General features: G+C 32.8%; 3 protein-coding genes and 1 pseudogene across 3 annotated transcripts in view; 3 read left to right on the top strand and 1 right to left on the bottom strand.

The window, feature by feature from the left end:
• Positions 1 to 1,861, top strand: part of LOC145153278 (lipoxygenase 2, chloroplastic-like) — a 4,543-nt gene extending 2,682 nt beyond the window's left edge. The window contains exons 7-9 of the mRNA XM_079075462.1: positions 1 to 286; positions 405 to 671; positions 783 to 1,861. The exon at positions 1 to 286 is cut by the window's left edge and continues 16 nt beyond it. Of these exons, the coding sequence (XP_078931588.1) occupies positions 1 to 286; positions 405 to 671; positions 783 to 1,542 (1,313 nt within the window). The 3' untranslated portion in view covers positions 1,543 to 1,861. The remainder of the gene's footprint in view (positions 287 to 404; positions 672 to 782) is intronic.
• Positions 1,862 to 15,493: 13,632 nt separating this feature from the next.
• Positions 15,494 to 16,911, top strand: LOC145117987 (adenylate isopentenyltransferase 1, chloroplastic pseudogene; annotated as a pseudogene).
• A 6,353-nt stretch (positions 16,912 to 23,264) lies between these two features.
• Positions 23,265 to 26,533, bottom strand: LOC145117971 (multicystatin-like). Its single transcript, XM_079054176.1, has 4 exons — positions 26,242 to 26,533; positions 25,793 to 25,984; positions 23,978 to 24,247; positions 23,265 to 23,723 (listed from the first exon to the last, which is right to left on the bottom strand). Exons 1-4 carry the CDS (start codon positions 26,455 to 26,457, stop codon positions 23,526 to 23,528), a joined length of 876 nt encoding a protein of 291 aa, XP_078910302.1. The 5' UTR covers positions 26,458 to 26,533; the 3' UTR covers positions 23,265 to 23,525.
• Positions 26,534 to 49,154: 22,621 nt separating this feature from the next.
• LOC145117940 (floral homeotic protein APETALA 2-like) lies at positions 49,155 to 52,257 on the top strand. Its single transcript, XM_079054175.1, has 11 exons — positions 49,155 to 49,660; positions 50,162 to 50,187; positions 50,300 to 50,330; positions 50,421 to 50,508; positions 50,614 to 50,759; positions 50,977 to 51,021; positions 51,127 to 51,230; positions 51,405 to 51,550; positions 51,676 to 51,714; positions 51,834 to 51,924; positions 52,031 to 52,257. The coding sequence occupies exons 1-11, from the start codon at positions 49,155 to 49,157 to the stop codon at positions 52,255 to 52,257; spliced, it is 1,449 nt and encodes a 482-aa protein (XP_078910301.1).
• Positions 52,258 to 72,089: the final 19,832 nt, after the last annotated feature.

Here is a 72,089-nt window from a genome sequence, read left to right as displayed (position 1 = left end):
AACTGTTCGTGTTGGATTACCATGATCTACTATTGCCATACGTAAATAGAATAAGAGAACTTGAAGGGCTAACTCTATATGGTTCAAGGACTCTAATGTTCCTTACTCCTGCTGGAACGTTGACCCCAGTTGCCATAGAGTTGACTCGTCCATCATCAGAATGGCAACCACAGTGGAAGCATGTCTACACACCTTCTTTGGGTGCAACCGGTTCATGGCTCTGGAAGCTAGCCAAGGCTCATGTCCTTTCTCATGATTCTGGTGTTCACCAGCTTGTTAGCCATTGGTAATATATTGGTCCACCTTTACTCATAATACTTTAATTATTACACACGTTTGTGTGTTTTTCCCTAGGTCTCATTAATTCATAGGTGAGCTGATCATGATTTGATTTGGCGTTGCAGGCTAAGAACTCATTGCGCAACTGAGCCTTACATAATTGCTACCCACCGTCATCTTAGCACAATGCATCCTATTGCACGATTACTCCACCCTCATTTACGATACACCATGAAAATCAATGCCATAGCTCGAAAATCTCTCATTAATGCTGGTGGTGTTATAGAGTCGACATTCTCTCCTGGAAGATATTCTATGCAAATTTCCTCTGACGCCTATAATCTGTTGTGGCGTTTTGATCACGAGGCACTTCCAGCTGACTTGATAAGCAGGTTCCCTCAATTTATGCAACTTTACTTCGACGCATATGGTTTTAGACTTTTTTCACTTTTTATATGGCATTTCTATGGCTAGTTATTTTATATATTTTTTGTATCTTACAGGGGTATGGCTGTTGAAGATCCTACTGAACCACATGGTTTGAAGCTAACAATCGAGGACTATCCATTTGCAAACGACGGTCTGCTCCTTTGGGATGCCATCAAACAGTGGGTTACGTCTTTTGTCAACAACTACTACCCACAAGAACGTCTCGTAGCATCTGATGAAGAGCTTCAAGCATGGTGGCATGAGATTCGAACCGTTGGGCATGGAGACAAGAAAGATGAACCATGGTGGCCACAACTCAAAACCCAAGATGATTTGATTGGAATTGTATCAACTATCATATGGGTTGCGTCTGGCCAACATTCAGCTGTGAACTTCGGACAATATGAGTATTCTGGTTATTTCCCAAACCGGCCAACCATCGCTAGAACCAAGATGCCTAACGATGACCCAACAGATAAAGAGTGGCAGGCATTCCTAGACCGGCCTGAGGCTGTGTTGTTGAAATGCTTCCCTTCCAAATCGCAAGCTACCAAAGTCATGGCAATTCTAAATGTTTTATCAGCTCATTCCTCGGATGAGGAGTACATCGGTAAAAATGTAGAGGGGCCATTTGAGGTGGAGCCAGCTATAAAGGCCGCATGTGAAGAGTTTCGTCAAAGAATTCTTGAGATGGAAGGCATCATAAATTCAAGGAACGCCGATCACAACTTAAGGAACCGTAGTGGTGCGGGGGTGCTTCCATACAAGCTTCTCGAGCCTTTTTCTGAACCTGGTGTTACCGGGAAAGGTGTTCCAAACAGCATCTCCATCTAGTTCCCTCGTTTCTAGCAAATAAAGTTGTTCAAGTGGCTCATGCTACATTAATAAGGTTACTAAGTATGTTGTTGTATTTCTTTGTCTTAGTCCTTAATAAGATGTAGTAGTGTTGTTACCAACACTCCACAGAGTAGTTGGAACGCTACTACAAAATAGAACATTACCCACGGCCAAAACTGTCGGTATCTGTCGCTAAAAGGCCTTTGCAATAGACCAAAATCCGTTGGTATATTCTTGTCGTTAATTGTTTGTAATGGATTTCCGGCAGCTATGACAAATTTTAGCGACTTTTTTCCGTTGTTAATGAGTAATCGATCACCGACAAAAATATTTTTTGCAATGGATTACTGACGGAATATGTTTGCAACACATCCGACGGAATAACTCACTAACGAATTACCGACGGAATCTCATAATAACTCACTAACGGATTACAGACAGTTTTTCTATGACAGATTAGCGACGAATTTTGGTATTATAAAAAAATTATAAATTCATGAAAAATTTAAAAATAATTACATATTCAACATAGAAAAATCTTAAAACATACATTAAATCTATATTTTAAAGACAACAAATATAAAAGCAAAAAAGTTTCAATATTCGACACACAATAAATCCATGAATATCAATCGATATTCGACATTTAATGCATAATACTAAAAAGCAATAGTGATCTACTTTTTAAAAAGGCATCAAAATTTTCATTTATAATTCTCATGACCTCAACAACCAATGGAGAGTATCCTTCTTGATTAGTTCGTGGATTGTACACCTATCATTGTCATTCAGAGTTGTTGGCTAGAGATATATTTATATATTGTCAAATACCATAAATGTCTTCCAATGTTGACAATGAAGGGGAATAAAAAAAATAAAAATGAATAATATTAACAAGTAGCAATTTTGATAATGCGTAAAAAATGTGATTTTAAGTCGATATTCCTCCACATCAAGTTTGAATAAAAAAGACTTAATGATGAAAAATAGCAACGTATTGTACTGAAATTCTTCATTATATTTACGTACATTCAAATAATTATAACTTATATGAAACCATTTTTAATTTTTTCACGATTATACATCATACTTTAAGTTTTTACTCATAATAGCAATGTACTTTTGCCATAATTCCCAATTACAACTTATATGTAAGTAGATTGCTACTTCAGAATGTATGATGCCATAATCGAGAACTTGTGTAAAGTACGTTGCAATTTCTCATGATTAACCCTTTAAAATATCAAATTATTTCAATACTATGGGATAAACATACATAATGGGGTGGTTTACCGCTTCGAGTGAATTGCTTCAAAAATTCACTCATTTGTCCATGAAGACAGCTTTCCATGTCCTCTCGTAACTTCACCTCTCTATCAAGACGGGTTTGTATTTGCTCATGTTCCTTCACTTCCTTTTCCAACATGTTCTCTAATTCATTTACCTAAAATATGTTCCAACAAACATATATAATTAGTATAAAATAGAGAAGGAAATAGCAACATACTTATCCTTCATTAAACCAATATACATAATAGGAACATAGTTTACTATGTTTTATCATAATATAGTGAACGCATCCATAATGCAAACATAATTTACATAATAAAAAATTTACATCTTATACATATTAGCAATGAAATTTACCTTTTTACCAATATAATCAACGTACATACATTTATATAAGAACATACTATATATATACCAATATAATCAACGTACATACATTTATATAAGAACATACTATATATAAACCAATATAGAAGTTATAAATCAGTGTCCTATATCTGTGTAGTAATAAATACAAGCTATTTTGTGATAATATAGAAATCAACCAAAACAGGAATTGGAAATGTACTCTAGCATAAATTACAAAATGGTCCTGCACTTTCAATTGAAGCTTGAAATCTTTTGAAATTTGACTTGTGATAAGTGAAATTGTTGATTAAACTATTTGAACCATCTGTAATATAACCGATTAATAAAAGATTTTTAACAAAAGAAATGCTCAAAGGCATTTAACAGTTAAAATATTAACAGGAGTACATAACAGAAAGTGATAATCTAGTATTATCTCAGGTAATAACAAAAGTAATGGGGATAATAATGAAAGTATAAACAATTAACCAAATGAAATGGAAGTGAACCGTATTGAACCCACATTTCTTGATAATCCAGAGAAGGGTAATATAGTAAATTCCGATGTTTTAAAGTTTGAAGTCCCAACTAACAATGGAAAGTGTTGCACAAGGTGTAGATACAGAAAAAAGTTGAGAAGAAATCAATAAGGATTCTTAGTTCTATCAATGAGTAACACAACTCACTAGGTTAATAGCTTTTTAGTAACTATATTATCTATTTTGACATTATCATTCAATGCAAGAAAACCTAGAAAATGATTTTTCTTAGGCATAATATATCCCGCTAGACATTTAAGATTGATCTTACTGAGAAAATCAATATCTTGTAGAATCAAAAGATTTTAAGAGTTTGCTCTGTTTTCAATATCTAGTACTGTCATTCTAGCAAATTAGAAGCCAATGGCTCACATTGCACTAATGCACTTTGTATTTTTGTAGTTTCTAAATAATTAGAGATTCGAAATGAGGAAGAAACATGAGTGTTAGATCTACTGACATGGCAACAAACAGGATTTAGAAGGTGTGAAATAAATAGCTAAATTAGAAGTTGAATAGGTTATGTGATTTAGTCAGAAAGAAGCTACCATGGCCCGTAGTTTTAGCTTAAATGAAACTTTGAAGTTGATATTGGTTAGAGATGAGTCAGAAAATCATTCCTATGTATACATCTATACAGGATTTGGAATTATGTGCGTTCTCTTAGGAATCATATTCTGTTGTGCATGAAAGAATTATAAATCAAAGAAGACCTAGGTTAAATTAAATCTCACGCTCCACTAACATTTCACAATATAAACGAGTCTAAAATTCAAAAAAAATCCAGCAGATTCATAATGGAATCTATACATATGTATACATAGGTACACCAAAACATGTTATATACACATATGAGCACACATTGACCCATTTTCCCTCATTGGGGAATTTTATCGAACATTTGGTAGTCATGCAAATGGAGAGATGAGAACATAATTATATACATAAGGGAATACATACATATAATATTAAATTATGTAAGAATCTCAACATTCAATTCCATCTATGAGGCAAACAAAGCAAATCATATAGGAAAATCGTATTAAGGTATAAAAATCGCACATGTGTTGTAAGCAATACAAAGAGAATTAAGCAGTACTCAAAGAATTCCAGAAGTCAGAGCGTTGATGCCTTTAGCTCCGTCGAGGGCAGCGGGCAGTGGCGGAGGCATCCACTTTAAGTGGGGTGCATGGCCCCACTTGGAGGTGGGTCCCATCACATTTAGTACTATAAAACCCTAAAAAAATTGGTTTTTACTAAAAAGCCCTTCTTTGGCACCCATTTTTACATCAAATGCCCCTATTGATATTTTTTTGAAAATAACCAAATATTTTTAAAAAAATTTCACAATTTTATACTTGTATGTATTTTTTTTTATCAATAATGGACCTCGGTTACATTTCGTTCTAGATCTGCCACTCGCAGCAGGGGCAAGAGAGCCAAAACTTGGAGGCGATGCTTCGTGTTGTCGGCCTTTGTTCACAGTTATGGGGAGCCCTCTTGTTGTAAGTCAATGTAGCATTAGCACAACCCTCGCTTAAGTGAAATGTCCCTTAGTTGATTTTAACTGATTTTTGTCGGTATACTATAACTGATTACCGACCAATTTTATTCTGTTGCCAAACCGTCGTAAAAACATCGCTAATATCCTAATAATTTGTCTGTCGGAAATCCATGGGAAATCCGTTGCTTTTTCCGATAGTTTTTTTCCGTCGCTATTGCTCTGTTTTCTAGTAGTGGAATGTACGTCCATAATGTAAGTTAAAAGAATCTTTGGTTCTAAGAACAATCCAGATAGTCACACAACAAGAAATCTTACCTTATCTATGCCTCCTTTAGCGACAACAGAGGCTTTAGCGGCGACATCAGACCGAAGACCGAAGACCGAACACGCCTGATGCCACCACTAAAGCATCCCTTATCGCTAAAGGTTCATGTTGACGGTCCATATGACAATGACATAAATCAATATGGGCCATTAGTTCGATGCATTGATCCAACGGGTAGGGTTTAATGGCATCAATAAGAAATAGTCGTGACACCTTTAGTGACACATTTATCGTAACTAAATCCCTTGAAAAAAAAACCCTCAAAATCTTCTCTCCATTTCTTTGAGGTGTCGTTGCTAATACCCTTAAGTAGTCATCGCTAATATTGTACCTCTGTCGTCGTTAATGTCTAACACAAATAAAGAGTTCTACTAGCTTCTCCAACTCTTTTTCTCTCTGCAAACCTTCCTTCTAAAGAGACTTTAATTATCCGACAAAAACAACCACCGAGCACCAGCTAGCCTCAACATCTTACCTACCACTGGCGTTTCTTCCCTCGCCGGCGATTTATACCCTCACTAGAGATTTCTTCCCTTTCGATTTTCTGATGACGACGTAGAGTATTGAAGCCAGTTTTCCATTGTTTGAGATCCACATCAAACACATGTGTTGTTAGAAAATGAAGACCACCAACATCAACCCTTTCTCAGCCCTCGGGTCACTGACTTCCACCTCCGACCACCTGTAAACTACCGACTGTCACGTGCTACCTCTTTCCCTGGTTCTAATTTTTCCTTAAAATCTAGTGATTTGTGTTAATATGCTTAATTTGAAGGTACTTTGTGAAGATTAGATAATTATAGTTTCATGTTAATAAGAACTTAATTGTTAAGGAAATGCTTAGATATGTTTAGAAACTGCTTAATATGTTTAGAAATGTTAAATGATGTGTTTATGTTAATTTTTCATGTTAATAATCACTTAATTATTAAGTATTTAACTATTAAGGAAAATGCTTAGACATGTTTAAAAAATGCTTAATATCCTTAGAACATATTATATGATGTGTTTATGTTAATTTTTCATGTTAATATATTTAGAAAATGCTATATATGGTGAGTTTTGGACTTGTTAAGGACATAATATGTTTAGAAAATACATAATCAAAATTTTGGACTTGTTAAGGACTTAATATGTTTAGAAAATACTTAATTAAAAATGGTTATTGACTTGTTAAGGACTTACTTCTTAAGTTTTACTTAAAAAATAAAAAATATATAATATAAAATTTAATAAAAATGTTATATAATAGGAAAAAATATTATAATTTATATAACTGTTAGGAAGTATAACTACTAGAAACAGAGGTATCAACGACAGACAATTTCGTCACTAATCTGTCGCTATAGGCTATCATCGACATAATTGTCATTCGAAAAAACAATTCTCTCTAATTGTCAGCAACGAATCAGCGGGGACTCAGCGACATATTAGCGATGACAAATTACTCAGGGGACCCTACATTCTATTGCTAATCCATCGCTAATGTTTTCTTTCTATGTCAATAAACAACCTAGTATTTGACAAATCTATCACTATTTCGTAACAAGAACTCACACATGTAATTTAAATTCTATACCCAAAATTCAAAACAATAAAATTCGACTACCAACATAAATAATATTTGATTAGCAAAATAAAAGTTTATGTTCGATTTCGAAGTTATCAAAACCAAATTACAAAAAATCATAAGTGTCAAAGTGTCAAAAAATCATAAGAGTCAAAATAAAAGTTCATGTTCGATTTCAAAGTTATCAAAGTTATCTTTAAGCTCTTCCTTCATCTCATCACGATTACAATAATAATAACCTACAAAGAAACAATAACCAAGATTACACCTAATAAAAAATCAATCCATATCATTCGGTTAATAACAACATACTTTCAAATTGAAAAAAAAACGATAAACAATTAAAAGCAACAATAACCAAGTTTACACATAATGAAACATCAAGTCATATCATTCAATTAATAGCAACATACTTTAAACTCTGTTGGTGGGAAAACATGGTATAAACAAGGGACATCCTTTCTGTCAAGAGAAAATATATTTTTAAAGGAAAAATCTAGTGCTTATTTCATTACTATCAAAAGAAAGATACATCTTAAATAGCCATCACATCTAATTTTCACATGAAAAAGTACCAACTATTAGTGTACTCTACACTTCATAAAATAACGAAAAAATGTAGCATGTCATCCCGTTAAATTGACGCATATACGGTCTGTACCGCAAAGGAAAACTATGTTTAATCAAAATCTGTCAACTGACATAAAAAAAAGCTCGAACAAAACTCGGGGAAGAGGTTAAGTGGCATTATTTGTCTTCTTCAAACTCCAACACATCAAAAAAAACTTGAAAAAACCTCACATAAACATTAACCAAGATCAGAAAACACCACAAAGTACATACACAAAAGTAAAACCTAACCCATTATTTATTACTTATTATTATACTAAGGGGGTGTTTGGGATTGCTTCTGTAATAACTAAGAAGAGATAATTATCAATTAAACTTACTTTATCCATGAAGAGATATGTATGTTTCAACAAGTTTAAATATTTTCAAAAGTATAAGGGAATGAACTTACCAACTGTTATGTCACAACCACCAAATAACTTCAATGGAGTCTTTAAGTCTGAATCTAATGATGTAGGTAAACAAAACCATTTAACAAATGAAATAAGATCATGTCATCAACAAATTTAACTCAAAACTAGATAGGAAGTTCTATATTCACTGTAACACTCTAAATTTTCAAACAATATTTTTTTTTTCATTTTTAAAACCACATAAAGCCCAATATCACATTTTTCAAAAACCCAAATGTATAAATTATTCAAAACACAAGATCACAATTTTTTTGCTAATATCCTAGAATCCTCAAAAACATAATCTCAAACTGGTGTGTACAATCAAGTCGGCGCCTTCCCGCGATCCTGAGAAGTACCTGAAGCACATTTCACACAACACTGTAAGCACAAAGCTTAGTGAGTTCCCCAAAATACCACTTACACAAATAATAGGCCTCTCATGGCTATAGCTCGGTGTGGACCCTCCGGTCATGTGTCTTAGTGAAGACCCTCCGGTCTCACAGCTCGGGTTGGACCCTCCAGTCATGTATCTCAGTGAAGACCCTCTGGTCTCACAACTCAGTTGGACCCTGCGGTCCTAACTCAGTAAGGCACAGAATAATATAGCATATTTCACAAAGACAAAATGCATAATATCACATAACTCAATATAAGCACATAAGACCCTCCGGTCGATAACTCAAATAAGACCCTCCGGTCACACAGTATTACCACTCAGGTACGTATAGTGAGAAGACTCACCTCGTATGTAAGCAAGTAGATCTCGTACTCAACAATCGGTCTAGACTCTGCCTACACATCATAATCATCTCTAATTCTCACTTTATAACAAAAACTCTAAATGTATTAAGCTAACCCCTTTTCCTAACTCTCGGAAAGGGTGAAAGACCATTTTACACCTCAAGGTCTGCATAACACCCATTTTGACCAAACCCAAAAAGTCCACAGATGTTAACACTCGAGTCAACATTCCATGTTGACCCAACTCGTCAAGTGCACCTAGGCAACTCGTCGAGTTCCTTCATTCTCTTTGAAATCTCAAGAAAATCCAACTCAACTCGTCGAGTTGTCTCAGCAACTCGCCGAGTTGCAATGCGTCCAGACTATCGGGGAAAACCCTAGCCAACTCGTCGAGTTGGGTCATCAACTCGTCGAGTCCACTCAATCCACTCTCTCATTCATACGTTTTTCAGCAGAACTAAGGCCTCATACTCTAGATCTAGCCTCCTAGGGCTGAGACACCACATAAAGCTGCAAGCTTTACGTCCATGCATGGCCTAAAAAGGGCTAAACTCATCAAAACAAGGCTTTACAAGGACATTAGATCATTTAGGTTGTTCTAAGCTTGATAAAGTTGGTGTCTTTAGGCCCAAGAGACCTCCTACTATCTAGATCCAAAGTCTCATCTCTCTATCATGCTCACAACCACAAATGACTCAAAAGGAAGCTAGAAAGGGCCATAAACTCATATATGAGGAGATCTAATATTAGAGTGATCAAGGTAACAACTTGTTACCTGAAATGAGATGCTAAAATGAAGTAGGTAACAAATCCCCAGCCTTCTCCTTGATCCAAGCTCCTGAATCCTCAAGCCTCTTTAAGAATTCCACCAAAATAAGCACCTTAAGCCTCACACATACTTAAGATAGGGTTTAGCTCACTGGGGTTTGTTCTCTGGACGTGGGGAGTGATGAGGGAGGCGGGGTGGAGGCTTAGAGTCCTTTAAATAGGGTGCAAAGCCCGAATAATTAGAGTTTCCTCAAACAGCTCCAACTCGTCGAGTTGGTCCCTCCAACTCGGCGAGTTGGTCACAAAACCCACGCGACCAATTCAGCCTCTACTCGACGAGTTAGGGCCTCTAACTCGTCGATTTGCTCTGCTAAATTGAAATAAAACAATTTAAATTTATACCTGGGAGTCGGGGTGTTACATTCACATTTAAACAAAAATAATATCAACCATTTGATTTTTATTCTACAACCATTTCCATCAATTATCTCACCTTGAGGAGGTGTATATGTTTCAACCTACTGGAGTTCTGGTTCATGACGAGTCCTCCAAGGTGTATCTGTAATACCATGTTTGAAATTTGAATTCAAGTTCAAGAAGTAATAATTACTTTCTATGAATTGTAATCCTTTTTGTTATGATGAGTCAAGAGAAATAATGAAAGGAAACCGGATACACGGTAACAAAACCAACCGGTTCCAAAGGTAACATATTAATTCAAATTTGAGCATTAAAAAATGCTAAAACATAACTCATAATACCTAAATAAAACCGGGAAGTAGGAATTTTATTGGTATTTTAACACTTTAAAAACATAATCCAATAACTTTTATCTTTTTGAACCTTGGACTGACGATTCGATTCCAAAGGGCACTGTAACAAAAACTTGCTAGAAAACTCATATGTATACAAATAAAAAGCTACAAATTTCACCTAAAACAACAATCATAAAAACAATACTTCTTTTTCAAAACTTAATCATCTATCAAACATAACATATAATCAACAAAAGTAGTTCAGACAAATTGCTTGTTGTCGTGTTGATTTGTTGCCAAATGCCTTTAAAACGAACTACAAATAGGCAGTGCCTATAGGACATGTTTTTAGAATTAAACACAAAAACTATGAAGATTTATTACCTTTTTCGGCTGGCTTCTTGGGAGGCGACTCAATGTCTCTACTGTCTACATACATGCATCGACAGTTAGATGAACACTATGAAGATTTACTACCATCCCGCTTTGTTGAGGTGTTTTCCGTTTAGTATGATGCCTCATTGTACCTTCTATTTTGCAAAATTTTCAAATGAAACCTTACAGAATTCCAACCAATTTTCTGTTTTGAGTGAACTAACTTGGTTTCTGGTCTGTTTTTCAACCATATTCTTCCATTCCTTGAACCACCCAAACACTTCGTCTTCGTCTTTTGTCTAAAGAACGTACACCCAAACCTTCCTTGAATATTCATCGATAAAGCTCAGAATGTATTAACATCCTTCATGACACTTCACTAGAGAGGAAATTCATAAAGAATATTCCTAACAAAATAAATATGACCATTAGAGATAGGAAAACTTATTATAGTAGCAGTTTTAGAACTCACATACTCATGATCATGTGGTTTAACAGAAGGGTCAATAGCAGTTAGAGGAGAAACAAACGAGGTAAGACCATCAGAATTCGTAACACAATGTTTTTTATAAGGCCTTGATGATTTTTAATGCCACCACTTATAAATTTGGTTGTATATTAGCTAATAAGTTCATTTTTGGTTGGAAAATTTGGTTCAATTTCATTTTGTTTGAAAAATAGGTGTAAGACTCGTGTACTACAAAGGTTGATTATAAAAAAGATTAAATATCAAAGTGTAAACATTAAGTATTTTTTTAAAGTAAAAAATTTGAAATAAGAAAGGAAGAGATGTATTCATTTATTAGAGTAGATTTTAAACTATGTATATTGAAGAAAACATATTAAAATTTGAAAATATAAGGAAACAAATTAATTACACATTAATTACTTTCTATGACCTGTAAAATAGAATAATTAATTAAAAAAATAAAAACTTGCCACAAAATGACAAGTGAAAATTGATTTCTATGAATTAACCACAAAATTACATGTGTGAAAATGCATGAGAATGTGACAATGGTAGAAATGGTTTTTATTTATTAGAATAGAAGAGTAGATATCAACAGCTCAATCAAAATTTCCTCCAATAATTTTCTCAAACTAATGAGGTATTTGATCATTAACAATTTTGAAGGTTTTAAAATGAGAATGAGCACAGTTATTTGTAATACTTTTACATTTTTGAGCAAATTCAATGGCAGATTCCTTTTCACTGTTGAGATCATGATTGATAATTGAAACACTTCGTAGCTTAAGACTGTTAGTGAAAGAGACTTCTCGTTGTTAGATAGATTAAAGTTTAAAGATTCAATTTTATTTCTTATGTTAATGATTTCTTGATTTGATTTTGAAAGATCAAGAAGATTATAATCAAATATTGTAGACTTTTCACTTTCAGAGTAAGTTACAAACTTCTTAACCAGATACAAGGATGAGGAATCCTCTGAAATTTTGAATATCTAGAAGCTTTAGAGAGATCAACTTCAAAAGCACTAGAACTGTTGATCTTATCATCAGTGACAAACTCGTTAGTGGTACCCATCAGACACACATCTTTCTTAACCTCTTCATCCAAAGATTCTTCATCATCAACCCACTATTCTAATGACTTTGTAAAAAAATTAAAAAATAAGGTGTTTTAAATACCAAACTTGATTTAAAAATATTAAAAGTTTTTTTTATAAAAAAATGTTGAACATAATATGATGCAAATAGAGATGATTCAAAATATTTATGATTCAAAAATATTATGATTCAATATGTTTATGATCCTTAACATTTTATGATCTAAAAATATTTTGATTCAAATATTTAATGATCCTTAATTATTATATTTTTTATGATTCAAAATTAAATTATTCAAAAATTATAATGATCCAAATGTTGTATTGAACAAAAACTTTATTTAATTCAATATATTATGATCCAAATTAATATGATCCAAAAATATATGATGTATAATATCGTTATGATTCAAAATACTAGGATTCAAAATTTTATGATCCAAAAATGATATGATTCAAAAAAATTATGAATGGAATATATTTTGATCCCTAATACTCTTCTTATTTCAAATTATAATTGTTAAATATTAAAAACTCAAACCGATATTTAGTTTAAAAAATCAAAAAATAAATAAAAAAATAAAAAAAACCAACTATCTTCAAGTATGTAGTAAAGATATTTAAAAAACGAAAAAAAAGAAAAAAAAAGTTTTAAAAACAAAAAAAATAAAAAGAAACGAAAAAATATAAAAACATAAAACCGAGTATATATCTATTTAAGGGAAAAAAATTGATTTTTTTAACGAAAAATAAAACAAAACGAAAAATAACAAAATAAATGAAAAAGAAAAGAAAAACTCATTTAAATGACGTTCCATGGACGTTCGTCGCCCATGATTATTCCCTCGAGTCCATATTACGTTCCATGCACGTGCACCGCATGCGAATGCGTCACAACCAAGTAATGAGTTTGATGTTTGTGTCATTGACGAAATGATTGGTGGAGAACAGTTTTCGTGGATCCTACCAATTTTTGGGTTCCTACAGGATCCGTGCATATATATATATATATATATATATATATATATATATATATATATATATATATATATATATATATATATATATATATATATATATATATATATAGGTAAAAGTTCATTTGAAACGAATATAATTTTATGAGACCGTGAAAACAAATTTTTTTAATGAAATATTCTAATATTCTATTGTTCGTAAAAGTAAAATATGAAATATATTCTAACATTATATGCTTTAGAATATATTTCAATGTAAAATATGTTAAAATTATTGACTTAGAATATTAGAAAATTACACATATTTAATTTTTATAAACACTAGAATATTAGAATATTCTACCGGATCGGGACCTAATATATATATATATATATATATATATATATATATATATATATATATATATATATATATATATATATATATATATATGTTTAGGTTATTCTATTCTAACTATTTATTGTGTGGCTGTAGGATTGATTGTGGACCAATCATTTTAGTTATTTTAAGAAAGTGATTAATGAATATTATTGAATTAAATATAATTGAAAAATACCATCTAATTTAATTACAAGGGTATTTTAGTCAATTAATATCCCTATTCTAATAAAAGAATAGTTTTAACCTCCATTTGCCAAGTTTGACTCTAATACAACACTCTCATTAATATTATGTCGTTTGTCATGTAGATATATTAGGCAACTCACTTCAAAATTCAAATCTATATTTTTTAATTATATGTTAAATTTGAAGTTATAATAACTTTAAAATTAGATATATCTCTTAATTAATAATTAATAATTTATTTAAAATGATTTATTTAAAATAATTGATTAATAGTTATAAATTTTTATTATGAAAGTTTAATTAGTTTTGTAACCGTTGTTTCCACGGGTTATAAACTAGTAGATTTAACAAAGGAAAATTGCATATTTTAAAGGATCATAGATTCTATTAATTTTGAAAATCTGATTTTACGAATTATAATTCTTTTAATTCGGATATTCTGACAGAATATGTTTATGAGTATATTCAAAAATAAAAATATTCTTGAACCATAAAATAATAAAAATATTTTTGATCCTAATTCTTGATCATGACTTTAAAAACTTCTTATAGAATAACAAATTCTTGAACCATTAATTGAAGAATAACAACAAAAATTACATTAATTCTTATAGAATACAGGTAACAATTGCTAAGAAATACATTTATTGTTAAAAAAATAAAAGTAAAAACACTTTCAAATCCGGAAAAAACATCAAAATCTAACAAATACACTAATACATTCTAAAAGAATAATGCTGCTAAGAATCACTTTCAATTTTGTGGTCCGTTCTTCAAGCGTCAACTTCTGTGAAAACAAATCCAATTGTAGTTTAGAATCCAATAATGCATTAGCAAATGAAAAATAAAAAACAAAACTCTTATGGAATTCAAGATTCCATTCCAACAGAATTGAAAATCGTAATTCTATTATGACAGAATTGGAATTCAAGATTCAATGTTAAATTAGTTCGATTCCAAGACTAGGATTTTCTCATCACTCACCAACCCAAATAGAAGTTGTTGGCTCTTTGTGTAGCTTTCACATCTTCTGTTGCGTTTGTATAAGGTTCAAACGAATACGACTATACATTTATTCCAACAAAACCATGTTGTATGACCTGCATCATCACCCATATATACATATATATTGGAGAGTTGTTCAACAAAGAAACTTGATGTTAGGATCTTCAATCAAGTGCCATTGAAGACGAGGATAAAAAATAGATAGCATGAACTAGAAAGCTTCAATTGTAAAATCATGGAAAAAAGGCTAGATTTTTAATTACCTTGTATTTTTCGCGGTATAGTCTAACAGTTGATGCATGTCTAAGAAGCAAATGGTGAGCTGTAAGGTGTGGCTCAAAAGTGAAATGTCAAAACAAGTCAATTCAACTTGATATCGTCTGCATAAAGATGCAAACGAGTCTATATGACCTCCAAAAGTCAATCTTAGACTAGTAAAGTAAGCATACCACAGGAAATCCTCTGCCACATAGACCAATGACCTCTTGGGTGAATTGTCGGAGTATTCCAATCCCAAATATTGTTCACAAGCACTATAAACATCTCTTCTCAGGACCTTGATTGTACGTATACCTACTTTTCACAGTCACGTAATGCTGTGTAATTTCGAATTCAAAATAACTATATACTAAGCTTTAATCAAATACTCTCTCTCTCTCTCTCTCTCTCTCTCATGTATTTCGTATATACGTTGTGCTTGTGTTTTGAGTATTGTTTTCATCCTCATCAAAACAAATTTCCTTATCAGACTACCATTTTCAACAAATTTCCATCATCATCGCTTCAAATTATTTTCTTCATTTCTCACCTTCTTTCAACCCACCCCTTCTTCTTCTTCTTCTTCCACGTGGGTTAATCAAATCCACATGGAATCACCCTCCACAATCGTCGTCGCCGTCTCACCTATATCTCCAACCGGCGCAGGTAAATCCCGTCTTTCAATCGATCTCGTAACTCGATTTTTTTGATAACTCTGAGATCATCAACTCCAATAAAATGCAAGTGTACAGCGGACTTGATATCACCACCAACAAAATCACAATCCAAGAGCGACGCGGTGTCCCCCACCACCTTCTCGGAGCGATTGACCAAAGGAAATCGGTTTTCACTTCGCCGGATTTCCGGAATGTTGCGGCAGAATACATCAACCAGATTAGAAATCGTCGGGGGTGATAGTTAATTTTATTTACTTCTTTTCATTAGTTTATTTTAGATTTTTAGGTCTTTTTATTATTATTGAATTGTATTTTATCTATTTTCTTTATTATGGATCGTGTCGGGTGGTTTTTATTTTGCATAAGGTATTTTGCAGGTTTTCGGTGCTCGTTGCGGTTGCGGTTTGAATGGAGACGGGCTTAGTGGACTCTCGAGGCATTGTTGGGCTTGGCGGATCCATAAAACAAGATTTGGGCCTTAAGAGTTAAAGGCTTGGATATTTTGGGCTTGTGAAGATGGTTCATAAACATTTATTTTGGGCTTGGAACATCCATTTTTGTAGCTAAATGCTGATTGGTTGGTTTAAATCATGTGGATATGGAGGGGACCAAAGAAATCTTTGGTAGTGGAAGGGTGGAGTGGAGGAAAGAAGGACCAATAGCATTCCAGCAGCATTTGCGCGGGTGAGAGGTCAGCCTCGCAAACTTTGCACGGGTGGCAGTCGGTCGCGCAGGGGGTTGCCTCTTGTCGTCGGAGGATCAAATTCGTTAATATACCCGCTGGTTACAAAACGCTAGGACCTAAAATCGGACGTCTTCAAAGACCAGAGCCACATCCGGTGAGCTTTGATTTCCGATACGAATGCTATTTCATCTGGGTGGATGTTAGCTTACTGGTTTTAAATCAGTATTTATCAAAAAGGGTTGATGAGATGCTTGATTCCAGTATGTTGGAGGAGCTTGCAGAGTTTTCAAGGTCCGATGAGCACAAGAGGGTTAACAGGTGTGGTTTAGGTCAGGCGATCGGAATAACAGGCGATCGGAATAACAGGGTGGGTATATGTTTGTGTGTTTAAGGAGAGAGAGAGAGAGAGAGAGAGGTGGGCCCAGTTTTATATTTAATAATAATAATAATAATTTTAAAAAGTGAAAGAAAAATGAAAACTAAATTCATTAAGGGTATAATAGTCTTTTTAGTTTGGACAGGGACTAAAATTGCATGTAAACTAGCTCAAAAGGACCACCAATCCAAAAAAGTCATGGTTTGGACTAAAACCCTAAAAAAATGCATACCACAAGGACTATTTTTGCAATTTTGTCTTGAGAAAATTAGCAAATACACTCTCAAGCGGAGGAACAAATTACAGTCATAAGCATCAAAAGTTACATAGAAAAAGACATTGATTCCAATACGTGACCATAAATTAAACAACTTCCATGTAAACTGAGCGAAAGAACTGAAGAAACCCAAAAAAAGGATAAATCGAAGCAGAGCAACCGAATACAATGGCGGAGGCAGCGGTGCTGGCGAAGAGAGACGACTGGAGGTTGCTGATGAGAGAGGGAGGTAGGAGGTGGGAGGGAGGAAGGATTTTGGGAGAATAAAATCGATAACGGAGAGGTGTAGAAAGATCAAAACCTAGAAAATGTAAAGAGGTTAAGAACGACGATTGGAAATAGGAGATTGAAGAAGCAGAATCGGTGATCGAGAGATAACGAAGCTCAAGTAGCAGGTCGACAAAATTTATGAACAGATAACAACGATCTTGTATAGAAGCGGAGTCGGTGGAAGAAAATAAGATCAAAGCTGTGAGAAGAAGAGAAGATTAGAGCGAGGTATGGAGGAGACATCAAAATAGGGTAATGATGGCAGGTAATGTGATAATAAATATTGTAGGGAATCGAAGGAAAAAAGATATCTACCATAATTATAGGTTTAATGAATAAATCAATTACCATAATAATAGGATTATATTTAAATTAAACTAATTTATTTATTTCTTAATTTACCACACTACCCTTATACATTTAATTTATTTTAAAATATTAATAATTAAAATGATTGGTCCACAATCATCCCTATATCCACACAATAAATTCTCTCTCTCTCTCTCTCTCTCTCTCTCTCTCTCTCTCTCTCTCTCTCTCTATATATATATATATATATATATATATATATATATATATATATATATATAGGCTTAGGTTATTCTATTTACACTAAGTATTGTATTCACACCAATTATTGTATATATATCGTATGCTATGAGAATTATTAAATGAATAAGTTGTTTAGCAATGCGAATACGTTAAACCTTACAAAATATCATCATTTTCATGCATTCTTGCTAATTATTATTTATTTTTGTTCTCACACATCGTTTTTCACTTATTTTTATTCTGACAGAATACAACCCAAATAAAACATTCTGACAACATTCTGATAGAAATAAGAATAATAATAATAAGTGTATAATAACCTTATAAACGATTTAATCTATGAGAATGTGTGTTGATGACACTAGTTATGTAAGATTGAACGTATTTATATTATCAAACAACATATTTTTTTTATCATTCTCATAGTATACGATAAATGTACAATAATTAGTTAGAATACTTGAACCTAGCTATATATATATATATATATATATATATATATATATATATATATATATATATATATATATATATATGTGGGTGTTATTTAGACCGGTTTAGAATATATTGGTCAACTTTTGTCCGTCTTTGATTCAAGCTAATTCGACTTGAACCGAACTAAGTTGTGGTTTTATCGATAAAAGTTAATAAAATTGATGTAACCAGTTTTATTGATAAAAGTTAATAAAATTTATGTAACCGGTTCCGGGGATTGGTTCCAAAATTTTAAGAAATGTTTACATTGGTTTCAGTTCCGGTTCTAACTTTTTAGGAACCGCCGGTTTCGATTACGGATCTGCTTCTCGCCAAATGACACGGGTACCCACCTAAACTCATCCCTTCTAGTATTTACCCGCAAAGATCATTCTCTCGTTAACAGGCAACATATAGCAAACTTATATAGAAACTTTGGGCCGGATTATATTTGGGCCGAGAATACAATGCATAAAAATACACAATATAATTCTCTAAAATATCATGAACTTAAATTTCCGAAATCCATAACAATATCCAACACTTAATTGGTCCATTACAAGTCACCTTTTGTGATAAGAGCTTATATATGGAATAAAATTTATGTGCTTTTAACAGTACTATATCAAAATTATGATATAGTTTACAACATGGTAACTATATATGTCAATGTCACCATAACAAATTTATGAGAAAAAAGTAAAGTCGTTTTTTTTTTCTTTATTTCCTAACAAACCTAAATCATTGGGCACTATGAAGCATCTCTAGGTCTCTATATTAGACAAAAGTCAACACGACACGGCAAAAATACATGATACAAAACGAAATTGGGATGAAATTCAAGTTTGATTTGTTTTCGTATTGTGTATAAGAAACATGACGTCGTGTCATGCCGTCTTGTTATTTGTGTTTTCCATATTTAAATTAACTTTTTTTACAAGAACTTATGTGTTTGCCGTGTTTTTATTTTTGTCGTGCTTGTAATGTTTTTATTGAATCGTGTTCGTGTTAACAAAAAAACACATTATCGTGTCATGTCTTGTTCGGTTTAAAGAAAATAACATGTGTCATGTCATGTTAGGCAAAAATACAAAATGATCAACCGACTTTACACCCTAATATTACATAAATGTAGCATGCTTGCTTTATAGATTAAGCTTTTACACAATTATATATATATATATATATATATATATATATATATATATATATATATATATATAATTAGTTAATGCCATGGCCCATTGGGATCATGGGTACTATATATCGTGGAAGACATGAAAGTGGGTAGGAATTCATGACAGCTTATAGCTAGGTTTCTACTTTCTAATCATACACACGTGAGAACTTAAGTCAAAGTCACTTTTGAATTGTTGACAAAGAAAAGGGAATGAATAGTCACCAGATATATTCAAATAAGGTCACATGCATATATAGATGTTCCCTGAGAAAAGGACTTTCATTGGTCTACCACCCAAATATGCATGTTCCCTCTCAACAAGACTTCAGAAAGCTATGTATGTTACTTAGGACCACCCTACCAATCAAGAAAAGAATGAAAGAAAGCTCTTCAACAAATACATTTCAAACTACTAGAGAGATGAATGTACTAATAAATTATAAAAACCAAGAAAGACATCCGATTTAACAATTCGGATTGAAGTTTATTGATAATGAATTACACGAGCTATAGAAAAAGAAGTTAATAGTATTCTAAATGGTTGTGATTAAAAGATAGATTAAACATTTTATAATATATTTATTGAAATTAAATATGATTACATAATGCAAGTTAATCTCCAAGTCTCCACATTACATGAATATTGTAGCATGCTTGCTCTTTTTTTCTTCTTCTTTAGCACAACCATGCATATGCTTTTTTTTTCTTCTAGTGGAATATCACCTAACTATTTAATTCTATTACAATACACCATATTATTTCATGAAGCCATTCCACATTATGCAACATTAAGGTTAAATAACCATCATTTCATGTTATATATTCATATGCTTGACATTGTAAGCAAAGTTTGAACACAATGAAATCTTGATGTCATACGACTCAAACAAGAAAAACAACGTAGATGTCAATATATATTCATCGATCGAAAATAGTAGAATTTGATGACATAATGTTTAAGAATATCTACGACCACATACAAAGTACCTTCATCACCTCACTAGTTTCGACTCCTATTAAAAACAGAGTTTCATATATAATCTTGAAAAAATGCATATATTTTCAAGAAACACCATACCCTCTAAACTCTAAACTGTACCGAGTGTCCTTCCTTGGTATTATCATCGGGTAGACCAATCACTGTCTCCTTAAGAAGCTCGATAATGAGATGAAAAATACGTATTTTTACTTCACCTCGTTTAGGTGGAAGCCTTGCATTCGGTTCCACTAACACCAAGCCTTTCATCATGCGTGTTTTGTACGTTTTTTCAAAAAGATACTATCTTGGAGGAGAGAATGAATTTGATGTACATGTTGAAATAGGAAATAAGTAGGATCAAATATTTATACCCATACAAAGCCATGTGGGTCTTGGGTAATATCGTGGAAGACACGAAATTTAAGTGGCAATAATAGCTACATTTCTAATCATTCGCACGTGATAATTGTAACATGAAGAGAATAAACAACCCAAGTCAATCAAGCCACATCAAATTGTTGACAAAAAGGGAAAGAATAGTCACTTCGCTTTATAAATATATCCAACATGTTCCCTTTGAATAGGACTTTCAAAGGTCTACCACCCAACTTGTTCCCTTTGAAAGCTATGTCACTAGGCACCATCCGACAAACAAATTGTTTTCTTGAAACATAGTACGGAACAATTAAAGCAACAAAAAATCAATAGTTCGAAAATAACACAAATTTATGAGAAAAAGTAAAGTCACTTTTTCCTAACAAGTGCAAATCATTGGGCACAATGAAGACATCCAAGTCTCCAAATTACATGAATGTAGCATGCTTGCTTTTTTTTTTTCTTTTGCATAATCATGCATATGTTTGTGTGGTCAAAAGTGGTCATGACTACCTTTCTAACTAGTGGAATACAATATAAAATTCTAAAGACTCATGGTTCCATTCCAATGCACCTAATTGTTCAATCCAATTCCATTATGATTTTCGTAACATGCGTTTATCGAATAAATTCATGTGTTTTTAGTAGTACTATTGTCAATGAAGAGTGTAGGCTATGTCATGGTAACTTGCTTCAAATGCTTACCATAGAAGAGCATAAACTTAAAACACGAAGAAAAATGACATAAATATTAAACCATATGTGTACATTCATTGATAAAAAAGAGTAGATTTTGATGACATAAGCTAAGACGAGTACTAAAATCCTCAAAGCTTCATAATCTTGAAAAGGTGTATATATTTTCAAGAAATACCATGATCGTCCTTAGATAGCATATTTCGAGTAGACCAATCACTTTCTCCATATAAGAAGCTCGATAATGAGACGAAATATACGTATTTTCACTTGACCTCTTTTAGGTGGAAGCGTTGCATTCAGTTTCATTAAAACCAAGCCTTTCATCATGTTGGTTTTTATTAAAATTTTCAATCTTGGAGGGAGATAATTTGATGTGTTGAAAGAAGATATGAATATGAGCACATATATATACACAAAGCCATGGGTTCTACTTCTTGGGCACTATAATGAAAGACTAGTAAATAGTAATTAGGTGAGAATGATAGCTATGTTTCTAATCATGCACACGTGATGACAGTTTAAAATGAATAAACAACAACTAAACATTACAAGACAAAGTCAAGTCACTAAAAATTGTTGACAAAAAGGGAAAGATTAGTCACTTCATATATCCACATAGGGCCAAGATGTTCATTTGTTCCCTAAGAAGATGACTTTGAAAGGTATGTTATGTGGGACCTCCAGACAAACAAATCGCTGTTTTCCTGGAAACATAGCATTGAACAAAAGCATAGAAGAGATCAATACTTCAATGGTTTGAAAAGTGTATTCAAGGTAGTTGAATTCAAGAACAGTGTATAAAGTCTACATCTTGGATTACATTATAGCCATAGTCAAGATTTTCAAGAATCAACATTTAACAGTGAAGCAGTTGCAAAATCCAGCAAGTATAATGGGAAATTTGACTTTCTATCACCCATGTTTCCCTTTATATCCAAAAAATATGGTCCAATATTTCATCCTCTAGGAAATATAACCTTCCAGAGTGCATATATGAAACTGTTGTTATTCCTTTGGTTTATTTAAAACTTACAGAGCCTTTCACAGTTCAATCTAACATGAAGGAAAAATTATATTTTCAACATATACTATAACCTATAGGACAAATATCTTTGATACAATATTCTTATCATCTTTAAACCAATCACTATGTGTTTTTTTAAGTAAAAGGTTCAATCTTTGGAGGTGATATTTGATGTGTTGGAAGAGAATAAAAGTGGAATCAAATAGCTATTGGACGTTACATGCTTTCTTGGAAGACACTAAATGAAGTGAAAGATGAAGAGAATAAACAAGTAGAAGACATGTCAATTTAAAGCTACTTACAAAAAGGAAAAGAATAGTGACCTGATATATCCAAATAAGGCCTCAACTCATCCAGATGCCAGATGGCATTTCAACTCCAAATTATTCAAACAAGATCCAAGATGTTTCCTGTGAAAGAGACAACAAGTGCCCTTTGACCATGACATTGAAAGCTATGTTACTTGAGACCTTCCTACAAACAGATTGCTGTTTTCCTGGAAAGAGAATATAGAACAAAAGCAACAGGGAACACAATATTTTGAAAAGAATACTTCAAAGTCATTATCCATGGAAGTCAAGTACAAGAACAGTGTGCAAGATACAACCCCCAAGACCACATTATTGACAGAGTTATAAAGGAATCTGATCACCATTTCATATTGTAGTTGTAATTGCTTACATAAAGCCAACTACAATACAACTTTATACACATAAAAGCCCATGTTCAATCAACAGTAGCTAGATTTTACTGATTACATAAGCAGTAAAGGACAGTTGTATCTTATTAACACCAATTTCTACACGAATAGATCATTGGAAACCTGCTTAAATTCTTGCATCTGCTTGAAGTTAATCCAAGGTTTCACCCAAACTTTAGTTTCGTATGCTTTTATCTTTCCAACAGCATCCGTTGCCTCTAATGTGAGATAGTACATCTTACCAGCCACCACCTGCTCTTTGGCCTTTATCAATCTAGAAAACTTGAGAATGGAGTTCTGCACACATAACAGAAATGATTCAGAATTATTAATCTATATCACTTCAATCAAGAAAAGAAAGAAAGAAAGCTCTTCGCTAAATACTATTCAAACTGGAGATAAATACTAATCACAAAAAGTAAGAAACGATACATGCGTGAATTGGTAAAAAAGCAAACATGTAGATACAAAATTCGATCGTAAATTACGGGATATTGACAACGAGAACAAAATAGGAAGGCAGAAGGCTCGTAAAAATCATGAAACAGTACCTCTTTTTTGTTGTGTTCTTCGACAGCGTATCGAGCGAGGGTTTCTATCTCGACCCCGTTTAGGCCTTGTTCCGTGATATCACGAACTCCGCCTAGCTTTTGTGACCTTATCATACCTTTTTCAACTCTGCAAACCCCGAAATCGAAAGTGGCGAACAGCAAGAAGGCAGTGATGATCAACGATGAAACAAAAGGGAATTTGTTAGGGTTCATAGTTTCGAATTGGCGCGGTGTTTTCGGATTCAGATGACTTTTATTCTGTTTGCGTAGTTAGCTGTTGCTTGAAGCCACAGGAACCACTTAAAAACTTTTTTGGGACTCAGAATTCACCAACCGAGTTAACAGATGAACTAAAAGTGATCACGATTTCATTTACTATGACCAAAAAATAGTGATTTATTAAAAAGAAAACATTTGGTAATTTCATGTGAGTTAGCAAATTTTGTATTGTATAATTTCATAAAATATAAATTGTTGTTTATGGAGAAAATTTATTATGTACGCACTTCACTTTAAAAAACCAACAAGAGAGAAAGCTAAAAAAAGAGTTTAGGAAGTTGTGTGTGTTTGGATAATGCTTAAGGCATTGTCTAAATCCGTACTTCATAATTGTTAAAATATTTGTAATAGTCCGTTCCCTATTAACTAATTGGCGGAGTGACTTGTGTTTTGATGTCAGATTGATTAGTTTTAGGTACACGGGGGCAAATGTGTGGGGTAGGCTCAGGCAGGGACGGTTTTAGTAGGTGTTCCAGTGTGACACCAGCAACACTTAATTTTTCTGTCCGTAGTGAAAAAAAAAATTCGATTTTTCGATTTTTTTTACATATTTTTCTTGCATAAGCAACACCTACTATGTATTCTTGCGTCCGCCTCTGGACTTAGGTGGTGCATGGCATCCCAGTGTCCCATAGAAACACTGTCCTGCCACCACAGCAAGGACAAAGAAAATGTCTAGTTTGGCATATTTGCGTTGAGTCTCTCTCTCCTCCCACTTTTCTCCCATTCTTGACATTTTCTTTCTTCTCCCTCTCTTCTCCTCCACTCCCTTGCCATGGTAAAAATGTACCACTCCTAGGTGGAGGTGAGGTGGAACTCAACACCCCATCAACACTCCCACCAGCCTAATGTCTTTCTAGCTTGTGGAATACAATCTAAAGACTAACAATTCCATTCCAAGACGCCTAATTAACTAATTCTTCGATTTCGTCCCACTATAATGTAACATGTGTGTTTATATTTGTTTTATAGCAAGACACTTCACTCTCGCCATTAATATGGTTTAAGCCCGAAAAAAAACTGAAAAAATCAAAAAAATAAAACTAAAAATAACAAACCAAACGGCTTTCAAACAAAAGAAAATTTGCACTTTTCAATTTGGCTTCGGTTTTATCTAGAAACCGATCCATTGAAAATGACTTGATTTTATACCATCAAAGATGTATTGTTTACTAATTTTCATATTTTAAAATGATTTGTCATATCAATAAAACCGCAAAAAACATATATACACTATTAAGGTGTGTTCTCAAAAAATGTAACATTGTAATCATTGGTCTATGAACAAACTTATCGTCTTGTTTCATAGGGTTGTGGAGATACTAGCAGCATAATGGAAACTTTTATCTTCTTAACACCAATTAACTTCTAGACATTTCATATTGCAGTTGTAAATTGTATTGTTTACATAAAACCAACTATAAAAACTTAATATACAGGGCCTTAGAGGAAGACAATCAGCAACTCAAAACTTTTTAAGCTCATCAACAAGCAGTTAATGGACACTTGTATCAAATTAACACCAATTAAACTCTAGACATTTGGATCATCAGAAACCTTAAATTCTTTCATCTGCTTCATGTTATTCCAAGTCTGCACCCAAACTTTAGTTTCATATACTTTTATCTTGCCATCACCATCTGTTGCCTCCAATGTCAGATGATACATCTTACCAGCCACCACCTGTTCTCTTGCCTTTACTAATCTAGAAAACTTGAGAGATGAGTTCTGCATACAATGATACATTAGTAAATCAATGGCTGATCACGACTAAAGATGGAGAAAGGATTTAAAGCCGATATATAACCGAATTCCCAATCTTAAATCTGTGATATACGTTCCTCAAATCTTTCAATATATACAATCTCAAATTCGAGATGGATATTAATCACAAAAACCATGAAAACAATACATATATTAAGTTGATTGGATCGTAAATTATCAAGCATTTACAACCAAAACGAAATAGGAAGGCTAGGTCGTACCTCCTTTTTGTTGTGTTGTTCGACGGCGAATCGAGCGAGGGTTTCCATCTCGGCCCCGTTTACGGATTGTTCCGCAATATCACGAATTCCGCCTGTCTTTTGATCATTTATCATATCATCTTCAACCGTTTCAACCCCCAGATAAAAATACGCCAACATCAAGAAGGCAGAGATGATCAGGGATGATGCAACAACACTGGATTTGTTAGGGTTCATGGTTTCGATTTTGGAAATGGTGCGTCGTTTCTGGATTCAGAAAACCTTTTATTCTTGTTTGTGTAGTTGTCGTTGCTTGAAGCCATAGGAACAATATAAAAAATTTTAGGAAAAATTTCACATATATCCTCGCAAACATTAAGAATTACGTCTATATCCTTTCAAAGTTCATAATTACGTATATATCCTTATTAACCTATTAAAATCACATTTATATCAAATCTTATAATTTAATGAGGTATTAATCAATTTAATACCAAAAAATATATTTAAAAATCAAAATAAAAGGTGATTGTACTAAATTACCCTTTCAAAATTATTAATAGTAGAACTAAATAGACTTAATTAGCATTAACCCTAATTAAATATGTCAAAACCTCAAACACGTCAAACTAAACCTCAAAAACGTGAAATCTTCAAGGCTTTCATCACGTTGTTTTCTTCTTCAAGCCGTGAGAACTTTTGCCTTCGTTTATTCAAATATCGTTGCTACAAACATAGTAATAAATCACGTTATTTCATCACAACAGGTTAATCTTGTTCTTAATTCAATTAATTTTGGTTTTTGATTAACTTTTTGCATTCGATTAATTCGATTAATTGTTGGCTCTGCATTCAATTATGTTTGGTTTGCAATAGATAGTTTATTATCCTCCTCTTTGATGGATAATGAGGTTGATGCACCGAGATGGGACATAAGTGCTCACTCGCCCATAATTGAGTAAGTTTTTATCAACAATGAATGATACTTTATGTTTCCCTTCAATTTTATTAACTGTTTTTTTTTTTTTTTTTGCGGTCATCAGACAAGTAATATCGGAATTCAAGTTTAAATTGAAATATGGAGGCTTCTTTCGATTAGCTAGGAACTCATGTAGGCAAGTGTATTGCTTTGGATCTACAAAATGTCTCTATATAGACACATTTTCATACGACTTAAATCATCTAGTTGAAGAGGTGAAAAAACACTATCCATCACAAAGCGATATTGTTTTGTCAATAGTATTTGTTGACAAATATGCAAAAGAACAATGCTTTATTGAACTTGATAATGATAAGAGCTTCATGGTGATGCTAAACATGTATGATAAGGAGAAAGAAGTAACAATTTATGCGACAACCGAAAAATTAAGGTATAACCCTAAACCGTTAAGTTGCCAAGATAAAGTTATTGATGAATCTGATGATGAAAATGAGACAGACTCAGTTTGTCCAAGTCAAGAAAGCTATCATAGTCCTCATAGTTCCGATAACGAATATGAGCTTCTAAATTATGGGGAAACTTATGCATATAGTAAGGTGAATCCATTTATGAAAGTGAATTCTAAATTCCCAAGTGTAATTGCTTTTAGAAGAGCATTAAACCATTATGCACTAACAAATGAATTTGAGTATGTCATTGAGAAAAGTGATTTGACAAGACTTACAGCATGTTGTGGAGATAAAAAGTGCAAGTGGAGAATTCATGCTTCTCTTACACAAGATGGGGTTACTTTTGAAGTAAGTATAAATTTTGAGAAATACTACATTCGTCGATATTGTTATTATGGTAACATAATTATATGTTTTTTTTTCAATTTTGTAGGTAAAATTTTTTATAGAAACTCATTCTTGTACTCGAAGCAACAAGAGTGGTAACAAACATGCCACTCAAGGATGGATTGCTGATGTTGTTACCGACAAGTTGAAATCTGAAGGCGATGTCTCTCCTGACGACCTAAAAAAGTGGCTTATGCATACCTACAATGTTGAAGTACCATATATGAGAGTCTTTAGAGGAAGAGAACAAGCTTATACCGATATGTATGGCAAGTGGGATGACTCTTATGCAAATATATATGATTTCAAAAAAGAACTTGAAAAAAGAAACCCAGGAAGTGTGGTGGAGATTGATTTACAGACAGTTGGTGAAAAGAAACATTTCCTACGCTTTTTTATATCATTAACAACATGCTCTAAGGGGTTTCTTGCTGGTTGTCGTCCTTACATTGGGCTTGATGCTTGTCATTTGAAAGGGAAAATTAATGGTGTGTTAGCCGCTGCCACAAGTATCGACGGTAACAATGGTATGTTTCCAGTAGCCTATGGTGTGCTTGAGGCAGAGAATACAAAATCATGGACTTGGTTTCTCGCGTCACTAAAAAAAGCGATTGGTACACCAAATGGTCTTGTTATCTCTTCTGACATGCAAAAAGGCTTGGAATTAGCTATTACACAGGTTTATCCTAATATTGAGCATCGAGAATGCATAAGACATTTATGTAGCAACTTCAAGAAACATTTTCGAGGTGACTTTTTCATGAGCAAACTATGGGAGGCTGCAAATACCTACTCTGTTAGTAAGCATGATAGATTATTAAATGAAATTGCTACTAAATGTGCAGATGCAATTTCATATTTGAATGAGAACCATAAAAAGATATCGAGTAGAAGTAAGTTTGGCACACTTGTCAAGTGTGATTACATTACCAACAACATTTCAGAAACTTTTAACTCTTGGGTAGGTGACATACGTTATAAACCGGTGCTTGATCTCCTTGATGCAATTAGAGAAAAGCTTATGGAACGATTTGACAAGAAAATGAGTAAGGTGCAAAAATGGAAAGGACCACTACTTCCAAAAGCAAATAAGTATCTCAAAACAATCACTAAGGCAAGTTAACGAACTATATATATACATAATTGTTTTTGCATTAAACATATATATTTTTCCTGATATTAGTTTGTTCTTTTTTTATTTTCTCATGTAGAACTTGGGTGAATATCAAGTTTGTAGAAGCAGTGATAATAAAGCAGAAGTGAAGTACAAAGGATATCGTTGGGATGTTGTATTGGATGAGAAAAAGTGTAGTTGTCGAAAATGGCAAGTTACAGGCCTTCCGTGTGTGCATGCAGTTGCTTTTATTGCTTTCACAAGGGAGCCTAATTGGGACAAATATGTTGATACATATTTCACAGTCGACAAGTTTAAAGAAGCATATGCTTTAGAAATTAGTCCGATGCCTGGAAAAGATCAATGGGTGAATATAGAGACAGTCGAAAAAATATACCCTCCTATTATAAAACGACCGCCTGGACGACCTAAAAAGAATAGAATTATACCACATGATGAGCCCAAGAAAAGACACAGATGTCCGCGTTGTGGTATGTATGGACACCATCAAAGGACTTGCAAAAATCTTGCGTCTGAAGGTTTTGATGAAGCATCCTCTAGCAAGAGGAAAGAGCACAAAATATCATGAGTTTTTGATGTTCATTACATTTTAGTACTTTAATGCTTTCTGCATGGATTTTTTATATTTATTTTTAATTTTGGAGCATGTTTTTAATGAATTTATTCCACATGGATTGTTTTTGTAATGTATTTTCTCCAACAAGGACCATTTATATAAACATTTTCTGCTATAGGGACTGTATCTGTCATCTATTTCTGTCGTAGGGACCATTTTGTAAATATATTATGTCATAGGGGCTGTTTATGTAATGTATTTCTCCAATGGGGGACCATTTTTATTGGGCACAAGGACCATTTTTTAATTTTTTCTGAAACGAGGACTGTATTTGTAATGTTTTTTCTAAAACATGGACCAGATGTGTATTTTTTTTTCTAAAACATGGACCAAATCAGTAATGTTTTTGTGCAAAAGACCATTTTTAAATGTTATTCTGAAACAGGGACTATATCTGTAATGTTTTTCTGAAATAGGGGCCATATGTGTAATGTTTTTTCTGAAACATGGACCAAATCTGTAACGTTTTTGTGCACAAGACCATTTTAAATGTTTTTCTAAAATAGGGACTATATATGTAATGTTTTTCTGAAACAGGGACCATATGTGTAATGTTTTTTCTTAAATATAGACCAAAATTTTAATGTTTTTGTGCACAGGAACCATTTTGTCAAGTTTTTTTTTTTTTTTTTTTTGCCATAGGGACCATATCGGCAATGTTAACATGCTACATGGACCAATTCTGTTTTTTTGTGCCATAAAGAGCAATTTTGTAACTTTGTTTTTGAAACAGGGACCATTTTGTATTGTAAATTACTATTTCAGTAACCATAGAACAACAACATGAAATATATGAATTTGGAGGGTAAATAATGAAATGACACCAAACTTAATTTTTGAATGGCTAAAATGCATTAAGTATTAACAGCAACAAGAAAGTTACAATACAGAGATAACAAAAAGTTACATAAATTAGATGAACATAATATAAAGAATCTTTAAGAAAAGACCAGCAACAACACCAACACTTTAGCATCATCCTTTGAAATAAAAATCCTTTGCTTGCCTTTTATTATTTGGATTTTCAAAAGAAGCGGTCTACTTGTATTGGTGTTTCCAATATAGCACTCTACTTATGATACGGTTTCTTGATCCGGATAGAATTAGCACCCTACCTCAAAAGCATCACTCTTTTGCATCAACTAAGATTGACATGTCATGATAACAATCTACTTGTAGCTTAAAGTGCAGAACTTGCACATATAATTATAAAGTACCTGCATAGGGATGGAAGACCAGAATTATAGCTAGAGTTAACTAGGTAGCCACTTGAAACAATGTAGATTATGTATTAACTTTTAAACAACACATCCTCTTTATAGACAATAGATGGTTAAAAGGTTAAAAACTCATTTTTCCATTGTAAAGAGATCAACAATATATGAATATAAAGTTTTGTAATTGGATGATGTAATGACAAAGTAATACCCTTTGGCTAAGTAAAGAAAGTGAAGAAAATGGAATTTATTTATCTTTTCAATTCACACCAAACAATAACAAATTTTTTTGACCGGTTCACTTTACAACAGGCAATATGGTTTGTTAATCGATTGTACCACACATATTGTAACATAACATTTAAGCAAAATATAAAGAAAAGAAAAATATTCTATCTTTTTCTCTTACATGTGTAAAACTAAAAGCATGTTAAAAAAATTTCTTACAACAGGAGAAATAAGGGAGGGGCAGTTTAGTCAAATGTGGGTTCCACTATGAATTTCATTCAATTCAGCAAGTGTTCTTTCTCATAATGTCTATTTCACTTTATTGTTGGTTATTGCTTATGAGGGTGTACATCTTATGAGCATTTAGAAGAAAAGAATGAATAATCACCTTTAATCCAACTAACATACAGTCTCCAACTTCAAAGATAACATTAAGACCTCAGGGTGAAAACTTTCTCCGTGTCAGGAATCGGGGATCCTAAGCTAATATATACCCTAAAACATTCAAACAATAATTTTGATATTTTGAAACCAGGAAAGACGATCCAAACCAACAAAGTAGGAAATTGGGTACAAATGCAAAACCTTAACAGCACCAAATCACAGGGAGATCAGAATCCGAGTTTTGCCTTGGGATTTTATGTTTACTGCAGCAGGGGAAGCCGACGAAATTGGGGTTGAGACACATCTTCGGCTAAGGGGTGACGCTTCAATTGGTAGTAATCGGTGACAATAGGAGGGGGGAAATCGTGGGTTACAGTGATTTTGTCGTGAACAGAGGAGGTTGTGCCTAGCTCACAGCGATGAAGAGTTGTCGTCGAATTGGATTTTCAAAGTATCTTGGCATGAAGGCAACAATGGTTTACAGGTGATGGTCGTCGATAGAGGGTATAGGAGAGAAGAAGGTGAGGTAAACGGTGAAAATGATGGTGTATGAATCGATTGAGTAAAGAGAAAGAGGCCTTGAATTGAATTATTAGTTACACGTTTAATTGATTAAAATTATTTTGGATTTAATTGTAAAGGGTATTTTGGTAAAGTTATATATAGTTTTGAATTTTATATAATTTTTTTAATATTAAAATCCTATAATTCTAATTAAAAAATAGGGTTGGATAAATACGTAAATGTTATAGTTTTTAAATGACATATACGTAATTTAATATTTTATAAGGACATTAATGTAATTCTTAAAGTTTGGAAGTCGTTATGATTTTATAAGGATATAATATGAAAATTTCCCAAAATTTTAAGGGCTCCAATTCACCGGCCTAATTTACTTACTTTTTTTTTATGAAAGTGTAAATTCAAGAAGTCGTTATGATTTATAAAGTTAAAAAAAAAGACAAAACTTCAAAAATGGTCCCTGTGGTTTTCGAAAATATCAAGTTTAGTCCCTAAGTTCAAAAAACCTCACAGATGGTCCCTGTGGTTTCAAAACTTTTAACAAATGGTCCTTCCGCCTAACTCCGTCAGCTTTCTACCGTTAAGTGAGGGACATTTTCGTCATTTCAATACACAGGGACCATTTATGAGGTTTTCTCTATTTAAAAAAAAAAGAAAAAAATATAATTATTTAATTAAAGGGCCCCACCCCCCCCCCTCTCTCTCATGGTTGAAGAAACCTCCACATGAGGTTGTATTTCTGGTCAAGAAGAGGCAACAGCCTCCCTCGTTCTCCACCACTGTTCCTGTCAAAGAGGCTCCACCCAAACACCCCCTCACAGCCGCTAAAAACCCCAATCCTATTTTCTTCATTGGCTCACCGGAAAAACGAAGCAGAAGAATGGGGACTGCCGCCTCTGATCTAACCCCCTATGAGATGAACGAAACACACATCAAGAGCTTGCTTTTGGTACGTATCTATCTCTTTTTCTTGTTGAACCTCCATGAGCATCACCATCATCATCGAACCCACCACCGAACACCATCCTCCCCCTTCTCTTCCCCTTCAGAACCTCTGTGTACGACGATTTAGACACAAATGCAATCTCTTATAACAAATTTAGATCGAGATACAAGTATGTAGTGGGGGGATTTTAAACCCATATGAAATATTTGATCCTGGGTTCGCTTTTTTCTAATTAGATTCGAGCAAATTGCTTTAAATGTGGAGGAAAGTCATACGATGGTCCATGGCTAGAAATTACATATAGTTGGGTGATGGAGTGGCAGTGGTTTTCCATGGGAATACCAATCAAGGTACAAGCCATCTAAGCACCTCCAAATCTTGGGTTTTTGGTTTCCAAGTTTTGATTTTGGTTACCAGATATAAAATGAAGATGAAGTTGATGCTTTTGGTTATCTAGCATAAACGAGAGAGAGAGAGAGAGAGAGAGAGAGAGAGAGAGAGAGAGAGAGAGAGAGAGAGAGAGAGAGGGTGGGGCCCTTTAATTAAATAATTATATTTTTTTTTCTTTTTTTTTTTAAATAGAGAAAACCTCATAAATGGTCCCTGTGTATTGAAATGACGAAAATGCCCCTCACTTAACGGTAGAAAGCTGACGGAGTTAGGCGGAAGGACCATTTGTTAAAAGTTTTGAAACCACAGGGACCATCTGTAAGGTTTTTTGAACTTAGGGACTAAACTTGATATTTTCAAAAACCATAGGGACCATTTTTGAAGTTTTGTCTTAAAAAAATGACAAAAATTATATTTTTCAATGAAGCCTTTCTCGCTTTTGAAAGTTGAAACAATTTAAATTACGTCAAAATGATAGATTCAAAGATTTTCAATAAGTTGTGTTTGTGTCGGCATTTTTAATCCTTAATTGTGCAGAATTTGAAGGTTTTTCATCACTTTCCTCAAATTGTTGGGCATTATATATTTATGAATGGAGAATGGTGAATAGTCCAATTCAATCATAGACCTAAGCTCATCTCAACTTTAAATCATCATTGTATTAAGTATCTATTTATAGGTTTTTACGGTTTCCATCTCCACCTCCAAGATTGCCCATGACTCATCTTCAACCTTCGACCACACAACTCCATCTTCAACTCCCCCATGACTCCATTTTCAACTCCTCCACTTCTAAAGATGTGGGTTATGATCAGGGCCGGCCCAACACATGGGCGACTTGGGCTTAGGCCCAGGGCATCAAATATCTAGGGGCATAAAATAGTCCAAATATGTCTATAGTAGATATAATAGTGGCCCAAAATTATTAGCCCATCTTGTGATATGATGTCTTCGGACGTAAGAAAGTAAGGGAACGACACACGCCAAACAACCATCCAATCACATCGATTGTGTATCCGAGCATTCAAATGCGCATAGAAAAACGAATCGTCCTCTCGTGCCTAGAAACCTGATGTTGTCGATTCGGTAATCACAACCTGAACTATCTCATCTCTTTGATGTCAGATTTCTATTCATTACTCTCAATTTCTCATTCTAAATCTTTGTAGTTCTCTAAACCTGTTGGTTGCTACATTCAATAGTTCAATCGATCAAGTTCTGTTTTTTTTTCACTTTTTCGTTCTCAGTTCCGATTCCCCACTTGCTTGATTGGGTTCTATTTTTTTCGTGCATGAAGCAAGAGGAATACGAAAGAAAGAAGTAAGACTGTAAGGACCTGTTGGATTTGTATTTTTCCTGATTTCTGGTTTCTTTTCAACAGTTCAACTGATTTGGGCCATTGGGTGAGTTTGTTTTTTCTTAGTTTGTTTCTAATTTTGATTTTTTTCTTAATTTGTTTCTAATTTCGAATCTGATTTGTGGGTTTCTTCATTGTATCTGCTTAAGTGATTATTTTCTGTGATGTGAATGATAGAATCAGGAGGCATATCTGATTTTGATTTATTTTGAATATTTGGAATTGGATAACGAAAGGACTGATTTCTTATTTCTCTTCAAGTGATTTGCAGATTTCGGTTAGTTCTCTACTTCCGTTCTTCTCATGTCAATTTTACTTTCTGTTTAACTCGAAATTTGCTGTCATCAACCTTTCTAAACTTTTTTTTTGTTTCTTGTTTCTTTGATGTGAATCAGGTGGCTGATTTATTGAACTTCTGATCTACATTGAAACCTGAGTATCTGACTTTGCTCAAAATATGTTGCCTTGTGTTCTTGTTTCTAGAAAGGTATAAATTTATTTCATCATGTTGTTATTAGACAGTTGTTTTTAAAAACTGTTTCCTATTTTTTATTTTTTGATTCACTTTGCTATTAATGACGCTTAAGAAATATTAAATAGTATTGGAGTTAAACTCAAATAGTCAATAGTATTGGAGTTAAACAAATGCAATGTTTTGAATGTATGTTTGGTTTTTTGTTTGATAGCTCCAAATTAGTTTCTTTAGTTGATAATGAATTAAAAAAATTTTGTTTAAATCTTGAGTCTAACTTGAAAATGGTGAAGAACATGATATTGATGGAATTGGTTTATTTATAGAGTTACAAATTTTGTAGAAAATGTTGTGGATGAAGCATACAAATGTGAAAATCTTTGGACATTTATTCAAATGATTGAGTACGAAAAAAGAATGGATATGTTCCTAATGTGTTGGTTGATATCGTATCTCCAAAATACCATGATTCAATGGAATGGATTAGCAATTTTATTGTCTCCAAAGTACAATGACTCAGTGGAATGGATTAGCAATTTTAAGTATCCAAGTGATATTTTACAAAATATTAATTATTGTAAATTAAGATCCGTTTTCCATCAAAAAATACGCGAAGACATTGCTTAGGTGATTTTTGTAGGTTTTTGTTTGTCTTATATGTTTGATTATAAAATTTACTGTATTTTTTATTTTGTAAATTTTTTATATACAAGGGCATAAAATTCTTATCTCGCCCTGGATAGTAAAAAACATTGGACCGGCCCTGGTTATGATGAATCATAAATACTAATTTTGGAAGTGACTTCCATGTCAATTTGATGATCAAAAGCATATATATTATTTTTAAGGTTCAATAATTTTTCTTGCATATTAACAAAAAGTTGTTTTTTTTAATTGCAATATTTGTAAATCATGTTTAAACAAGTAATATATATATATATATATATATATATATATATATATATATATATATATATATATATATATATATATATATATATAGGGATAAGTTATATTGAGAACGTAAAAAAGGTTGAGAATGCGAGAATGATTGTGGACCAATCATTTTCAAAGGGGGATTATAGAAATTTTACAATTGCATTAATGAGATGGTCAACTTAATTAAATGTTAGTTTCCTATAATATTGCAATCATTTATTTAACTTTTGTTCAATTTTTTTTTATTAATATAAAATAATTCAATTGAATGAATTCCCTTTCAAAGTATAAGAATTTCTCTTTTTTCTACCAATTGAAATTCAAATTATGTTATAATGAAAATATGTTTTTTTTAATATATCAACAAAACTCATTTTTATTTTACAATTTTATTGTTTTCATTGATGAATTTGTCATGAGTTCTTTAACAAAAATTAATAGTCTATATAACATAAATATGATTATAGATTTTTATTCGTTGACAATTTAATGGGCTGATTCATATATTTTCATTCATAAATGAATTCTTTTGAAAATTTTATTGGATCTTATTATGTTAATCATTAATGTATATAAGTAGGTAAACAATAAGGACTGTAATGAATAAAGCACAATAATTATATTCATCAATAAATAATACACTTTATTCATAGTTATAGAATTCATAGACAACAAGTACATTAATAAATGAATAAAACACTTATAGCGAGAAAAAATCTCAAAAAAATAGAAACTCGATATCCAAATTTCCATCCAAACCGATGAATACTTATCACCTTGTTGCCCTTCTTTTTGTCTGTTACAATGAATAAACCAAAAAAACAACAAATTAATACCCAAACGAAAATAATTCTACTCAAATTCAAATGAGAAACCAAAAACTCATTTTTTTTATTTACCTTCATTTTAATCTTAAATGAATAGATCATTTGATGAACATTATTCTAAATTCTCATTTGTGATGTAATCATTCATGAATATATCTATATTCATAAAATGTATTGGAAATTTTTTAAAAATTCATATTCTGTAATGTAATCATTTATGATTACAACCATATTTTTTAGAAAATGTTTTTGGGAATTATTCACTATGAAAAGTTTCCTTTTAATGACTTGATCGTAAATGAATAACGATAAAAGTATGGTTAAAAGTTTAATTAATATTCGATAATGGTAAATGAATAAATGAAAAAACAAAATTAAAATTACTTAGTATTCACCAACAAATGTAGTATATTTTCGGCCTATTCACAGTTAAAGGAGTTGTTAGTCCTGATCAAGTTGTGTAAAAACAACTTCCAAGTTAATTAAAATTTTTAATTACCTATGGAACATCAAATGATTATCATACAAAAAAAAATGTTGATTACTTGAAAAGTTGTAAATATAGAAAGGTCTCAAAGATTTGAAATCAATTCGAAATGTGTTATGGTCGAATAGAAAATGACAGGTTTTTAAAAAATCAAATTAAAATAAAAAATAAAATGAAAACTAAAACAGTGATGGAAGCGTAACATTTCATCACTTGGAACCAAACAAAAAGCTCTAATCGTCACTTTTAGTCTCCTTAAAAGCTTCTTTTGACTATCATCGACATTAATCCAAAAAAAATCACCAACTAGCTACAAACCAATACAAATTATTCCACCGAATTCAAGTTCTATTTCCATTTCATATAAACTGACTTCGTTAACCGGAACAACCAATTTACATATCCTTAATCAGTCAATAAACCATGAAAACCATCAATTTTGACCATTTTGAAAAAAAAAATTGACCACCGAATTTATAGCCTTTTTCATTACTCAACTTTTCATACTATACCCACATCATTACATAGTCACCGTTAGGAATCAATTCAGAACACCAAATAAATGAATTCAACATCTGTGACCTTACTACGCACGTAATCACAGTCATTGAAGAGAAAAATTACTTATAAACCATTACGAAAATTAAGCTAGGGTTAGGAATTACCTTCAAGTCTTCATCCATTTTGAAGCAATTAAAAGGTTTAGATGAATATCAATCACGTAGCCACTTTCAGAAGCGATTAAGGGAAAGATAAGGATGCACCTTCTTGAAGCCGGCGACATGCAGAAGGGAAGATGCGCACGCAACTTGGCGACGTGAAAAAGAAAGAAGAAGAACAGAGATTGCTTGCATTTTGATATCGTATGAACAGTGAGAGAGAAAGAGATAAATAAGGGATCAGATAATCTGCATTTAAACACCCTAATTATGTGGAAATGTAAAATCCCCTGTATGCCCCTAACATCAATTTATAAGTTACAATTTAATGACATGAGTTTTGAAAATTTACATAAATGGCACTTTGATCATAACCTTAGATCTGAGTATTTGAATGGTTGATATATGTTCTTGCGTTCTCAACTTTTGACGTTCTCAAAATAACTTACTTTTATATATATATATATATATATATATATATATATATATATATATATATTTTTCTATCTTTCTAAAATTATATATTTATAAAGAATAATACTTAAAATCTTGTGTATGTATCCTTATAATTATACTATTGAATTTGTGTTTATTTAAGTATTAAACTTTGTTTAAGCTATAAAAGGTCATTAAACTTTTTATTTTTAATTCAAAGTGATTAATGAACATGTTATCACCACTTATATGGGTAAATAAGGTCGGATGAGATGGATGCTAATGAATTGAAATGAGACAAAAATATTGAGTTGGTTTCTAGATAGCATGTGGGTTAGAAGAGATAAAGATAGTCTCCCTCCATCTAAAGACTACTTTTAATTAAAAAAACTATGTGAATTTTACAGCTACAAGAAAATTTGATGAGAAATGAAAACAAATTTGATAGATTAATGTCTAATTTCAAAGTTAACTTTTTGAGGTGGATATTTTTTCATAAACCGGTAGTTATACTTTTACTTTAAAAAGCACACCCAACTAAACCCTACCATAATTCTTGTACCTCAAACCCTAATACAAAGAAATGGTCGTTGTACACCCTTTCGCCAATGTTCAAGATCTCGATTTCGATATGGTTATCGACGACGCCCCATTGCCCTTTCTAGAGGTCATGAAAGCATTGATTCGTCCCGATATGGTCAACTTCATTCGTTCGAATCTAAGAACTCCCGCCAGCCTTACGTCATCTCCACAAAAGCCGGCCATCAAACCTCAGCCAAATCATGTGTAACGCCCGCGTTTCTGGCTAAGTATTAGTATAATGATATAATAGTTAGGGTCAACAATTGTAACATATTTTGAAGTAGTGAAGAAGAGTTATTTGAGTATTATGTGATTTATGTGCAATATACGTGCTTATAACGATATAATAAAATAATAATGAAAATGTGCGTCAAAAATAAAATAACAATTAGACCCAATATCTTTGAAGAAAGTTGAAGTAGTCGTAACAAGGATTTCAGGGATATAAGGAACGTTGAAATCTGACTTATAGCGAAGAAGTTATGACCCGTCGAAGTTTTGCGACAAACCCGACACAACGTCGCGTATCGTAAAAAGTGAATTTTTGATAAACTACTTTTTAGCCTTAGTAATCTAAATGAAATTCGTAGTTTACGTTAAACCGAGGACGTACATGAAAAGAACGTCCAAAACTGACTTTATTTGAAGAAGTTATGATTTTTCTTAGATTAAGCATAGCAGTGCACAACCCAGAAATCGAATTTTATATCGATCAATTTTTAGCTGACACAACCTGAATGAGAATTGAAAATATCATTAATAGGAGCTCAAATATATAAAGACAGTCGAAAACGGACGTCAGATGACAAAATTATGATTTTTTAACGAACTTTAACCGTCTAAGTCTGTTAAAATATAACTTTAAAAATAAACTCAAAATTAGCCAACAGAGTCTAAACGAAAGTTGTAGATCCCATCAATACCTACGCGTGGATATAACAAACGTCAAAAACGGAGCTCGTATGCAAAAGTTACGGATTTTAGAAGATAATTAGTTTTTGGAGTAACCAACAAGTGACATGTGGCGCGATCTGAGCCACTGCTTCCTCACCACGGCTTGCCACCAAATGGTGACATGTGGCATGAGAATGCCCAACGTTCAGAAAGGGAACACCCAACGTTCACATCAGACTCATCCTATAAATAGAGGCGCAAATCACTTCATTTCTCCGCACCTTTCTAACCTTTCTCTCCCAAATACCCTAAGCCTTTCCCTAGCACCTCCTAGGTGTTAGAGGCAAGTCCTGGAGCGCCGGAAATCCCCGAGAAGAAGAGCCTTCGGCTCAGAAGTTCTGTCCGTGTAGAGCCCGGTTCCTCGCTAAACCCCATTGTAAGTGAGTTAGACTTACCCTACTTTAAGTATAACTTATGTTTAAGTTCATTATCGTTATTATGAACCTATAAACAATATTTATCAGTGATTTAAAGTCGTTATACTGATTGATCTACTTACGGTGATGATGTATAGGCTGTAATTTATTTAGGTGTTTAAAGTGGGCTTTCCAAACAGTATACTTCATATACCAAACGGACCCTACCTTTGATATGATCCTACATGGTTGTTCCTTACTTGATAGATCATGAAACTAGACTTTGAGTTAATGATAAATCTAGACTAATATTAGTTGCAATAACTATTAGACTAAAGTCTAGTAACAATTGTTTGGTTTCGTCGAAGGAAAAGAAAATTGTTAAAAGCAAAGCGCTGTCCAAATTTTGAGTCATCACTTTAACAAGTGAGTGCATAGTTACTTTCATCTTACACATAGATATGAAGTATTTAATATATATTACGTGTGCATATTATCTGTGTTGTTGATATCTATGTTGGATGAACGATGTATACATGTTTAATTGATTTAAACAGTATATGTATTTTATACCTATCAATATGTTGGGAAAAGATGGGTAGATGAAATATATGATGAAAGATGAAATAAAATGATGAGAGGCCTCAATGTTGAAACTTTACCCAGTCATCTAGCGGAGTATAGATGACGACTACAGACTATTCTAGACAGTCTAATGGAATATTAGCAGACTCGCAACCTGTAGGTGTTTGTGAACGATGTGTAATGGGTATATATTAGTAAGAACCGGAGAGGGTTAGTATTGATTGTACATATTTTATTTGGTAAAAAAAAGAACTTCAATGTGTTCAAAAATGGCGGAAAATAGGTTGTCAGTGAAGCAGGAGATGTTTTTGTTTATGGCGTAATTGATTTTGAGGTCAAAGGTCAAACCCAGGTTTTCCGAAAAGAAAAAAAAAAGAAAATGTAAAGACTACAAAGTCTATAGCTATTGGTCAACTAAAAGTCAACTAAAAGATGTGGACAGTGAACTTGAGTTAGAAACCACAGTTAAAAGTTTTATAACTTGTTGATTATTTAAAGTTACATATTGTGATATTAGCTTCTACATTTTTAGTTATAGATTACTATATATGTATTTCGATCTTACAAAAGGCTCCTTAAAATATTTTAGTATTGAGTTTTTATTATTTATTATTTCAAAAGGGATGAAGTATTAGAAGAATTTATTCAAAAGGTTGTTAAAAAAACGTAATTATCATTTATAATTATTATTACTCGGTTGATTGAGACATATGAATGGTTGAACCAAAATGATCACATGTGAAGTTTTTTTAGGATAATAGCCTCAGAAAAATATGTTGGTTAAACGTAGGGTGCGTGTAGCGTGACAAGCTTTGGTTAAGACTTAACGCCAACAAAGTGAGTTTCGTGTGAATTTTGTGGTTGCTTGCATGAAAAATTGATTCTAATTTATTTGCAATTACATGTTACCGCTGTTATTGCTATGAATATTTATGTGGACTTTATGAACAGATTCATGTAAAAGGGTGAAATGGGTAGGTGACATATGTATAGGGAACGGGCGGTCTTATTATTAGTCATCGTACAAGGTGTCAGTATGCGGTGGAGAGCTTACGTTCTGATTAATTAGCCGTAAGCATATTTGTTGTGCCTCGCGGAGGGACTCGTTCCCTGGAAAGGACAATAGTTCTCTAATGTGTCACCAAGGGTGGAAAGAAATGAAAAGAGTTATATTTTATAAATCGTTGAGTTTGTTTTTATTTTATTGACGTCAATATGCATGAAAACCATGAACTCACTAGGCCCCAGGCTTACCCATTAGAATCTTTAAATACACGCAACCCAGGTAATAGCGTAGCAAGTGCCAAGTGGCAGCGGAAATGAAAAGGATAAAGCTCAGGCTTGAAGAAGGCGACAAGTTTTGAGGAGGACGTAACACACCATATATTTATTAAATTTCTATTGCTTCCGCTATTATTATAATTAATCATATTAGTATTTGAATTTTTGAATTTTAGAGGTTTGAGACCATGTTCCGATAGGTAGTATTTGAAATTTTTATACTAAAATTTTCATTTTTAAAATAATATAACATCCACTTGGAAAAGATGAATTATTTACACATATTCACTTTTCCCCACTTGTCTTTTCTAGTTTTCCAAAGGATCACATCCAAGTCGATGTAAATTCCATATTATTGCATTTGTTATCTATAAGATCAATTAGTGTAAAAAGCATGAAACAAAAAGCCACGGCCCACGAGGGTAATATCATAGTGAACGACGATAAACCTCAGTCGTTTTATAATCCCTACGAGTTATCTTGATGTAAAATATTATCCCATTAATGATATTAATTATGAATTATACATGCAACTCGTCCTATCGTCCTATAATACCATAACCCAGAGAAGAGAGAGAACGATAAATTTTCATTTAGATTGTTAATGGATTCGTGCGCAGTAGACATAGAATAGATATATATATGAAAAGGGTATTTATGTCAATATAAAATGTGTTTCATCTTGTTCCACCATTTTGGGTGGGACTAAAATATTATCAATTAGCCTCATTGACTTGTTCAATACTTTATTTTAGATCTGTTTCATTCATACGAAACACCTTCCGAAAAAACTTTGTTACGTCTGTCCACTTTTGTTCCTCCAAACAAATGCTACCTAAGAGCATCCACAATGGTGAGTTCAATGGGAGAGTTGAATGAGGTGACAAGTCTATGTGTCATTCAATGGATGAAACTCTAACATTGTGAGATGTTAGATTGGCATTCAATGGATTTGGAGTTCAATAGTCATTGAACTCTTCAATAGGAAAAAAAAAGTTTTTAATTCTTAAATATCTACTATAAATTACATTTTGTAACATTCTATTGAACTTTGTAGAATTCAATGCATTATAGGAAAAAATGATAGAGTTGTATGGATTGCAAAAAGATGACGTGGCAATCAATTGAACTCTATAGAGTTCAATGCATTCTGGATGTCCTAATAGACAAAAAAAAAATAAATAAATAAAAATAAAAAATCCTAGTGCTAAGAGTGTCCTTAAGGTTATTCATCAAATCCCGAAAAATCATATTAACCGAAGTTGGATGTCTTAAATTTTTTTTTGGGTTAATTGATAATATGTAAAAAAAATAATTGATTTTAAAAGATTTTATACATGTCAGTAAATTGTATATAATTTATGTGCAATATGAAAAGTTTCATTAAATTGGGTATATCTTAGTATTTGGTTCATTAATTATATTGGACTTAGATGTATTATGTTATTCAAGTGTTGGGTGACTTGGGTCTATTTTATAGTGTTGGGCTCATGTTATGGCCATTGGCTTATTGTTGGACATATTGTATCTATAGGTTTAAGCCCATCTTAGTATCTTTAATGTTTAAACTAAGTTGTTCGATTCACATAAAAAGTGGTCTATCCATTTTAGGGAAAAAATGTCTTTTTTTTTTTTAGTTTTCTAACATCGTGCTTAAAATTTTTATTATGTCCCAACTTAAACATTTGAACCATCATTGATCCGTTAGTCCATATCCATTGATACTTGTATGTGTACATCCCCACTTTTACATTTTACAACAAACATTTTCTGTAACCACGATAAGTATACATTTCCTTTTATTTGCATTCCATCTTATAACACAAATCATCACTTGATTTCATCACATACCATTATAAGTGCTTAATTGGTTCCATGTTTGAACATTCATGACATAAATACATGACTCTTCAAAGTCCTAAACATGGAATAAGCTTGTTAGTACTAACACCCATAAGATCATCATAATACAACACATATCATATTAAATTTGAGGATGTTACATGAACGATAAAATGATATATTTATATGGAATAATAACATAAAAGCATGAATGCATAATGTACTTGTTATGTATTAATCTTGAAGTTTAGAAAATTTCAAGGCTTAATTTTTCATAGACTACAACGTATACAAGACTGTAAGTACAATTATTTTTAATGATTTGTAATGTTATGTTAGTAACCGGTTTTCTTAACAACTATAGGAAAAAGAAGTTCATGTGAATTATAAACCTGAAATGTAGTTTACATGCATTTTGTCAAGTTGTACTTAGAATCTTGTATACGTTGTAGCTTGTACGAGCTCTTTGCATAGATTAGGATTATCAACACTGGATGTCTTTATGTTGGTTGAATTATTTATTGTTCTGTATATATTTTATAAATTATATAAATGTAATCTTTTAAATAAAATTTCCTTGAAGAACTTTGTTTTTTTTTTTTTAACTTAACCAGAATAGTATTTATTTATGGGCCTTTATTTATTCCCAACCCTATTGCGACATTCCAATGTTGTTTTTCCCAAAAAGCCGTTGTTCTTGTGTAATCTAATCAAAGACAATACCCGCTGTGCTGTGCTGTTTTCTAAATAAAGTACTACTACTCTGAGTTCTGTCCATCAGATTCTACCCACGGTGACTTTTTGTTGCTTTCTTATTGGTCATATCAAATAACCAAAAACCAAAAATCATCTCGACTAGCATTAATATGTATTTTTTAGATAAATATATGTGGATTGTTATAATAGATATAAATAAGATGTATTTTGATAAGTTCAAGCTACATATTCTTCTTATCGAGATTTTTATATTAAATATATATACAATGTTTAGTCTAAAATATACTTCTAAATGTTTTTCTTCTTCTTCTTTTATTTATTATTTTTTTTTGTGTGTGTGAAAATTTACTTTTGATGTTTATATAAAAAAGTAGAGGTGGCAAAAATTGACACGACCCGAAACTCGACCCGAAATCGACACGAAATAAATGGGTTTGGGTTAGAGATTTCGACACGTTTAATTAAATGGGTTGACACGACACGACACGAATATTAAATGGGTAAGGTTAGGGTTAAGATTTTCAACTCGAAAACGACACGAAAATAACCCGTTATATATATATATATATATATATATATATATATATATATATATATATATATATATATAGATTGTATTGGGCTAATGAAACATATCAGACTGTAATTGTGTTCAAAGGGTATTGGGCTAATAAAGAGATTTTTTGACCTAATTAGGTGATGACCTAATTTCTTTCCTAGTTTCCTTCCAGCCGCACACCAGTGACCACAGAACACACTCCACACTCCACAAAACCACGAAAACGCTCTCGATTCTCGTCTTTCTTTGCCTCTTACGTCGTTCGTTCAATCGATCCTTGTGAGTCGCAACAACTATCGGTTTACTTCCTCCCACATATCAATCGTTCCTTGTTTACATCATTCTTGGGTTTTATTCTTATGTGTTCTGTTTTTTTTTGTTGCAGTTAAGTTAATCATGGATGAACCAATCAACTTGTCTGGTGATGAAATCGATGTTTCTGATGACGAAATAGGAGATGAGATGGAAGAGGAGGTTGGTAGTGCACCACCAATTTCTAATCAGAATATGCATAAACCGAATTTGTCTGGTAACCCACCTGTCAAACGAAAACGTAAGCTTACTTCTCGTGTTTGGAAATCCTTTGAAATACTTAAAGAGTCAGATAGTAAGGGAAATATGTTGTGCAAATGCAAGAAATGTGGGACTACGTATATAGCTGAAAGTAGTCACGGGACAAGGAATCTACTTAGGCATAAAAGGGCTTGTGATTTGAAACACAAAAGTTATAAAGATGTTGGACAGCTTCTTATACAATCTAATTTGAAAGGGTCTTTGGGTACTAGATCTCCTACTTTTAAAGCTGATGAATTTCGTGAGTTGGTTGTTGTTGCTATTGCTAGACATAATCTTCCTTTTCAATTTGTAGAATATGAAGGTATTAGGAAATGTTTTGCTTACTTATATCCAGAAGTTAAAACATTTTGCAGAAATACCATAAAAAAAGAAATATTCAACATGTATTCAATTGAGAAATCAAAGCTCTATGATTTGTTGCAACTTGTTCCGGGTAGAATAGCATTAACATCAGATTGTTGAACTTCTGTAACAACTGATGGGTATATTTCATTGACTGCTCACTTTGTTGATCAAAATTGGTGCTTGCAAAAACGAATTTTAGCTTTTACTTCTATGCCCCCTCCCCATAATGGTGCTTCCTTAGCAGAAAGAGTTTGTGGTTTGTTAAAACAGTGGGGAATTGATAAGAAAATAGTTTCCATAACCTTAGATAATGCCTCTGCAAATGATTATATGGCTAATGCACTGAAGTTTGATTTGAATTTGATGTCTGATGGTGATTATTTTCATGTTCGTTGTTGTGCTCACATCCTTAATTTGATTGTACAAGATGGCTTAAAAGAATTAGATGGAGCTATCGTTAAGATGAGAGATACTATTAAGTATTGCAAAGGTTCTCAAGCTCGGAAAAAATCATTTTTGCGTTCTGTTCAATATGTTGGCCTTGAGTCCACAAGAGGGCTAAGGCAAGATGTTCCAACTCGTTGGTATTCTACGTATCATATGTTAGATAGTGCATTATATCACAAAAAAGCAATTCTTCATTTGGCAAAGACTGATGCAAACTACGTTCATTGCCCAAGCTTCGAAGAGTGGAGCAGGATTGAAAAAATTTGCAACTTTTTGCAAGTTTTCCATGAGGTGACTTTAGCTTTTTCAGGTTCTAAATATCCAACTTCCAATCTTTATTTTCCTAATGTTTTAAAGATAAGATTGCTTTTGCAAGAAGAGAAGGAAAATGGTGATACTTTTGTAAAGAACGTGGCTAAAAATATGCATTTGAAGTTTGACAAGTATTGGTGTGAGTTTAGCACTATTATGGGCATTGCCATTGTTTTTGATCCCCGTTACAAGTTTCATTTTATTGAATGGGCTTTCAAAAAGATATATGGTTCATCTTTTGATGTTGAGTTGGATTTGTTTAAGAAAAAATTATTTTCCTTGTTTGATGAGTATACGGATGTTAGTGCTACAACCAAGACTCATGAAAGCTCATCTCATTCTGGTGTTGCCAATGATAAGTCAGACACATATATGACGATATTAATTTGCTCCTATCTTATTTTATGATTTTTTTTTTGTATTTTCCTAACTTCTACATTTTTTGTTAGGATTTTGATGATTTCTTTAGCTGTGAATTTACTACTGGTGGTAAATCTGAATTGCAATCTTACCTAGAGGAGCCAAAATTACCTCGCACGGGTGATTTGAATGTTTTGGAGTATTGGAAACATCTTCAAGGACGGTATCCCATTGTTTCTCAAACGGCTAGAGATATTTTGGCCATCCCAATATCTATTGTTGCTTCCGAATCTGTTTTCAGTATTGGAGGAAGAGTTCTTGATGCCTATCGTAGTTCATTGAAGGCAAATGCTGCTGATGCATTGGTTTGTCTTAGAGATTGGGTTTTTAGTGAAGGTAAAATCCGCATTTATAAAATTTTGTATTCACAAAAAAAAAATTGCATTTAAACAAATATTAAGAGTAAAATCTGCATTTTTTAAAGAGTTAAAATTTTGCATTTACAAAAAAACTGCATTTTAAATTATGCATTTATAAAAACTGCATTTACAAAAAAAAAAAACTGCATTTAATATGAAAGTAATGCTAATATCATTTTTTGTATTTTGTAGGTTCAATGCATCCAGATATTGAGGCGTTATGCAAACAGACTTTAACAATGAAGATTGGCGATGTGAATGAAGATGAAAGTGATGTACCAAGTACTCCTAGCATTCAAACTCAACAATCCCGTTTAGGTTAAAGATTTGAAGTTAAATTCTCGTATTACTTGTATTTTTTTTAATGTTGTGGATGTTTGATGTTTTGGAAACTTGCTATTATTTTGGGTTGTAAACTTCTCTTAATACTTTGAATGTTTAATGTATAACTTTTGAACTTTAAGTTTTGATCTACTGATTTGGTTGTTTACTTTCCTGATGTAAAATTTAGAAAAATTTATTCTTTAAACGGGTAAAATAGGTTAAACGGGTTACATGGGTTAAACATGTTTTGCGGGTTAAACAGGTCGTGTCGGGTTAGAGTGTTTTATATGTGTCGAGTTCAGGTCAACAATTTTTGACCCGTTTAATAAACAAGTCGTGTCCGTGTCACGTATTTCTAACCTGTTTAAGTTTCGACACGACACGAACCCGACACGACACGACCCGTTTGCCACCTCTATAAAAAAGTTCAAAACAAAATTAATTTTGGTTAAATCTCTTAAACCACACCGACCCACATTATGCGATTTGCCTTCTTTTGGTATGTTTTGGTTGGGTTGATGGTTCGACAACCTCCCATTTTCAACTTTTACTAACTAACCCACCTCCTTTCCATCTTCAAATTCCTTCACGCGCCACCATTAACATCCTTAATCTGCCCCTACCTAGCTAACAGCTTGCACTCTCTCTCTCTCTAGAAAAAAATTCTATAAGAAAGCAGACAACCGCCGGTGTTGATGCTAGATTACTACTCTTTTTTCCACTTATAAATTTCTCCGACCGAGTAAGATCTAAACTATCAATTCTTCTCATCCTCTATATTCGTGTTGATATGTGATTGATCAAATTATAGTTTAATGTGTACATGTGTGCAGGTTTTAATTTGGCAGTGTGTGTAATTAGTTAAGATTTGAAACAATTGACGTGATGTTAGACCTTAACCTAAGTATTTACCAGACCGATTTGATGTTGTCGGAATATATGGAGGAAGATAGCGGCAGGAATAAGCAGATCCTTGAGCTATCTGTTGGCACTTCAAATTCTTCCGTCGTGAGTAACGCCGGCGACGAGGAGCACTCACACTCACACTCACACTCGCACTCCTGCTCGAATCTCACGTATGGTTTTGAGATACTGAAACAGAATAATCTAGAAGAATTTCAGGAGCATAGGTCAGATCATATGGTGGTTACAAAGCAGCTCTTTCCGGCGATGGGCGGTGGTGGCGGTGGCGTTGGCTTCATTCAGCAGCATTGGTTGGATAATGGCGATGACGATAGATTATTCATGTTGAGGCAACAACAACAACAGCAGCAGCATCAGCAGCATATACAACAGGTGAAGAAAAGTAGGAGAGGACCGAGGTCTCGAAGTTCTCAGTATCGTGGTGTTACGTTTTATCGAAGAACAGGAAGATGGGAATCACATATTTGGTTAGTTAATACATCGATCTTTTTTGATTTTGTGTAACTATACCCAACATCCATTACTTTAAAATAATAATTTTTCTAGTCACAAAGAAAATAGATAAGATGGTTTTTACGATTTATTAGAGAAAGATACATAGTTGAAAAAAAAAACAATATATCTTCGTTATTTTACCATTTCTTTCAATGTTTTATCATTTTATGTGAAACATTACATAAAATGCTATACATGTTAAATAGAACGGTAAGTTTTTAATTTGATTAAAAAAATGAATAGGTTAAATAATAAAAAAGTATAGTATGTTCAGTTAAATTGTAAAAAGACTATAAGCTGTACAAGAGTGAAAACATGGTGTATTTCTTTAATATTAACCTCTAAAAATAGAGTATTGTACGTAAAAAAATATTTTTTATTATCATATTAATTACCACATTAAATATGTATAATAAAAAATTGATACTTCATTGTTACATTTTCTTATGTTTGAATTTCTATGATTTCTGCAGGGATTCTGGGAAACAAGTTTATCTCGGTAATTAAGCAATTATAAGTAGCATTGAAATCCCATTTTATTTCAATATGTATATGAATCTGTTTAATTATACTTATTTAAATTCTATATATATTTTTAATTATTTTTATAGGTGGATTTGATACTGCACACGCTGCTGCTAGGTAAATATCTTTCTACACTTTTTCAGTTTTCTGACATTAGTTTCATCATTTAATCATGTCAAATTTTATAAACCTGATCTTTTTCTACAGGGCATATGATCGGGCTGCTATAAAATTTCGTGGTGTTGATGCTGATATTAATTTCAATATAAGCGATTATGAGGACGACTTGAATCAGGTTAATTTAACTAAATTTGATGTATAATTTAAAATTTGTTTCTAATAATCAGTTGAAAATCCCAATGAATATGCTGTTAATTTATGTACATCTTATGTTACACAGATAAAAAACTTGACCAAGGAAGAGTTTGTGCATATACTTCGTCGTCAAAGCACTGGATTCTCAAGAGGAAGCTCAAAGTATAGAGGTGTTACCCTACACAAATGTGGTCGCTGGGAAGCTCGAATGGGCCAATTTCTTGGGAAAAAGTGAGTTTTGTCATTTAGCGGGTTGGATCTGTGAAATTAATGATTATTTGATAGAATTAATTTTTTTTTTTTTAAATTTTGAAAAAAGCTAAACAATATTAGGTAGATTTGTTATTTTTTCGAAAAAGTATAAAAAAAATATAACTCTTATCTTATATTAACTAAAAATATTGTAGAGGGGTGACGTTATTTGTTGTCACACGTTTTTTGTTTGCAGATATATCTATCTTGGATTGTTCGATAGTGAAATCGAAGCTGCAAGGTTCCTAGTTCCCTTAATTAACTTGATTGTCTCCCAATCATGGTTCTTAAGTTGTTTTGATGATCATTTACTTATTAACATGTGTGATTTTTTTGAATTGATTAGGGCTTATGACAAGGCTGCAATAAAATGCAACGGGAGAGAAGCAATCACCAACTTTGAGCCCAGCTCGTATGAAGGCGAGCTTAGTCTTGAGACAGACAATGGAGGTAAACTATTTCCTAAAAAAATTATCAACAGTCTTTTAAAAAAATTTCGTTAAATATGATTTAAACATACGTGTGTGTTGTTAAATAAATCCTTAAATAGTGATTTTATGTCACATCATGTGAGCGTGTGGATGAAATTTTTTTAAGTTAACTTTTTACTTATTTCATAAACAGATAAAACTGATTACATGGATTTGAACCTGGGTATCGCTCCTCCGTCTTTAACAGAAGGTGCTAAAGTCGACGACGACACCTTCCGCAGCTTGCACGAGATCAACTATATTTTAAGTGACATGTCTTCACAGGCCGCAAGAACTACGGTAATATTTTCAACTTTTTTATCATATAATTTAATAAAAAAAAATTAACATTAATAGCCTCAACTCCTTATAATATCTAGACATGAGGAACAATCTCTTAAGCTTTCTTCTTTGTCCACTTTCAGATCGACCACCACCCTTCAAGTTTTGGCCCAGTTTATCAGGTATATGGTAACTCTTATGTCAATTTTATTAGATTACTTTATCTTTTAAATTATTTTGCCAGCTACAGATCATATATAATCTAACGTATCATTTTATAAATGAAATTGTTGGAAACTAGGGAACAACAATTGACAAGAGTATGGCCGATAATCATCCTCTAAGTCACGGAATGGGAGAAAGATTGACAGGTGTACTTCCACTTTTCTATTGTATATATTTCTAGTCAATAAATTGATTAGAGATTATATCTTATATAATTCTCAACCAATCAAAGATATAAAATTTATAATCATGTAGTTAATTGTGCCATCACAGATTTCTTGGCTCCGTTGCTGCGTGATCCTCCGTATTGGGCGGCAGCAAGGCAAGTGAAGGCTCATTGCGGCGGAGCTACACCACCAGCTTCATTCCTGCCGGCTGCAGCATCATCAGGATTCGGTAATTCACCATCACCGGCTGCTCCTGCTCCTGCTCCTACACCACCCATTCCTCACTGTCCCTACAATGTCAACAACATTCCATTGTACTACTGTAGAAGTTGAAGGTACAAGCAGATGAAGCACATCATTTTTTTTATATAGTTGAAGGAGAAATTAACAGGTTGTTGGTTTACCCATAACAAGAAAAAAAAATGTTACCTTGACGAAGTATTAGTAGTATTATCAAAATAATTTTTGTAAGATGTTATTTGAGTATGTTAATTTACTTAATATATATGCATGGATTTAATTGGTAATATGAATAGATATGCAAATTAGATAAGGGATCGAATTAATTTTGCATGGGGTTTGGTTCACGTGTACATTCATAGTAAAAGATTGAATTGAAACAATGTCGTTGATAACACTATTCAAACATTCATGAATAAATCATAAAATAGAATATTTGAACTGTTTTGAAGTTGGTTATGCTAAACAGCAAGAGGAAAAGGTTGCATAATTGCAATGAAACGTGTTTTCCATAGTAATAAAAGAAATAATTCAGAATACAATATTTTGAATGAGTAAGATCATGATAAATACTAAGGTTCACATTATAAAATTATACCTTCACATTGGTTCTTGATGTATGTAAAGTGAAGTTCGTCCTCTTTAATGTGAATTTCTTTTACTCTATATTGTCATGCCCATGGTTGAGAAGTTGATATTAGATTTTTTGGAACGCCAGTTCCAGGTAAATACTTCTTTTGTGTTTATGGCAATTTAAAGACTTCAAATGTGGATTTTGTGGCAACCACGATGTGGTGGAGGAAGCACCACGACGTGGTGCTAGCTAAGATGGAATGCACATTTTGTGTGCACCACGACATGACAAGGTTCATGTCACGACGTGACGGCGGTCAGCATGCAAACCCTAATTTTCTGAGTTTTATGCCCTATTTAAGGGATGTGATGGCTAGACTTTGCTCACCCTCAGCCTCTATCACCTCTCTTTCGACCTAAAGCAACCCTAGCCTCCATTGTTGACATCTTAAAGCTTTTTTGTGGTTTTTGGTGCTATTGAAGAAGAAGAAGGTGTTCTTGGTGCATAGATCCAACAAGAAAACATCCTCACCGCCTTCTTGCATACATTATGGACTTCTGTAAGTCCTCAAGTTTCTACATTTATGTGCTCCTGTTCTAGATTTAGACTTTTATGCACTTTTCTTCATGTTTAAGATGATTTGAGTGGACGGATTTCATAAAGTTTTCAACTTTATGGATCCTTAAGGTCCCTTTGTGGTTTCATGTTCCAGATGTGGTGTTTGGTAGAGTTTTAGTCCCCATGAATGAGGTTTTGACCTCATTTTCACCATTCTTGACCTAACTAGAGTTCAAGACAAGCATTGGACATGCACGTCCATAAAAACAAGGTTTCTTTTAAATGATTTTTGGGTTTAAGGAAGCTTTCTGGAAAAGATGAGTAAGTGGCTTAATAGATTAAGGGTTTAATCCATTGAGTTGTCCAGGAACAGTTCCCACGATGTGGCGAAATGCTCAACATGTCGTCGTGAATGGGGTTTGACACGACTGTTTTGTCATTAGAGTGTCATGACGTGGAAGATGCTTGGCCACGACGTGGTGGCCAGTTGAGTTGATTTTTGGTTGTTGACTTTGACTGTTGTTCGTTGACTTTTTGATCAAGTTGACTTTTGGTCAACTGGAGGGTTTTTAGGCTATAGATTTAGGATGTACCTTTGATTGTTGTATAGGTGGCTCGTAGCACCATTCTTTGTTTCGTGTGAGTTGTATTGATTGTATGCTAGCTTGTGAGGTGAGTTTTCTCACTATACTTTGTATTTTATTATGTATCCTTGTGTTTATGATGTTGTTATGTTGTAGTGATTTGCTAGGTTGGTAGATCTGTTATGATTACTTGTATCTGCAGGTTAATGTCTGTTTGTTTGCATATGTCGACATATTGTGGTTGGGTTTAGACGATCCTGCTCTGTGTTGTAGGCCAAGATACTCGGGCGATCCAATTGATACTCTAGCCCCATACTATAGGCTCAAGAGAGCGATGCACCTATATGTTGGCTCAAGTGAGAGGTCTAGGTGTACTATATGCCTTGCGAGACGCTCCAGTCAGATTAAAGCCTCATGTGTGCATCCATTGTATGTCTATTGTTGTGTGGGGTATTTTCGGGAACTCACTAAGTTTTGGCTTACAATTGTGGTTTTAAATGTTTCAGGCACTTCATAAGCTCGGGGGAATGCGAAGGCTTGACTGTAGATATCATCCCATGGATTTATGTTTGAGAGATATTATTTGATACTATGATTTTATGACTATGTTTTGAAACAATGAATTGGATGACTAATGGTTTTTATGAGGATGTTTTTGGAAAAAATGAAAAATTTTACTATGGTATTTGGGATGTTAAAAGTTGGCATCAAAACCCTAGTTTGAGGGATCTGGATGAACATTCGTGTGATTCCAGACTCAAACTATGGATCCGCAAAAGATTTTTCACAACATTTTTCTAAAAAAATAATAATAAAATTTAAAAGGAAGGATGTGACGTGTATAGTCAGTCGGAGATCAAGAGAAAGTTATTCCCCAAGATACCCACACTTGTTATATAAATATTAGTGATTTGTTAAAGTGTTAGAACTGTATGCTAGGCTAGGGTTCTTCATGAATTGCATGATAGAATTGCTTGATTTGTGATGCCTGATAGCCTAGCAGTTTTCTTGTTTATGCTATATGACACTCACATTATTACTATAATTGCTAAGTGTATAGATCATGTTTGTACATAACTAATATTATATAGCCATAGAATGTTTGATTTAGCCTTACTTCATGTTCCTTTTTTGGACGTGGGCTTAAGGTAAAATCATTTATTCGATTGTCTATCGAATATGCCATTATGTATGATCGACATACGTAAGGCGACCGCAGTGTTAGTGAAGGTTTCATGAGTTGGGCACGTAACTGATAAAACTCTAGAAGAAGTGAGGATCCCGTGGTTACTCTTGATAGAGTGAGTGTAGGGTGTATGCATACTCTAGTTGTTTTAGGCCTAGTGGTCCAGAAAGTTCATGATGATCCTTTGAGACAAATATGGGCAGGTGTGGAAGATAATATGATCCTGTACTACTAGAAGTACAAGACCCGTATGCGTGTTAAGGAAGTCACGGGTTCCAGGGGTGAATAGTTGAGTAGTGGTGTGTCATGGTATCATGTGATTTTCTGATGTGTTCCCGGTTTATTTTCAGTATGGTGGTTACAAGAGGTTCCAGTTTAGGTGTTGATGGTTTGGAGAGGCCACAATTGAGTGATTACGAGATCCGAGAGTTCATCACTACTCATGCTAGGGTTTCGTTCTTAGGGTGAGGGAGGACGGAGGCTGAAGAATGGAAGAGGTTTGGGTCCATAATGATGCTTATAAAGGGACCAAACCCTAAAATCGAGCTTTTGAATCTGCCCAACGAACGCCCTGCGTTCCCAATCTGTCCCGCGTCCATTTTCCTTTTGAACGCCATGCGTTCCCACTATGTACGCCATGCGTACCCGGTTGGCCTAAAACCCCTCTAACTTTAAATTGTCATAACTTTTGCGTCCTTTATCCGTTTTCGGCGTTCTTTATATCCACGGAAAGGCAACGAGAAGCCCTGCACTTCTATCAACTTTATATAGCTTGAAAATCAACCGAACTTAAATCCAAAATTCATAAAAGGTCCGAACCAACGCCTTTACCGATACCCTTGGACTCCAAAACACAAACCGAATACTCGGATCATCCAAACTACATCATCCACCTCCAAATGAGCCCAAACTCGATTCTTCAAGGGTTCTAAGTCAGCTAATACCCATTCCTTGCTCACCACCCTGCAATGGCAACGATTCGAAACAGGGTGTTACAAAATGGCCACGTGTCTCAGACTGAAGTCATATCATGAGACCATATCTCTCACGCCATGACCTTTAAATTTCGGGTTTTTCTTTCTTATTTATCTCAAAACATTGAAAGATTAATTACCTGCATTAGATGTTACAATAGGGTCGAAATTGTCATGGACAAAAATTGATGAGACATATGAAGGATTTTGTAATGGTGGATTGTTTAGTATGGGGAAAGGCTTTCACAAGATGGTAAAAAAATTGGTGTTCAATTATGATATGGAGGAATGGAATTGACTGGATTTAGAGGATTATGTCCCAAATTCATTGCGGTGTGAAATCATAAATTCTAAAATTAAACATTGTTTGTCCATACAACACTTTAGTATCATGGAATTGGGGAGGGAATGGAATGATTGATTCCATCTGAATTAAAGAAGTTTTTTTTTTGCATCATGGAATAGGAAATATGTGGCTTCACATGCGCTAAATTCTTGTAGGGATTATTTGTTTTCATTTTCTTTTGTAATACACATGTTAAAACATACACATAACACAATAGTTTTCATATATATTTTAATAAGCCAGTTAATTAATAGATCTTGGAAACTCAAGTTCTACAAGTTGTCGATCTTACAACATTATAATACTTTCAAGTCCTTATTTTTGCATGTTGGATTTGATTCTCTAAGTAGTATGCATAATTATGGGTCTTAAAAGAAAAAATAACCATGTACCCAAATATTATGGTAGTGTACTTCAAAAGATTACCAAATATAGCTTTTAGGAGAAACACCCCATATACTTATTGTATAGGTTGTTTCTATAAACACTATAATGGTTATACTTACAAAATTTGTTGGTGCACTCATATGATGATAGCCCTTCTATAAAAATAGTGGCACGAATTGGTGTAGATTTGATACCTAGAACTGTGTACGCTTCATCATTGTGATATCTCTAATGTTCAAGTAAATTAGAGTATTACTTGTCACGAGATCCTAATATTCAACTGAGTTAGTATATGTGTGTTTGACTATGTTTGTGTATGTGGTTGTATGTTCGTATTATGGCAGGCTTAAAAAATATTTGAGGCAAAATGAGTCTCCGAGAAATAAACTGAAAATATCTCAGAACTTCTCAAATACGGCCAAATTCTTTCCTTCACAAATATGGTTAGTTTCTTACCTAAACATTTACTTTGAAAAAACATTTCAATATAACATTGTGCTTTTGTTTTTGTGATTATTAAGACATCATACTTTGAAGCATACTTTAAACACCGATAATGTAATGTAGCTTTTAATCAACTTTAGACATAATATTTACGTATTTTTTTGACAAAATACCAACGTACTTTATGTTATCAGATTGTACTTCTATTTTCTTTAATTTAGCATCCTACTTTTATACTTATTTTATGAGATTCTAGTTTTAATTGTCTTTTCTTATTAACAAAACATGATGGTATTTTTCATTCTGTTAAGGAACTTAAAGAAATCGTTACAGTTCATTCAGATTTTCATTTGTACATACATTTAGTAACCAATATCTACGAGAAAGAAGAAAGGATCATGGATTCCCAAAACATTCTTACAATTATATTAATCTTTTATGTACTTAAAATGTTTATGGGGAAAATTTAGATGCTACTTTTTTTAGTGTTGCTTTTATTATTGTTGCAGTTAACTTAAGCATTATATACTTTTACAGAAAATAAGCATTTACTAGATGCTTAACAGGTACTAAAGTAGATAAATTAAATTATATTGTTATTTCTTTAATTTCTATATCTAAAATATACGTTATTTTAGTTTATAAACCGTGTACTACTCATATTATATATATATATATATATATATATATATATATATATATATATATATATATATATATATATATATATATATATTGTCACAACTAGCATTTTAGCTAGGAAATTCTGTACTCTTGTAAACATTATCTTCTGTAAACTCGTAAACCCTAATTCATGTTGTGCTTGAAATTCAACCCACTTTCATAAAACTGAACTTTTTGGGCCATAATGGGCCTAAAATGGATTGGTTTACCTTTAATGGGCCTTATTGGGCCATGAGTAATTTAAATTCCTTATTGGGCCATAACTAACCTAATTTGATTATTATGGGCCATAAAACCTAACCTTTTAAGTCATATGGGCCGTGAGACGCCTTAGAGGCCCAATGGGCCGAAAACTATCAAGTTGGGCTTCACATTTCGAAACTTAAACACTAAGGCCCAAATCTTTTCTTTTCTCCTCTCTCTCTCGGCCCAAGTAGAAGACAAAAAAAAGAGATGTAATTAGGGAGGGTTGACTTTGGTGCCACCTCCCTATTCTTCAACATGTAACCATGCTATGATCTATCATACTTCCATGCATGTCAACTCATTACTTCTCTCTTCCCTCTCTTCTCTTTCTTCAACTCTCGGCCGAGAATCAACACACACACACACACACACACACAAAACATTTCAAACTCTCTCTAAATCTTCAAGAACATCTCCTTACCTTCCTCAAGAATCTCGAAAATTTAGAAGGGCTTCAAGAGAATCTTCACTTACATCACCAATTATTGGTAAGTTGTTGTCATACATAAGTTTTTATTTCTATATTTAAGCTAAGAACACTCCTTCATATGGCTTCATTTCGTGATCATGTCTTCTAGGACCATCAAAGCTTAAATACTTCCTCTAAGAAAGCATTCAAGCCAAAAACAACCTCATCTTCTTTATTTTTCTTCAAAACCGAACCCACAAACCTAAGGTGAGTTCATACCCATCTATTTTCGGTTTTCATATGTTTTATGGGGGAGAATGCAAGTAAAATATGAAGATCTATGTGTATTTGTATGATATGTGTGATTTCTTGTGTTTTTGTGATATATTATGTGCTAAAAATGAAAGATAATTCGAGATCTATAGTTCAAGAAGGAGAAACATGTGATCTAGTTCATATTTCACTTAACATGTCAAGATAAACTAACATACAAGTTTTAAAATAACACACTACAACATAAAACTCGTTATTGGTCTATTTTTGTCAAATAAACAAAAGTTTGGGATATATTTGTCATTTACGGTTTTTACAAGGTTCAAATTGTCAAAACAGTTAAAATGAAAGTTTCTATGAACATTTTGTATTTTCAAAGGACTAAAAATGAAATTTGTGGCTTATTGGGCTAAATTTTGGGCTTTTCGGCCCATAGGCCCAAAGTTGCGAAAATTATGGATTTAAGGGGCTGAAATGGTAAATTTCTCAAAACAGTGGGTAGAAAGGTAAACAAATCTATTTCTGGGGTTTAAAATGATCATATTTGTTGAAAAGGATTGAAAATGCAAAGATTTTGGATTTTGGGTAAAAAGTGTAAAAATTGTGAAAAAGGTTGACTAAAATGCAAATCTTTTAACTAAAGGGTTGAAACTTTCTAAGAATTTATTTTTGGGCTTAAAACATTATTTAAATAAGTGTTTGGCTTAAATATGTCAAGAAAAATGGTTCAAGGACCTAAAATGTCATTTTTTTATAAAAAGGGCAAAAATTGCCAACTTTACAAAATAAGGGGCTGAATAGGTCAAACTAATGTTTTTGGTCAATTATGTTGATAATAATAATAATTAGGTCAAAGTATGCAAAACTTTATAACTTATGGGTTGTAAATAGAAAAATAACTATTTTTATAAATCTATAAATCGTTATAAAACAAATTCGTGATTTATACGACACATCGATTAAACAACTCGCAACATTAATTCTATATAAAACAAGTAAACGTTCAAGTGGTTGGGCTTGAGAGATTCTAATCATGCTTAATGGGCCTTCGTGACTCATTAACATGGCTTTTGGGCCCAACATAAATAATACATGTTATTGGGCCTCCTGTGACCCAATTACATGCTTAATGGACCCTCAATGGTTTTTACATGCTATTGGGCCTAAGTGGCCCATTAGCATTACTAGTAAGGTCCAAATAAATTATATGCGAAATGGGCCAACGCGCTTTTCGTATACTCGACAGCCTTAAATAACATACAAAATTAGTAGGGCCTAGTAGTCCTCTTCTCCTCGTCTGTTAGGCTTACCTTCTCTTCAAGTAAAATAAAATGAGATCATTAATCAAGGTTAATCAAATTCATGTGGATTGAGTGAGTAATAACGGGTGACACCTATAAGTGTCGGTCGTAGTCTGTAGTTGTAATCAAAGTCTCCTGGAGGGAGAGCGAGAGTTTGTGTATAGATCTATACGGGGGTGACTCCCCCACACCTAAGCTATTCGCTACAGTTAGACTTGGCCAGTCTAGGGTGACAAAGTCTTAAGATCAAATTTCGGTGTTCATTAGAATACCAAGACAGACGAACTAGTCATTATCATGCATGGTTATAACGACTCACGTAGAAATCCGACATCATTAATCAGGGGAAATCATTAATCAAGGGAAATCATTAATCAAAGGAAAAATCATTAATCAAGGGAAATTATATTCATTCGATGTAACGATTCAATAAAGCAAAAACAATCATAACTTTTTATTCGGAAGACATCGGGTTTTCCGGGGAAATCAATCTTACGCACTTGTACTTTCAAACATTATAATGCAAAACTTCTCATTTATTCATGTTTTGAAATCATTCACGCATATACATACAGGATCATCACAACACTTTCAAGAAAAGTTTTATTACAGAAAATATCGGATTTTCTGGGTTTTACCAATGACATAAACTACTTTTCATTAAACACACTTATGAACTCACCAACATTATATATGTTGACCATTTTCAAAATAACTTGTATTCTCAGGTAATCGTTAGTCAAGGAAGTATCCGGTGTGTTGAAAGTTTCTTTTGTAGTTGCTAATCACCAAACACTTTATATTTTGAAATCATGTAATGTAAACCTTGTACTTGATGTAAACAATGTCAGTTGTACTATGTAATGGTTGGTGATGCATGTGTTATGTTTCATATATATTCATTGTGATGATATTTCAATTTAAGTTACGCGAGCTGTGACATCCCCAATTTCACGGCCAGAAAAGACCGATATGTTTATGCTTTGTTTTATAAATCAGAGCAATCCTTTAAAGAAAACGGTTGCGGAATTTGTTCCCAAACAAGATATGATAAAACTTTATCAAAACATTTCTCAAAGAGAATGTACTTTTCATTAAATAATAAAATCTCGGGATGTCATGTTCCGATACAGACCAAAAGCATAAACAGTATAAAATAGACCTTACAACAGTTATTTATAACTACTGATCTATAATCCAAAATCCCTCGTCATCGTCCAACTATGCTCTTTTTCCACTACCTGTAATACAGAAAAACTGAGTGGGTCAGGCTTGGGAGCCTGGTGAGCATATAGGGTTTTCAACCCACAATATTATATATATATATATATATATATATATATATATATATATATATATATATATATATATATATATATATATATATATATATATATGTTCAATCATCAAACGATCATTCCAATTACCCATCCCCATTATCTTCCTTACTCTTAAGGTTTTACCCTAAGAATCAACTATCCTTTATTCATTCGTTCCTAAGGATTGACCTAAGGAATTGGCACGAAGTCCATTGCTGCCAAAGTTTATCTATCAGGTACTAAATCCATAGCTATCAGGTGCTAACTTCATAGTCACCAAGGTTCACTTAACAGTAGGCGCTAACTCCATAGTCACCAAGGTTTATATAATAGGCGCTAACTCCATAGTCACCAAGGTTTACTTAGCAGTAGGCGCTAACTCCATAGTAACCAAGGTTTATCTAATAGGCGCTAACTCCATAGTCACCAAGGTTTACTTAACAGTAGGCGCTAACTCCATAGTCACCAAGGTTCACTTACCAGTAGGCGCTAACTCCATAGTCACCAAGGTTTATACAATAGGCGCTAACTCCATAGTCACCAAGGTTTACTTAACAGTAGGCGCTAACTCCATAGTCACCAAGGTTTATCTAATAGGCGCTAACTCCATAGTCACCAAGGTTTACTTAACAGTAGGCGCTAACTCCATAGTCATCAAGGTTTATCTAATAGGCGCTAACTCCATAGTCACCAAGGTTTATCTAATAGGCGCTAACTCCATAGTCACCAAGGTTTATACAATAGGCGCTAACTCCATAGTCACCAACTATCCCATCTACCCATGTTCTACCCAACATTTTCGTGGATATAAATACTTACACAGTTTAAATCATTTAACACCTGTATAAAATATCAATTCCATGCCCATTTCAAATAGACAAATAATATATAAACACATACCACGTATTTCATAGCAAATACTTCGTATTTATGTGTTAGAAGAAAGTAACTACACACTCACACCAAACGTATACTTAATACATTCAAACAATACTTGTATTAAAATCGTGTTTATGAAAGGGACTATACACTCACACCAAACGTATACTTAATACATTCAAACAATACTTGTATTAAAATCGTGTTTATGAAAGGGACTATACACTCACTTGATCAGAAGATGATCGGACAACACTACGGCTTGTAGAAGTAGTATTCTTCGGTAGATCTGGAAGATCTTCACAAAAACCGGGCTTCTCGCGGGCAGAGCTTCGGCTCGGAAACTCTTTTCTTCTCGGGATCTTCGGGACTTGCTTCGGGTCTCGGGATGAAACCGGGGCTTCGGGGGGTTAAAATAGAGCTTAGAGAGGGTATCGGGAGTGGGAGAGTAAGAGATGAGCAACCAAACTCGGCTGCCCCTTGAATTCTATTTATAGGGTGAATTTTCTGGGTTCACCTCGTGAGTTTCTAATATTCACCTCGTGAGCTAGGTTCACCTCGTGAACTACATATGTTCACCTCGTGAGCTCGATACGTCATTGCGTTTGTCATGGCCACTTGCCCTGGAAGACGTCCATCATCTGTTCACCTCGTGAGTCACTAATGCTCACCTCGTGAGCCACATATGCTCACCTCGTGAGCTCTGACACAGCCTTGGGGTTCACGCCCCGAACTTCAGAAATTCATAACTTTCGCATACGAGCTCCGTTTTCGACGTTCTTTATATCCACACGTAGGTGAGATTATGCTCTACAACTCTCGTTTAGACTCCGTTGGCTAATTTTGACTTTATTTTTATTATATTATTTTTAGTAGGCCGGGACAGAAAAACTCTGTTAGAAATCCATAACTTCTTCGTCTGACGTCCGTTTTCGTCTGTCTTTTTACCGTTGGACTACTATCGATGAGATCTTCGATTCTTGTTTAGATCTTTTCGGCTAGAAATCACTCGATCTCATATTCGAACTTCGGGCTGCATACTGCTAATGCTGAAACTTCGAAAAATCATAACTTCCTCATACGAAGTCAGATTTAGACGTTCTTTTTATGCACGCTCTCGGTTTAACGTATTCTACGACTTTAATTTAGATCGCTAAGGCCAAATATTGCTCTAACGTAAATTCACTATTTACGTCGCGCTGTGTCGTGCCGGTTCTGTCGCGAAACTTCGACAGGTCATAACTTCTTTGTTATAACTCGGATTTCGGCGTTCTTTATATGTACAGAATCCTTGTAACATATACTATAACTTAGTTAAGATTAATCCTTCTAAATAATCTTCCATCAAAAAGTCATTTTTGATGCTTATCGTCTCTAAATTGACTAGCCCTGATCTACAGGCGTTACAGAGCCATCGGACGTTTCCGCCGTCTGGGTCGGGGGTGTGACATATATATATATATATATATATATATATATATATATATATATATATATATATATATATATATATATATATATATATATATATATATAGGGCTAGGTTATAATGTGGATGAACAATTATTGTGTGGACGTGTGGACAATATTATTCTATGTGAATTATTAAGAGAATAAGTTGTTTAGTAGTGCGAATACGTTAAATCTTACAAAATATCGTCATTTTCATGCATTCTCACTAATTCTTATTCATTTTTGTTCTCAAACATCGTTTTTCACTCATTTTCATTCTGACAGAATACGACTCAATTAATATTCTGACAACATTTTGACAGAATGTGAATAATAATAAAAAAGTCTATAATGAATATGGAAACATTGAAGATGTCAATCCATATTTGAACCTAGCTCTCTTTCTCTCTCTCTCTCTCTCTCTCTATATATATATATATATATATATATATATATATATATATATATATATATATATATATATATAATGAATATGGAAACATTGAAGATACTAAGCTTTTTTAGCTTAGTCTTGGGTTCGAGTCCCACGGATGGCAGCCAAATGATGTGAGATCAGCTAGGTCTCTGAGTCGTGGTGTTGGATCAAAATCGGGGATTTGGGGTAGGTGTCGGTAGCGAGTCCTCAGCATGATACCAAAATACCATCGTGGTGCGAAGTAGTTAGGACCACCCTAGGGATTGGGCCACTAGAGCATGCTCTGACGATCAAGTTAGATAAACATATGAGATGAGATGGTTTCTCCATGTTGAAGAGGAGCATCTTGATGAGGAAGGGAAGTATATGGGCGTCATGGAGGCTCAGGTTTGAAGGTGGAGGAAGATCCATCTCATGGAGGATGAGGTGCTCTATTTATAGGGCTACGTAAAAAAAAAATTAGATCAGGCCTTGGCCAGCCTAATTCAGGCCCATCCGGTTAGGGGTTGGGTTGTGATGCCAAGATATGTTGTCATGCAATGCAGACTTGTTGTGTTGCCAGGCAGTGTTGTCAAGCAGTGTTGTCAAGTAACAACTAGATTAGGCTGCCAAGCTGCTGGCGGGCTAGAGTGCTAGTAGAAAAGTCTAGCAACTAGACAAACCCTTATATATATATATATATATATATATATATATATATATATATATATATATATATATATATATATATATATATATATAGAGAGAGAGAGAGAGAGAGAGAGAGAAATGTTATTTTAAAATCTTGAATATATATATATATATATATATATATATATATATATATAGAGAGAGAGAGAGAGAGAGAGAGGTTATTTTAAAAACTTGAAGATTTACGAAAACCTGACAACTCCTAAACCGCTTATAATTTTTTTAAAATGAAAACTACAATTAGTCTCCAAATGTTTCGTCTAAGCCATATAAAGGCTAAAAAATGATTTTACAACTTTTTATTTTTGAAATGTGCATATATGCACATTTAAATGTTCATACACGTGCATATATGCATATTTTGTGCTTTTTTCAAAAATTTCAAAACCATCAAAATATTGGAACTCTAACACCAAAGTTTAAGAGAATTGCAATTTCAAAACATCAAGAAACCAATATTGTATATGCATGTACATTCAGATATGCATATATGCAAATTTCCAATAAAAAAAGTTCTGTTAGTTTTTTTTTTTGGTGCTCCTATATACACGAATAAAATCGTGTAATTGAGCTTTGGGAACAAGAAAGTCTCCGTCCCATCATCTTCCGTCACTTTAAATGAGGATTTTCAATTTCCTTTATGTTTTTTTATTTTACTCCCTTCAACTTAGATGTAACGTAATATTCATGTTTTTCCGGTTGCTGAGCACCACCATCATGTTAGTCGAATTTAGATCTTGTTAGTCGAGTATTCCGTAACAATGGCTACGAATCTAGATCTTGTTAGTCGAGTTTCCGTTAATATTATCTAAATTCGTATATCCATGTCGGAAACCACAGAAACTGGTACACCGTAATGTAAAACTACCTCCTTGATATATATATATATATATATATATATATATATATATATATATATACCTTTGTAAAATTTTTTGTCGTATTAGCAACGCACATTAATCTGTCGTTAAAACACCACCATAAATTTTGTTTTATCTGTTAGGCTTTGTTAAAATTGATGAAAAAAAAAGTCCATTCATATTCATTAATATACAGTTTCTATCATCCATAAAGAATTTTTAGCATCATCATATTTTACTTTTTAGGCTTAGTTAAAATTAATATAAAAAAAATAGAATTCATATTCTTTAATTTTATAAATGGACAAATATAAACAAGATATATTTGTGAAAAAAAGCTCATTGTGTACCGCTTCATTTAGACGATAAATTTTAGAAAAACCTTGATTTATTAGAATGTAAAGATGACGATTTGGGTTGTGATGTTGAGGTAAATATGTTTAATGCTCATTACGAAAAAAAGTTAAGTTTAGCAAGAATGTTACTAAACTTAATCACGCCATCAACAACTTCGGTTTGTGAACCTGCTACTCACAAAACTGCTCGTAGGCGCCGCTCCTTACAAAAGAAACTTTTCTGAAAAACTCATATCGGATAGGCATATCATGTACTCATTCCGAGAATTACCAAGACATCTCAAGCAAAGATGGTTCAACATGTTTTCCACTTTGGCTTGGTCTCCAAAACATCTCAACTCATAGAGCGGTTATTATTGCTCTTGTTGGAGGTGATCATTATGTGATAGTATATATATATATATATATATATATATATATATATATATATATATATATATATATATATATATATATAGAGAGAGAGAGAGAGAGAGATAGGTTCAGGTGTTTTAACTAAGTATTGTGTTATTGTATGCATCAATGTGGGTCAATCAAAATTAAATAATAAAATAAATAAATAAGGGTAAGTTAGTCATTTGTTTAATAACTTCCAAAAATAATCCTTATAATCATGGTATCTCTCCAGTTTAAATCTCGTTCCCCTCTTTATCTAAAAACCGATTCTGAAAACCCTAAATTGAACAAACCCCTCGTTCCACCGATTCCGAACTAAAAACCTTATAATTTGTAAAATCGGATTTTTAAAATTAATAGAATCTTTGATCCCTTAAAATATGCAAATTTCCTTTATTAAATCTAGGTTAACTGACTAAAATACCCTTCTAGTTAAATTAGATGGTATTTTTCAATTATATTTAATTAAATAATATGTATTAATCACTTTCTTAAAATAAGTAAAATGATTGGCCCACATTTATGCATACAATAACACAATAATTACTTTGAATAGAATAACCTAGGCCTATATATATATATATATATATATATATATATATATATATATATATATATATATATATATATATATATATATATAGGGTGAGGTTCAATAAAGAACCATAATTAACCAAGGAACCAAGGAACCAATCTTTTTTTCAACTTTTACAACTTATTTTTTATCAAAAAAAAAACTAAAAATACAGAAATTCATAACTTTTTATCATTTTTCCAATGATATGAAATTCGATTTTTTTTACGTCAAATTCACAATGTGAATCTTTGAAAATTCACAACGTGAATCCGGATTCACACGGTGAATCCGAAAAATATTTTTCACATTCACAATGTTAATATATGAATTTAGATATTTTTAGATTTTTTTTTCGATAAAGAATAAGCTCTAAAAATTGAAAAAAAAATTTGGTTTCTTGAAGAACCAGTAATTATGGTTCTCTATTGAATTTATATATATATATATATATATATATATATATATATATATATATATATATATATATATATATATAAACTAAAGTTTTAAAAAGTATAAGGTTTGATTTGAAAATCAAATATAAATGTAAGGATTTTTAATGTAAATTGAAGAGTAACATTTCATGAATCTGCATAACCACGTGACAAATTTAATATAAGACAAATTTAATATAATATACTTAAAAATGGATAAGTTTAGTAAATGACATTTATCATTTAATCAATTCATTCGTGTATTTGGAATTGAGTTTGTGCCTTTAGAATTACCCTTTTTTTTTAGTCTGGTTCTTTCTTAGACAGAGTATTTCTAATCCAATGCTAGTGATAGTTTTGAAAAATGATTAGCAGATTAAGAGTTTCAGATTCTCACAAATTTTTAAGTTTTCAAAATAACTTTTATATATATATATATATATATATATATATATATATATATATAATTGGATAATACCAAAAGAGAAAGACTGGACAATCAGATTTGATAGTGGGCAATAAGTCCCCTCAATTTTTCACAAAACTTATGATTTGTCAAATCATAAATAAAGTAAATTACCTAAAACACCCTTTTTCTTTCCCAAGCCCTATTGGTTTTTAATTTTTGTTATATATCTTCAAAGTATCATCATATTCTATGAAGTATAAGAAATATATAGGACGAATTGCAAATGAAAGAGCTGTTTTTTTAATCATATTTATTTCAATAATTTATTTTTGAAATGAAGATTAAATGTTTATAATTATTTTGTTTGTAACTGAACATGAATCCAGATTGTCAAATATGAAACAATTAGCTAATTACCAGTAAAACAGCATTTATTTTATATTTAATTTATCCAATACTCTCACAGTAAGTTGAATAGTTAATAATTAAGTTTATAATCAATTTATGTATTTATTTAATTATAATGATTTTATCTGCATATGTTTTGTATAATAATAAGTTAATATTTCCCCTCTCTCTTAATTTTTATATTGACAAAAAATGATATATTTATAAAAGCTGTTAGCTTTATTTTTTCTTTGCCTTCAAAATTCAAAAACTGTTGGAATCATGAAAATCAGAAAATATAACACTCTAAGTTTCTTTTTTTTAAGTGATGGAAAAAGACAAACCATATTTCTTCTCTATTATCTTATAACTTGTATTTTGTATTATTCTATTTCTAAACTAGTGAATACGACAAGTTTTCTGTAATCGGTGATATCGAACATGCTTAATGGGATATATATGTAAAAAAGTTGTCTTTTAATAAAGTAGGCAAATAATTTTCTTTAGAAGACAATTAAATTCATACTAAATTATGCCTTTCGAGATCAAACACAAATTCTTTTGTTGAAACAAACACGACAATAAGCAGGTTGACTTATGATAATGATTATAAATGTATATGTTTGTAATGATATGTAAACATTTTATTAGTGTTTATAACAAAATATCTTTGACATGTCTATACTTCATTGATACAAAAGATAAAATATAAGCGTACAAATATAAAAATATTTATTTAACCCCGTCTTTTTAATACTTGTGTAGGTATGAAGGGTGTATGAGTGTATCTTAGGCTGTTTGGGTTATTTAATAATCTATTTAATACTGATAGATTGATAGTAAAGAGTACTAGGTTTTTCACAACACCTTCCTCAATCCAATCAGACATAAATATGACTTCCGTCTGTCCGTCTTTCATAGTCACATTCACACAGGCAGCTTTTCTTTGGTGGGTCTGTCAGATCTGTTTTTGGTGACAGACACAGACTGTAGTCGGATTCTCTTTGGTTTTTTTCATGTTCTTTTCCACCTTCCTCTTATAACTGTGCCACTGTCACTTCACTGCCTCCTCTAATCCTCTTTCTTTCTTTTTAGATTTTTATTGCTAATAAATGGCAATAGACATTACTCTGTTTGAAGAAAACTTCAATTCTTAGCTTGTTGCAGCTTTTATAAAATAATCTTCTTGCGATTTCTTTGAGAACCAATTACCACATCGTGACTAAAGAAGGAAAAAACTTAACATCAACACTACTATCATCTCTTACTTTAAATCAAATGAAAAAAAAAAACAATTGTAAGACCAAAAGGCTTCTGCTCACCGGTATCCGGTATCCCGACGATATGTATGAGGTTTGCATATGGAACTGATGTCCTGTTTCATTTCATGGTAACTTCTTGTAATGATTCTGCAACTAGAATTTAACATCCCAAAAATAAGACATCCATGAGTAACTTGAATGAATATATGAGAAATCATCAAGGTATATGATTTTTATATAACAAGAGATGTAACGAATCTTTTTGCTTATATATTTAATTTTATAAAAGAATTATCAGTTGGGCTTAAGAAACATGATATGGCCAAATATTAGTGGATTGAAAGGAAATAGAATTCCCAATTATTATTTAATTTATCTTACCAATAAAAAATAAAATAAAACTTTATTTATTGGGTTCACTACTAGAAAACTAGGCATCAACGACAGACATTTCCGTTGAAAATCCGTCAGTAAAGGCCATCAGCTTAGCAACGGAAAGTGGCCTTCGAAAAAACCTTGCTTGCTAATGGTCAACGAAGGACTTAGCGACCGATCACTGACGTATTAGGTTGTCGCAAAATGATCCAAAATTGTGTGAATTCTGTCGCACATCCGTCGCTAATATGTCGCTAATTATGTGTAACCGAGTAGTTTTTCTATTTAATCCTAGTGTTGAATAGGTTGATATTCTATAACCAAAATTCACAAATGAAATTAAAATTTATACCCCCAAACCAAAACATTAACATCCAACTACCAAAATAAAAAATAAATTCAAGTTACAAAATAATGATTCATATTCAATTTCCTATTACCTAAATTTGCTCAAAAAAAATCAAAAGTTCCAAAGTCTAGTCAAGTGGGTAGGTTGTTTCCTTGGTTGAGTTTTAGGAGTCGGTTATACATCTTGGCGATTTTACTATTTGAAATTGGGACCTCGCATTCTTCGCACAGTTCCTCTCACTTACTTACAAGCATGCTTGAGATAACCTGCAAATATGAACCCAAACTATAAATAAATAAATGGAAGCATAATTCTATAATACTTAGGGTTATTTTTTCTTTTTCTCATTTATACAACATTACTGAAATTAATTTCCACTAAAAAAAAGCATACAAGAGCACGATGAGTGAATGTCAATCAATGGGAATCTCACAAATGATACTAGAATTTGAACAAAATTATGGCATGTCAACTCCTTACATGCATTAACTTCACAGAAAGGTTTGTTTTAGCTGTTTCACTGCTTGCAAAGATCGTGCTTGCAAATGGAATGGAATGGATTATACATTATGCTTACAAACACGAAATAAAGCCATCTACAACCACATATTTTGTCAAGTTGTTTATGTACAACACAGGAACAAAACTTACCACATTATAAATCTGCAACAAGTAATGCAAACTTAAAATAAATGTAAATCTTATTTACTCCATAAAGGTAAGAATTACCACATACCTTAAACACTAGAAGCGTGTAAACACTAGAAGCGTGTTATAAATGTGTTCTAGCTAAACTTGAGGACAATGAACTAAGATCGTAATCAAGACTGAATTAAAATTGTTGAAGCTGTAAATCACAAACCTACAAGAAATTTTGAAGCAGTGATATTGAATTGAGTTATACCGAGTCAATGGATTTTGTCTACATCCAACCTTTTTCTAAAATGTATCAAGTATTTGTGAACATGAAAGTTAATTACCTCATCTGAAGACTCCAACCCTGATTCACCACTAGAAATATGAGCAACAATGGAGTTTGTACACACTAAGATACCTGCATTAGAGTACACACACATAGATATATATAAATTAGCTAATTTAGTTAAGAACCTTCCACTCCCATTCTTGAACCTTCCTCGCAAACATCACACAAAACATGCATCAACCAAAACAAACCACAAAACTGAAAAACTATCTTAATAACAAATATCATAAATATTTATTTTGTGTACAAACCATTTTGGAAAGAAAAAATAGAACAATTTTGTTTCTATGAAATAAAAACACCTGGCTAGATAGATAGAGAGAAAAACCTTGGTGGTGAGGAATTAAGATTTTCGTGAGAGAGGCTAAGGTGGTGGTTTAATGGATTTCAACTTTGGCGGTGATGCAGTGGCCGAAAGGAATAAGAGGTCGTGCTCAAACTCTCGTCTGCATGTTTCTCTTTTTCCTTTGCTTCTTCCCAGATCTGAAAGTCAAAACCGAAGAAAAGAAGCCACATACTAATGGGGTGTTTGGGATTGCTTTTTAAGTGACTTTTTGACTTTTGGATTTTCAGAAAAGTCAAAAATTCTAAAAGATGTTTGGCATTTAAAAAAGGCATTTTGAAATTAACTTTTTGGCAAGAAGGAATTGGTGGTTTTTCAAAAGACAAGAAATCATGACTTTTTACGACTTTTTCCTTCTTACAAGGTAAATTACCTTCAAAAGTATATATATATATATATATATATATATATATATATATATATATATATATATATATATATATATATATA

Source organism: Lactuca virosa, chromosome 1 (genome assembly GCF_052849685.1).
Source record: "Lactuca virosa cultivar CGN04683 chromosome 1, Lactuca_virosa_CGN04683_v6, whole genome shotgun sequence".
Taxonomy (NCBI): Eukaryota; Viridiplantae; Streptophyta; class Magnoliopsida; order Asterales; family Asteraceae; genus Lactuca; species Lactuca virosa.
The sequence above is the reverse complement of the archived record's forward strand: the minus strand, read 5'-3'. Positions and strand labels throughout refer to the sequence as shown.

What these genes read in the sequence shown, in the direction of transcription:
- LOC145117971 (XM_079054176.1), bottom strand. Translation starts at nt 26,457, where the DNA reads ATGAACCCTAACAAATCCAGTGTTGTTGCATCATCCCTGATCATCTCT. An exon ending in AACAACACAACAAAAAGGAG is followed by an intron (nt 25,985 to 26,241) that starts GTACGACCTAGC and finishes CATTGTATGCAG; the next exon opens with AACTCATCTCTCAAGTTTTC. An exon ending in TTTCTGATGATCCAAATGTC is followed by an intron (nt 24,248 to 25,792) that starts TAGAGTTTAATT and finishes AGCAACAGCTAA; the next exon opens with CTACGCAAACAGAATAAAAG.
- LOC145117940 (XM_079054175.1), top strand. Translation starts at nt 49,155, where the DNA reads ATGTTAGACCTTAACCTAAGTATTTACCAGACCGATTTGATGTTGTCG. An exon ending in GGCCAATTTCTTGGGAAAAA is followed by an intron (nt 50,760 to 50,976) that starts GTGAGTTTTGTC and finishes TTTTGTTTGCAG; the next exon opens with ATATATCTATCTTGGATTGT. An exon ending in CACAGGCCGCAAGAACTACG is followed by an intron (nt 51,551 to 51,675) that starts GTAATATTTTCA and finishes GTCCACTTTCAG; the next exon opens with ATCGACCACCACCCTTCAAG.